At 39.6% G+C, this 62,656-nt stretch overlaps 2 protein-coding genes across 3 annotated transcripts in view; both read left to right on the forward strand.

Moving 5' to 3' along the window:
* The window catches only part of CATSPERE (catsper channel auxiliary subunit epsilon), a 146,338-nt gene extending 144,277 nt beyond the window's left edge, over window positions 1-2,061 (forward strand). Inside the window, exon 22 of the mRNA XM_040263604.1 lies at window positions 1,771-2,061. Coding sequence (XP_040119538.1) covers window positions 1,771-1,924 — 154 coding nt within the window. The 3' untranslated portion in view covers window positions 1,925-2,061. The remainder of the gene's footprint in view (window positions 1-1,770) is intronic.
* A 3,970-nt stretch (window positions 2,062-6,031) lies between these two features.
* On the forward strand, window positions 6,032-50,870 carry DESI2 (desumoylating isopeptidase 2). Of its 2 annotated transcripts, XM_040263605.1 has the most exons (5): window positions 6,032-6,323; window positions 34,528-34,600; window positions 37,204-37,297; window positions 38,816-38,957; window positions 47,356-50,870. In XM_040263605.1, exons 1-5 carry the CDS (start codon window positions 6,282-6,284, stop codon window positions 47,587-47,589), a joined length of 585 nt encoding a protein of 194 aa, XP_040119539.1. In that variant the 5' UTR covers window positions 6,032-6,281; the 3' UTR covers window positions 47,590-50,870. The 2 variants fall into 2 exon arrangements, with proteins under 2 accessions (XP_040119539.1, XP_040119540.1); XM_040263606.1 differs by lacking the exon at window positions 37,204-37,297 and having other exon boundaries at window positions 6,067-6,323; window positions 38,821-38,957.
* The last annotated feature ends 11,786 nt before the right edge of the window (window positions 50,871-62,656 follow it).

A 62,656-nucleotide genomic window follows, 5' to 3' on the forward strand; every position in this document is an offset into this window, starting at 1 on the left:
TTTATTTTCTCAGCTCCAGACTTACCAACCTTCTTTCAATCCCCGGCCTTCTCCATACTCTGTTCTACAGCAGGAGCTCTGCACACGCTATTTTCTCTATCTCGGATCTCTTCCTTCCCCTCCTTACCTACTTAACTTTACCAAATCCACTTCCATTTAACTCTTCAAAGTTTAGAATAATTATCTTTTCCTCGTGGGGGCATTTCTTGACCAATTCACCAGGTTTAAATCCTACTATAGTAAGCTTTCATTGCATTACCTCTCCTACTTTGTTTTTATTAGAAATTCAATTTTATATTTATTTTCTCATTATCTGATTAATTGTTATGTCCCCACTAAAAGGTAAGCTCCTTAAGGGTGAAGACTAGGTCTGTTTTTACCCATTATTGGTTCACCAGAACCCAGCACAGTACGTGGCATATATCAGATCATTTATTAAATTAGCTAATTAATTTCTAAGAAGGAAATGATTCACTGGAGCTAGATTAAGCTTGTATCCACAGAGGAGGAAGGTCAGGCTAACGAGGCTGGGGACCTGGGAAAAGTGTAAAATGGAAAACAAATAATTATGATTTAAAAGGGAACTAAAAACTAAAGTCAGGTACCAGGACACAAAGTAGAAAACAGCAGTGTTTGGCTTAAGAAATAAATCTACTCTGATGGGAGACTCATGAGGTGAAAAGGTAAGAGGTCTGGATCCCAGCTGAAAGTAGCATCTATTAAGTGTACAACACACACACACACACACACACACACACACACCTGGCTGACCCTCTTGTACTTCAAATTCAATATGCCCAAAAGTAAGCCAACCATATTCACAAATACCCTCTAAAGTGTTCTTACCTGTGAATTTCCTATGTCAATAAATAGTGCTACCATCCTCAGAGTTACCTCATCCCCAGATTTAGGTGATATCCTTTATTCTAACACATTTCTCAAACCTCACATCTTAATCACCAAGATCACCCAGTCTAACTTCTAAATATACCTTAAATCTATCCATTTCTCCCCATTTTTACAGCCTCTAATCAATTAAAACTCTCACCATAATTGGTTATTATAAAAACCTCATAAATGGTTTTCTCCCTCCATATTCATGCATCCCACTCATCTATTCTTCACACCACAGTCAGAATCATCCTTCGAAAATGAGAATGCTGTATCACATGTCTGAAACTCCCTCTTGCCTTTATACTAAAATCCACCCTCTGTAACTTGATAAAAACTGTCTTTTGCACCTTGAACAACCTATGATTCTTCATCCCTAATCACTGGCATTAGCACCTAAATTCCAGTCACACTGAACTAGTTTTAGTTGGAGAATGTCTGGGGTTGATCTTGAGGTCTTCTTATGCTTCCATGCCTTTGTAATGCATCTCCCCTAGCCTAAAATATTATGTCCACCCTTAGTCTCCTTCTCCACTCTCTAACATTTTTATCTAACTCATATTAATACTCCTAATGCTTGTCATATCTAGCTAACTCTCACCTATCTCAGTTCAAAAGGCACCTCCATTTGAAGGCCTTCCTGACCCCTGGCTCCCATAGCCTCCTCTCATCATGTCCATCAATCACACGGCCTATCTTCCTCTCTGGCCAGCCTCAAACACAAAGAGGAAAACACCGTGAGGGAGACAAGATGTCCTATAAATCTTATTCATCACTGACAGAACAATGGCATAGCAGCTAGCCATTCAAAGAATATTTGACTAAATTAACAACCAAAATGAGCAACAACTTCTAATGACTTTTCTTTTCTTATTTCAGGCCAAATGGTTACACGGTTGCAGCTTTCGTCTTTCTCCTGATGCTACTGTTCCTCAGTATTCTCATTTTGAGCTACTTTCATTATATGAGGATTTATAGAAAATATATTTATGAACCACTGCATGAATCTGAAAGAAAAAAAAAGAAAAATTGAGAGAAATGAAAATTTATTTACTATGAATGTAGAAGAAGTATGTATATATACTTACATTAAGAGTGTATTTTGACCAAGAAATATTAAGTATAAACTCATAGTATTATCAAATTCAAAATCTGAAAATTGTGCTCAAATTATCCCAAACAGGAATATTTTAATATATAATGTATGTTATTAAATTAATCCTTAGTGTGTTCACTTTTATCTTAAGATAGTCTATATAATTTTGAATAGCTTAAAAAAAAATTTTTTTATAGCTGTGTTCTCTTGCTCTCTCTTGCCTAGCTTCCTTGTTTCAGCATTGTGATTTTGAAATTAATCCATGTTTTTGCATGAATCTATAATTCTTTTTATTGCTAAGTGTTCTGTTGTACTGTTGGTTAACTTATTAGTTAACATTTGAGATTTTTTCTAGGTTTAGACTCTTAGAAATAAAACTGCTATGAATAGTTTTTTATAGGTCGTTGTGTGAACATAGATTTTAATTTTTCTTGGGGAAACACTTAGGAAATGGTTCATTCATATGGTAGATATGTCCTTTTTGGAAACTGACAAACTGTCTTCTAAATTTTGTTTTTTATCAGAGTAAATGAGAGTTTAGTTTTAAAAAATTTTTAAACTTTAAAAACTACCTAAATTTGGCTATTACACTCCTTCCTAAGAATGAAAGTAAATTTTTGAAAGTATGTAAATGTGTCAAATATTATTTTGCATAAAACTTTTCATATGAACCTTATAAAGCTGTAGTTCATTTATGTATAAAAGACTTAATAAGTATGTGAATTTAAATAGTCTGTCAAAGATATATATGAAATATAACTTATAATATTGAAAATAGGAAGCTAATGCTCTAAGTCTTAATTTTAAGTTTTCAAATTTTATTCTGATGCTCAAAATAAGCTTCTTAAATTGTCCAAACATGACCACAGCTTTCTAAACAATTAATATTTGAAGAATGAATATCCACCTAGAGGAGAATGAGCAAGAGATTGTGTGTGTGTGTGTGTGTGTGTGTGTGTGTGTGTGTGTGCTTAAAAGAACTGACTTATGGAGGAAAAGCAGAAGACACATGGTGTGCTGAACTTTAGCTGTGTAGGACCCACCCAGGGGGAGGTCCATGTTCTTCATTCCCTCCTTGGACTTTAATTTCATAAACTGGTTCCTTTCCCCTCACCAAATAGTGGGGAAAAGTATTGCTTTATGTGATTGTGGAGGCTAGCTAGACAAGTCTGAAAGCCATAGCACAGACATCAGGAATGGAAGATGAGGAGCAAGATGGGACTTGCTTTTTGATTTGATGGGACAAATCAAAGCTATTTCCACATACAGAATTCCTCATTTTACTAAGATCAGGAACAAGACAGGGTTACCTGCCGTTCATCACTGTTTTGAAGGTTCTTATATTACAAGAGGAAAATAACCATTACAAATAAGAGGAAAAAGGAGATAATTAATTTAAATAATTAATTATATGCCTAGGAAAGCCAAAATTAAGTACAAGAATTCCTAGAATAAGACCATTGGATGGCTCAATATGAGATAAATATTTAAAATTCAATACCTTTTCTCTATAATAATTATATAACAGTTTGTTAGCAATAGAAATAATAAAAATTATTCATTGTAGTGACAAGTTACACAGAATTAAATTTAACATGAAAGGTATATGCCATATATGAAAAACATCTTTAAAAGCTTTATTGAAAGTTTTTTTTTTCAGCATATTTTCCCTTTTTAAAAAAAATTTTTATTTTTACTTTATTTTGCTTTACAATACTGTATTGGTTTTGCCATACATTGACATGAATCCGCCACAGGTGTACATGAGTTCCCAATCATGAACCTCCCTCCCACCTCCCACCCCATATCAGCCCTCTGAAAGGGGTTTTGAAACGAGATCTGATAGAAATGTTTGATGGAAAAAAAGAAAGAAAATGAGCCAATTTAAAATGAGCAAAAGATATAGTCATTTCACAGAAGAGCATATTCAAATAGCCAATAAACATATTAAAAACTTTTTTTTTACTGTGTACTATGTGCCAGAAACTGTCCCAATGATTTATCTAATACTCTTCAACCATACTATGCAATGGGAACTATTATTATCCCATGATAGAGACAAGGAAACTCTTGTAAATAATTTTTCTAAGGTCACACAGCTGGTAAGTGAAGTCTCAGGCAGACTGGCTCCAAATCAGGTGCTTACCCACCAAGGACATTCAATCAACCAGCAGTCAGAAAGATATGAGCCAAAGCTGCAATGAGGTTGCTTTTCTTGCCTCATGGCAAAAACTCAGAAGGGTAACACTCTTGGGAAGGAATGAGAATCGGGGATGAGAAAGAAAAATTCTGAATTTCTGAAGGAAAAGTGAATTTTTAAAGCTTTTTTCAAAAACAATCTAGCAAGATCAATTAAAAATATTAATCCTCTTGGACCCACTCTTAGAAATTAGAAGTTTATCCATGAGCTAGGCGGACCAACATATACATAAAATCAAATAGTTTTATAAACATGTTGTGCTAGTGGTTCAGTCATGTCTGAGTCTTTGCGACCCCGTGGACTGTAGTCTGCCAGGCTCCTCTGTCCACGGGGATTCTCCAGGCAAGAATACTGGAGTAGGTAGCCATGCCCTCCTCAGGGTGGGGTGGGGGGCGGGCTCCAGAATTACTGCAGGTGGTGACTGCAGCCATGAAATTTAAAAATGCTTGCTCCTTGGAAGAAAAACTATGACCAACCTAGGCAGCACATTAAAAAGGAGAGACATTACTTTGCTAATAAAGGTCAGTCCAGTCAAAGCTATGGTTTTTCCAGTAGCCATGTATGGATGTGAGAGTTGGACTATAAAGAAAGCTGAGCGCCAGAGAAGTGGTGTTTTTGAACTGTGGTGTTGGAGAAGATGTTTGAGAGTTCCTTGGACTGCAAGGAGATCCAGTCAATCCTAAAGGAAATCAGTCCTGAATACTGACTAGAAGGACTGATACTGAAGCTGAAGCTCCAATACTTTGGCTACCTGATGTGAAGAACTGACTCATTGGAAAAGCCTCTGATGCTGGGAAAGATTGTAGGTGGGAGGAAAACCGGACAGATGATGAGCTAGTTGGATGGCATCACCGACTGGATGGACAGGAGTTTGAGTAAGCTCCAGGAGTTGGTGGTGGACAGGAGGGGAAGCCTGGCGTGCAGCAGTCCACAGGGTCGCAGAGTTGGACAGGACTGAGCAACTGAACTGAACTCAACTCTGAGCTTAAACCTCCGGAGCTTACAGAGACCTTCCCACTGCAGCCAATATGAGTTTACTCTCAATCACTTCATCCTATTTTAACTCTCTACAAAGCATATTTTGCTCGTCCTCCCTATTGTTTACGCCATAGTCCCCAGGGCCTTCATCACTGCCTGGTAAAGGGTAGGTACACAACAAATATTTTTTGAATGAATGTAAAAGCACCTACTGTTTCCCAGGGTTGAGCACTGTGCTGTCTTCCCATTTCAGCAGGATAGTTTTATTAAATGTAAAATTCCACATTGAGAATTAACTGGATGCATGTTATACCCCTTCTCCTGCCAGTAACCCACCTTCCTCTATTTTTCTCCCCTTGCAAAATAAAAAATAATAGTGAGGAGGGACTTGGAAAACAGGGTCATCAATGTGGTCTTTTGCCACATTCGTAAGGCTTCATCGAGCTCAACGCGACAGAAACCAATTGCAACAGTAACGGATATAAGAAGCAGAACAACCTCAGGGCCCACAAGGACGGACGGCAAGGCTAGGGCGCACAACGCAAACACTGCACGCTGGGAGCTGTAGTCGCGCTAGGCCTGGCCAGCAGGACCCGGCCCCCGCAGCATGCTGGGAACTGTAGTCGACAGCTGGAAACGCAAGGAAGGACCGCAGTTGAGACTCCGCCTCTGCGCTTCCTCATTGCATGCTGGGAATTGTAGTCTTTCTGGGAACACGCTCCTCCCGGGAGGAAAAGCACCAAGGTTGCGCCATCTTAGGTGCGAGTGCGGCAGTGGAGGCTAGAGCGCAGGCGGGCCCAGCCCCGGCCGGCCCCGCCCTCAGGAGCCCGGAGCCCGCCCCTTGCTCGGGCCCCGCCTTCCCCCACGTGTCTGCCGCCGGGGGAGGCGCTTGAGCCGGAGCGGGCCGCCAGCGGTCCGGCCCGGTAGGCGCAGAGGGTCCTGTCGGCGGCGCCCGGGAGCGACTAGCTTCCCGATGCTTCCGCCCTGGCTCCCGCCGGCCGGGCTGTGCGCTTAGGGCCCGGCTCCGGCCCCCTGAAGCGTCCGCGTGGGTGACAACGGCTTCGGCCCCGCGGAACGGAGCGGCTGGAGCGCGAGGCGGCGGCCGCCGGGAGGAGGATGGGGGCTAACCAGTTAGTGGTGCTCAACGTGTACGACATGGTGAGTACGGCGCCGGCACCCGAGCCCGGCCCCGGCCGGCATTCTCTCGCCGGTGGGTTCGGACCCGGCCCCTCGCGTTTCCAGCCTGGCGTCGCCGCCTCCCGCTTGGTTCACCGGGGTTGGGGGAGGGGACGATTATTTTTTTTAATCCCTGCAAATGTCTACGCGCTTGTTAGCTTTTCCCGGTCTGCCCCGGGGCTTTGGCCAAGACTCGGTTCGCCTCGAACCTCCCTCGTGCCCCGACCTGGCCCGGACCCTGGGCTGGGCCCGACCTTCTGGCCGAAGAGCAGTGTCCTTTCCGCGAAGCTTGGGTCGAGGGTCGGACTTCCCACTCCATCATCGGAACTCCGGGGCAACCCCGCTTCTCCCATCCCAGTTGCCCGCTCTGCCGAAGCAGCCCGTCTTCAAAAACTCCCAAGCCCCTCCAAGTCGAGAAAGTCACCGCTTGTCGACGCCAGTGCTAGAGTCTCTTTAAAGGTGAACAGGAGCCAACACAGCCTAGCCTCCAAGGCAACCGCATTAAAATGAATGAGGCTAACATTTATACAGAAAATAGCTCAGCTGAATTATTTAGGGGTTCATGGCGGTACTCCTTTCCTAGATTCTGGAGACCTCTTACCAGGTGATGCAACAGGTATCTGACGTGGCCGCAAGGAGAGGCAGAGAAGAACGGCTTTGTTGTGTCATCTAACTTTTGGAGTACTGCGAGCACCCAGAAATGAGTCCAAACGTTGGTTTGCGTTATAATCGCCATTGGAATAACCGGTACACAGTTGCCGTTGCAGCTAGATGGATGCTTGGGTTTGTTTCCTTTCGGTTGATTAGTTTTTGCTTTATAAGAGGTCACCTCCAGTTGAGATGTTTCAAATTTCGTAAGTGGATTGACAAGTGAAAAAGTCCCCAGCGTTGTTTTTGTTGGCTTAAAGATGAAGAAGAGCCAGAATACGGGCGGTTAGGAGTCTTGGTTCTCACTCACCCATCTAAACTTTGTGTTCCCCTGTATTGTTTTTAAGTTTTTACATTTACACTGTAACCTCTTGGGTAGGAAGGAATTCCTATGCCTCAATCTGGGAATTAATGTGAGAAGGCCATAGAGACTGGTACCTGAGGAGGGTACTCCGCTGAGTTTGCATATAAACTTGGAGGTGAAAGGAGATAGATTAGCATACTGAGAAAAATGGAGTATGATAGGAAAAAGTTCCAGAGAGGAATAATCAGAACCAGAGATTTTAAAAGAGCGTGGTACTTTGTAAAGTCTTTGGCCTGTGTCACTGGTTAAGAAATAATTCTCTAGATGTAAACTTTTTGTGGCTAGCTGTGGAAGCCTTGATTTTTCAAGAATTTTATTGCCCTTTTACGCTTTCTACCCAGTCCCCCTTGAGTGATCTGAATTTGGTTTCTTATTTATTCATGCAGATTGTTACACACCATCCCTCAAGATATATTCTGTTCTTGAGAGCACAGTATACATTTTCTTCTAGGTTGTTAAACCCCTTTATAAATTAGGATTATGCAGTGGCCAGAGGGCCAGTTTCATTGCCTAAAAGAAATCTGTGAAAGTAGAGGAAGAGAACATTTTGCTTTTTTAAATAAAACTGGAGATACATTGCTTGGCTTATAATGGGCTTCTTTACACTTTAGGTAGTCTATGAATAACAGAAATCATTGCTATGTGGTAAACGTAGGAAAAGCTAGAGATGATTCTCAAACCAGTATGTTTTGAAGGGAGGAGTGTTCTGAAAGATCTTTAAAATGTTAACTAGATAACAGAGATATTATTCTTCATATAGCTTTTGTGACGTAGGTAGTTGCAAAGTAAATAGAGAAAAGGGTACCTGCCCAGAAAAATAAGTAAAGTCGCTCAGTCGTGTCCGACTCTTTGCGACCCCATGGACACCAGGCTCCTCCGTCCATGGGATTTTCCAGGCAAGAGTACTGGAGTGGGTTGCCGTTTCCTTCTCCAGGGAACTTCCCGACCCAGGGATCGAACCCAGGTCTCCCACATTGTAGACAGACGTTTTCCATCTGAGCTATCACTTGATCTTAGCCAAAAGGCCAAATACCTGCCCAGAGAGCTACAAATAGGATCTAGAATTTCTAGACCACAGTCTGTTTCATTATTTTTTCTACTGAATAGTTCTGTGTTTATTTCTTATATATTGCTTTTTCCTGTCAACAGGAGGAGCATGTGAATGTTTATCAGAAATGGCAAATAGCTGAGTTACTAGACTTCTAATAAACAGAGTTTGTATGTTCTCCTGAGGGCTTTTGGTCTGTAAGTAAGTGTCTTATGTCACTAACTCAGCAACCTACAGTTATTTAGTTAGGACCCTGTAAAAGTCACAAAAATGAATGAATTATGCTTCCTTCTGTAAGGAACTTAGTGTCATAGGGAAGGTACACCAGTGGTAACAATTCAGAACAATGCCATGGTTTTGATAAGAGCAGAACAAGATGCCAAGAAGACAGTGCTCTTGTAGGATTATGGAATGCTGAAAAGTAAAGGGGGAAAACCCTGAAGAATGGAGGATTTCTGCAGGCAAGGAATAGTCAGCACAAACAGACTGGCAGGAGGAGGACAGCACAGGTTGGATTTGGAAAATCCAGTGTAGCTAGAGTGTAGGAGGCATGAAAGGAGACAAAACTTCCAGTTTGGCTAGAATTTTTATTAGTTTGGGGCTGAGAGGATGGTCTGTGAGCCAGGGGGAACCATTTAAAGTTTTCAAGGTGAGGAGCAGTGTGGTCGGAGTTATGTTTTAGAATCAAGACCAGTGGACTGAGGTATAAATTTGTAGCTATTATACTCATTTTTTCTCAAGTCAGTTTTGGTTTTTGAAGCATCCTTGCTTGATGTCAAGGGCAAATTCCTTTTATCTTTGGTAGTACTTCCTAGTCATCATAAATGCCTTTGATGAGGATTGCTGTGGTCTGTCGGTACAGGCCTGGTATATCAGCTGTCTATCTAGTCTAGACTTTGTAAGCGTGAAAATCAGCCTTTGATTTGTGCTTACAGCCACTGTTCACAGGGACCTCTTGCGGTGTATCCTTGTTCCTCTTTCTCTGTGAGACTGTTGCCTGCTCTAGTTGACTGTGTTTTTCCTGTTCAGTAGATTGGGAGCTGCTGATCATTTCTTTTCTTCCATAGCTCTGTCACGTGTATTTTGGGAATGAGGTTATTCACATCTTGCTAATTTACTGGTATACATGGTAGAGCAAGTGATTCAAGTTGGTTTCAATTGCTGGGCCGGTCTCCGGCGTAGTCACTTGTGCACAAGGTCTTCCTTTGTCATAGATTCAGATTTTGTGCTGCTAAATGAATTTTTAGAAACCAAAAATACGCAGTAATATAATGATGTTTGTAGATTTCATTCTGTAAACAATTTTCTTCCCGATTTTTAAGTAGTATCTGTACATCTTCAGAGTCATAGACACTTTCTAGGAGTCTTCAGATGAAGGTTCTGTGTGGACTCCATTCTTTTGATCCTCCTCACCCCATTGTACTTCTCCAAGAGTGTGAGGCCATTCAGGTATGACAGGATCTGACTTCCTGCACATCTGTAAATCTAATTCTGTCTTCTTGAAAGAGTTTCAGACTCACCTGAATATACTTTTAACCTAAGTGATTCCGTAGTATCTTTAAATCAACATATCCAGGAACAAACATTTTCCCCTTTCTCCTTTCCTGGCCTCAGGCCCCTCCCCTCTTCTCTACCCAGCCCTCCCTGCTATATGTTCTGGCGGGCGCATGCACACACATTTCCTGTGTTGTAATTTTATCTAGATAACTAGCACCACCTTCTGCTCAGTTTCCCAAGCGAACCCCCTGGGAGTAAAACTTAAATTCCTTTTTATTACAAACCCTTCAAACCCTTCCTGTCTCTTAATTTGGTTAATTTTATCTGGAAGTCAGAGAGAGCTTGATGATCAGTGGCTTAAACTGGAAGGATCCTTAATCCAGAGATTAAACAGTCCCTGTATTAGTTGAGCAGCTCAGCCAAGTCAGCAAGGACCAAGACTTGTTCATCTTTTCACTCAGCTGTCCTCGGCATGTTGGCTTCTGTTCCTGCGTTGTCCCCTCGTCATTGGAACATGACTGTCATGCACCATACTGTCCTCATTCACTGAGCTGTGAAGACAGGTAGGTAGGACCTTTCTCCACATGCACCTCTCCTTTTAATAATAGAAGGGAAAGACTTTGCCAGACCCACCTTCCTTTCCTGAGAGATTGTCCAGAGTTCACAGTGACTGTGATGAAGCTGAGAAGGAGGGTGTGTGGCTTTTCCAGCCTTTGTGGTGAGTTGTGAGTAGGCGGGTAGCTGGGATTCCCTATGATGTCTATCACATACTTCACTTTCTGAATATTCTTTAAATTAGTTATCTTATATCCCCATTCTCACTATTGCTTCTCAAGTTCAGGCCCTCATTATCTCTGCTTCTGTAATAGACTTCTTATGAGTTTCAATCTCAAATATTACTTCATTTTAATCCATCTTTCCTTCTGTGACCAAAGTAATCTTCCTGAAACATAAATGATTGGTGCCATTCCTCTGCTTAAAATTCACCTGTAAGATAGAATCTGTTAACTAAGGCCTTTATTGGTGCACCTGACTATTGAAAAAAACCTTCCCTACCAGTCCCCTGCTACCACCCCTCCACCTAATATTCAGTCTTTATGCTCACACAGTGAAATTTTAAAGTTATCCAAATAGGCTATACTGTAACTGATACCTTTTACATATGCTGATCCTTCTGTGTGGAGTGTCCAATTCCAACGTTGCTCAGCTATTAATACAACCCCTGTTCCTTCCAACTGTAGCTTAGCCTTTACTCATCAGACTTGCCTTAACTTCTGGGCCCTGGTTGTACTTTCTACGTGTCTCAATAACTGCATGTATTATCATTCTGCCCACCCCACTAGCCTGCAAGTTACTTGATTGTTGTTCGGTCACCCAGTCGTGTCCGACTCTTTGCGACCCCATGGACTGTAGCACGCCAGGCCTCTGTCCCTCACCATATCCTGAAGTTTGCCCAAGTTCAAGTCCATTGCATCAGTGATGCCATCCAGCCATCTCATCCTCTGACGCCCTCTTCTCCTTCTGCCCTCAAGCTTTCCCAGCACCATAGACTATTCCAGTGTGTCAGCTTTTTGCATCAGATGACCAAAATAATGGAGTTTCAGCTTTAGCATGAGTCCTTCCAGTGAGTATTCAGGGTTGGTTTCCCTTAAGATTGACTGGTTTGATCTCCTTGCGTCCAAGGGACTCTCAGGCGTGTTCTCCAGCACCACAGTTCAAAGGCATCAATTCTTCAGCACTCAGCCTTCTTTACGGTCCAGTCTCACAACCTTACGTGACCGCTAGGAAGGCCATTGCCTTGACGTACTGACCTTTGTCGACAGAGTAACGTCCCTGCTTTTTAACACACTGTCTAGCTTTGTCAAAGCTTTCCTGCCAGGAAGAAAATGTCTTCTGATTTCAGGGTTGCAGTCACCATCCACAGTGATTTTAAAGCCCAACAAGAGGAAATCTGTGACTACTTCCACCTTTTCCCCTTCTATTTGCCGTGCAGTAATGGGGCCGGATGCCATGATCTTAGTTTTCTTAATATTTAGTTTTAAGCCGGCTCTTTCACTCTCCTCCTTCATCCTCATCAAGAGGCTCTTTAGTTCTCTTCGCTCTCTGCCTTTCAGATGGTATCCTCTTCATATCGAGGTTGTTGATGTTTCTCCCGCCTGTTTTGATTCCAGCTTGTAACTCATCTAGCCTGGCATTTCTCAGCGTATAGATTAAATAAACACGCTCTCTACCGTTTATGTCCTTTATTGTGCCCATCTTTGGGCACAGTGTTCCCTTGATATCTCCAGTTTTCCTGAAGAGCTCTCTGGTCTTTCCCCTTCTGTTGTGTTCTTCTAGTTCTATGCACTGTTCATGGAAGAAGGCCTTCTTGTCTCTGTGCTGCCCTTAGGAACTCTGCGTTTAGTTGGGCATACTTTCCCTTTCTCCCTTGCTTTTCACTTCTGTTATTTGTTTGGCTGTCTGTAAAGCCTTCTCAGATGACCACTGTGCCTTCTTGCTTTTCTTTCTCTTTGGGATGGTTTTGTTTGCTGCCTCCTGTACGGTATTACGTACCTCCATCCAGAGTTCTTCAGGCACTCTGTCTACAAGATCTAATCCCTTGAATCTATTCATTAACCGTCACTGCATATTCATAGAGGATGTGATCTAAGTCATACCTGGCTGACCTAGTGGTTTTCCCTGCTTTCTTTAGGCCTGAATTTTGCTATAAGAAGCTGATGACTGATGATCTGAGCCACAGTCAGCTCCAGGTCTTGTTTTTGCTGACTGTATACAGCTTCTCCATCTTTGTCTACAAAGAATATAATCAAATTGATTTCAGTATTGGCCATTTGGTGATGTCCATATGTAAAGTCGTCTCTTCCGTAGTTGAAAAAGGGTATTTTCTATGACCAATACATTTTCTTGGCAAAATTCAGTTAGCCTTTGCTAAGTCGCTTCAGTCGTGTCCGACTCTGTGCGACCCCATAGACGGCAGCCCACCAGGCTCTCCCATCCCTAGGATTCTCCAGGCAAGAACACTGGAGTGGGTTGCCATTTCCTTCTCCACTGCATGAAAGTGAAAAGTGAAGTCGCTCAGTCATGTCCAACTCTCAGCAACCCCATGGACTGCAGCCCACCAGGCTCCTCCATCCACGAGACCTTCCAGGCAAGAGTACTGGAGTGGGGTGCCATCGCCTTCTCCGCTGCTTCATTTTGTTCCCCAAGGTCAAACTTGCCTGTTATTTCAGATATCTTTTGACTTCCCACTTTTGCATTCCAATCCCCATTGAATAGAACATCTTTTTTGGTGTTAGTTTTAGGAGGTCTTCTGGGTCTTCACAGAACTGATCGGCTTCTTCGGCATCAGAGGCAGGGGCATAGACTTGGATTGCTGTAATGTTGAATGGCTTGTCTTGAAAACGAACCAAGATCATTCTGTCGTTTTTGAAGTGGCACCCAAGTACTGCATTTTGGACTCTCTTGTTGATTATAAGGGCTATTCCATTTCTTCTATGGAGTTCTTGCCCCAGTAGTAGATACAATGATCATCTGAATTAAAGTCACCCATTCCCATCCATTTTAGTTCACTGATGTGAACTAAAGATGTCGATATTTTTTCTTACCATCTCTGCTTGACCACGTCCAATTTATGTTGATTCAGGGACCTAACATTCCAGGTTCCTATGCAATACCATTCTTTGCACCATAGGATTTTATTTTCATCACCAGACACATCCATAACTGAGCGTCGTTTCCACTTTGGCCCAGCCACTTCATTCTCTCTGGGCTGTTAGTAGCCCAGTAGCATATTGGACACCTTCAGACCTGGGGGACTCATCCTTCGATGTCATATCTTTTTGTCCTTTTACACAGTTCATGAGGTTCTAATGGAGTGGTTTGCCATTCCCTCCTCCAGTGGATTACATTTTGTCTGAATTCTTCATCAGGACCCGTCCACCTTGGGTGGCCCTACTCGGCATGGCTCATAGCTTCATCGAGTAATGCAAGTCCCTTTGCCACAGCAAGGCAGTGATCCGTGAAGGGGAAATTACTTGGTAGCATTGTACTGTCACCAGTGTTTAGAACAGGGCCTGTCACTAGAAGCTGTTCTGTAAGTAAGATTTACTAAATGAATGGGATTTTAACTAGGCAGTTTTATTAGGAATGGTGCCAGTACTTAAATGGTATGCAAAAGTCATCTGATCCCTCTTCTCCTGTGTCAGATGCCTGTTTCTGGTTTTTTTTTTTTTTCCTGTACTTTTACTTAGTTTATTGTAGGATTTTAGCTTTATTGTTGGAATTGGGTGGCCAAGAAGGGGAATAGGATAGGAAAAAATATCAAGTATTGTTCTATGGCATAGCTTTTTTCGGGGGGAGGGGGGTTGTTTTAAATACTGTGGAACTACACTGAAGAAATGTTCTTAACTGGTTTATTCTTTGAACTTGGGTGTTAGTCACTCCTTGGAAGATAATCCCTCCAAAAATATTGTCAGTATCTGATTAATAGGAACTAATTCCTGATTAATAGGAACTGGTTAATAGAAACTAGTCTTAATTTTCTTGTACCAAGTATGCTTCTTGGACCAGTAACTTTCCTACCACTTGTTCTAAAAACAGTGACCCACAGATCTAGCTTTTAAAAAAAAAAAAAAAGGACAGTCATAAGTCTGCCCTCTTATGTTATCCCTAACAGTATCTGCTTTTTTTTTTTTTTCTTCCTTTTTTTGGCGGGGGGTGGGGAGGGTGGTGGTTTAGAATGTAAAAGAATCCAGTGCCTCTATATGTTTGTTTTATATTCCCACAATAACAAATTGCCCCAAATTTAGTGGTTTATGACAGTGCAGATTTATTCTTTCACACTTGCTTAGGTCAGATGTTCGGGTAGACTAGGCTGGTTCCTCTCTTCTGGGTCTCACAAGGTTTGAAAGCAGGTTGTCAGCTGGCCTAGGCTGCAGGGACAAATCTGCTGCCAAGCCTGTTAGAGTGTTAGGAAAATTCAGTTGCCTGCAGTTGTAGGGCTGAGGTCCCATTCCTTGCTGTTGTGTCAGCCAGGCCCCTCTCAGATGCTTAAAGCCTCTTGCATTCCTCACCTGCATCCTTCATCTTCAAACCAGCAATAATGCATTGAGTTCTTGTCACACTTTAGATAGCTCTGGCCTCCCCTTCTGCCACATCGATTCCACATCCATCCAGAGGAAGTTCTCTGCTTTTGTGGGGTTTTATAAATAGTTGAGACCCACAAGGATATTCCAGGGGAATATCTATCTTAAGGGCTTCCCTATTGGGTCAGATGATAAAGAATCTGCCTGCAATGCAGGAGACCCATGAAGGTATTCCAGGGGAACATCTCTCTTGAAGTCTATAACTTTACTTCTGAAAGTCCCTTTGCCATGTAGTATAGCATATTCGCAGGTTCTGTAGACCAGGATCTAGACATCTTAAGAAGTCATTCTGCCTACCACACCATCTGTGAAAGATATTTTGTAAACCCCAAAATGTTCAGTGTTCCCTTTCAGCAGTCCTTTGACTTGCCATGGAATGAATGCTAACCTAGTAACTTAAAATGGAAAATCTGATGTTCATCATCCCCCAGTATCCTTGGGGGAATTGGTTCCAGGCCCCACCCCAGATACCAAAATCTGCAGATGCTCAAATCCCATAGTTGTGCCTCCCTGTGCACAGATGCAGAAACTGGATTCAAAGGCTGACTGTATTTATTGGGAAAAATAAAGTCTACATTTCAGGTGTTCCCATGTTGTTAAAGAGTCAAACATATTCAAAAAGTAAAGTATGGAAGCTTTTTATGATTGACAAGTACTCAGATATTAAGGGTCCAAGCGTGTTAATGACTGCAGACCCTTCAAACTACAGTGGTGCGGTATATATCAATCCCAAGGTCACGTGATGAGGGATAAAGTTAACAAAATAGAATTTAGTGAAACTTATAAATTACTTTTAAATACCAGGGAGAGCCTACTATTTTAGGTGAATTCTTTTGTTAAACAGATTTTTCTTAAGACAAGTTATACTTTGCATTTGTTGACTGTCAAGATTTTCTATAAGATATTTAAATTCCAAAGCACTATTATTCATATATCACCCAGTTGGTTATTAGAATATAAAGAGAAGACTGCCAAAATAATATTATTATTGGTGTTCAGTCACAAAGTGGTTTGACTCTGCCACCCCATGGACTGCAGCACACCAGGCTTCCCTGTTCTTCACTGTCTCCCAGAGTTTGCTTAAATTCATGTTCATTGGATTGAGGATGCTATCTAACCATCTCATCCTCTGCCTCCCTCTTCTCCTTTTGCCTTCAGTCTTTCCCAGCATCACCATCTTTTCCACTGAGTCTGCTCTTCGCATCAGGTGGCCAAAGTATTGGAGCTTCAACTTCAGTGTCAGCCCAATGAATATTCAGAGTATTAAACTATGAGAAAGGCAGAGCAGTAATAAAGGGAAACCAGATATGTGTAAAAGTTTCATTTCTATTTATCTGGAATAAATAGTATTTTAGTATTTGACTGTGATAGTCCCTTACCCATGAAATGAAAACTAAAAAATTAACTAACTGACCCCATATTATTTGAAATAAAAGTCTCTCCTCACCAAATTGTGATGTCATCCTTATCATAATATTGAATTCTTGCCCATACAGAATTGATTAGTCTCATTACTACACTATTTTAATTATTATACTTTTACAATATATTTAGTATATGGCTGGGCCAGTTTCCGTTTATTATCATTCCAAAGTTTTTGTGGCTACTACTCATTTTCTTTTTTAGGACTACTTTATAAGGCTCTGAAAAAATTCCATACTTTTTCTCTCTTTTTCATTTTATTGAAGTATACATGAAATTTATTGTCCTGATCATTTTTAGCTGTGTAGTTCAATGTACATTCACACTGTTGTGCAGCCAGTCTCCAGAGCTTTTTGTCATCTTTCAAAAGTGAAATTATACCCATTAAACAGCCATTTCCCACTTCCCCTTCCCCTCAGTCCCTGGTTATCACCGTTCTACTTTCTTTGTCTGAATAGATGCCTCATACAAGTAGAATCATGCAGTATTTGTCTTTTTGTAGCTGACCTGTTTCTGTCTGCGTAGTGTTCTTGGGGTTCATCCCTGCTGTAGCACGTGTCAGTTTTTTTTCTTCTCGAGGCTGAATAATAGTCCACATTTTGTTTATGCATTTATCTGTTGATTGACGTTTGCTTTCACTTTTTAGCTATTGTAAATAATGCTGCTGTGACTGTGGGTATACAAATATCAGTTCCAGGTCTCTGCTTTCAGTTCCTTTAGCTATATACCCCGTAGCCCATAAAATTTTCTAAAGTTTCATAACATTTCAGCCTCATGTCATCCCTAGAAAGGCTTCCACTAGCCTAAAATTACAGAAAGAGTTTATACTTTTATTCCCAAGTGAAAAGCCAGTGCTAATTAATGAATGATGTGTGAGTCCCCACATTCATCGGAGGTACATGGTACATTTATCCTGTCTTAAATTACCATTCTATATAAGTCTATTTCTTGACCTTCTATTCATTTATTTAGTTACCTCTTCCTGCACCATTACAGGTGTTTAACTGTAGTATTCTACTGTGTTTTGATGACTGGTGATGAGTTTCTCATATTCTCCTTCAGACATCTCTTTTTCCTTCCACATACCTATTTTTTTCAAACAGAATTTAAAATCAGTTTATCAAAAAATTCATTGAAAATTGAAGTATAATGACACTAAATTTGTGAATAATTTTTGGGGAGAATAGATTACAGTAGAGTCTTTTCCCATAATAGTAAGAGCTAACAGTTTTGTGTATTTTCTGTGTGCCAACCATTGTAATAAGCCATTCTCTTGTATCCCTTTTGGTGAAACAGACTTAGTTGAAGAGCCTGCTCAGACTCATGCCTTAAGTGGTAGAGCAGGTTTTTTTTAATTAATTCATTTTAATTGGAGGCTAATTACAATAGTGTGTTGGGTTTTGCCATACATTGACATGAATCAACCATGGGTGCACATGTGTCCCCTCATCCTGAACCCCCGTCCCATCCCTCAGGGTTGTCCCAGTGCACTGGCTTTGAGTGCCCTGTTTCATGCATTGAACTTGGACTGGTCATCTGTTTCATGTATGGTAATATACATGTTTCAATGCTGTTCTCTCAAATTGTCCCACCCTCACCTTCTCCCACAGAGTCCAAAAGTCTGTTCTTTATATACGTGTCTCTTTTGCTGTCTTGCATATAGGGTCGTTGTTATATAGGCTGTCTTGCATATATAGGCCGTCTTTCTAAATTCCATATATATGCGTTAATATACTGTATTGGTGTTTTTCTTTCTGACTTACTTCACTCTGTATGATAGGCTCCAGTTTCATCCACCTCATTAGAACTGACTCAAATGTGTACTTTTTAATAGCTGAGTAATATTCCACTGTGTATATATACCACAACTTTCTTACCCATTCATCCACCAGTGGACATCTAGGTTGCCTCCATGTCCTAGCTATTGTAAACAGTGCTGTGATGAACACTGGGGTACATATGGGTAAAGCAGTTTTGAACCAAGAGCTCTAACTCTAAAATCTGTGCCATTAACCACCATATAGCACCCCTCATCCATGAAAAGTGCTATATTTCTCTTTTTATTTGTCCCAGTCTTACACACATCAATAAACTTAGTTTCATTGTGCTCTTCAGAACCCGTGAATGGGTAATGATTTTTAAACATCTCCTACAGCCTCATCCTTTTCTGTAAATGATTTTGTAAATGGTTGGTTTTATGTGTCAACTGGATATAGAAAGCCCAGTTTTCAGTCAAGCAACAGTCTAGGTGTTGCTGTGAAAATATTTTCTAGATTTAGTAAATATTTAAATCAGTAGACTTTGAGTAAAACAGATTATCTTCCATAATGTGGGTGGGCCTCATCCAATCAGTTGAAGACCTTAAGAAAAAAGACCAAGATCTTGTAAAGAAGAAGGAATTCTGCATCAAACAGCGGTAACATCACTTCTTCCCAGCCTCTCTAGCCTGCTGTCCTGTCCTGCAAGTTTCACACTTGCCGTCCCCCACAATTACATGAGTCAGTTTCTTAATAATCACTTCCTTACTCCCACCGCCGCATCCAAGTTAGATTTTGTAGTCTACCATTTTAATCATTCCCTCTGTTATACTTGTCTAGCAGCTGTAGTTAAATTGAACTCTACATCTACTCAACACCTCAGCAGCCAGAGATGCAGCTAGAGAAAAATATACAACCATACAGACTAATCTCACTTTAAAATGCAGCTAGAGAAAAATATACAACCGTACAGACTAATCTCACTTTAAAATCATGACCACAAACCCCAGGAGGACCCTAAATGCCATTTGGCAACATTTCCTTATTTCTCTGGTCAACTGACTTACCCACTCTCCAAGACAATTGCAGTATTTCATGCTCTCTTTCCACCTTCTTTACTCTCAGCTGATGACTTCACTGCTTATTTCATTTAAATTAAAAAAAAAAAATGGAGAGAATGTTCTCATCCTTCCACTACCACTGTTCATCTCCCTCCTATTATGTGGAATGGGACTGAATTGCCCATGTGCCTGTCTGAGGGCAAACCTTCCACTCTGTGCTGAAACCCATACTCTTCTATGCAAGGACTTTGCTGTCAGAATTGTCTTCATCTGTTCTCTCCAGTGTTTTTTTTTTTTTTTGCTTTACAATTCTGTATTGGTTTTGGCATACATTGTTTTGTTTTTTTTTTACCTACTTTCATTCCAGTAGCATACAAATATGCTGTAATATTTTCTAGCTCTTAGCCATTTGAATCAAGGAGAACTGGTGGGATACTTCAATATTATCTCTGTTAACTGTCCACCATATTGTACCATGATGTTCCCATTGTGCTCTCAGCCTGGGGGTTTATGTCATTTTAAATCAGCTTCCAAAGTAATTTATTACTTTTAAGAGGCTAGCAAATAGCAAAGCAAGCAAGAGCTGTGATGTTTCAGTTCACATCCATTCTGACCTGCTCTTTTATCTGTGGGTATCAAAACAATAATGCAGTAGGACTTCCCTGGCAGTCCAGTGGTTGGTAGCTCTCGCTTCCATTGCAGGGGGCATGGGTTCAGTCCCTGGTCTGGGACCTAAGATCCTACATGCTGCGTGACATGGTCAACCAAAATAAAGCAGTTTTTTGCATTTCCTAAGTTATTCAATCTGCAGTGAACTTGAGGGTAGAGACAGTGTGTTATTCTTTTTATTCCCAGAGCTTGGTACATAGTAATTACAGTACTTTAGAAAGGTTTCTTGGACTTAACCTGAGGTTCCCCTAGGACTTGTCATTCTGAAACAGTTTCTTCCTCCACTGTGTCATCTTGTTCGTGGCTGCTGCTTGCAGGATGGAGAAGCGTGCATGCAGGGTTCTGCGTTGCTCAGGTGTCTGACAGGTCTCCATGGCCAGTCAGGTGGTGAGTGAGAGTCACAGAACATCCACACTGGTTCAGAACAAGAGTATCAATATGAGAAAGAAGGCTGAGGCGGCCTGCCTTCTCCTTGGTCATGCTGCAATCTGTTACTGAAAGTAGTGAAATGTGTTAATAGTTCTTTGTCTTTGTGGTTTAGCCTTGGCATTAGGTTGCATGGATTTGTATTTTACCTCCTGCTTTTCAGCTATGTGACTTTGGGGAAATTACTTAACTTCTCTGTGCTAGTGTTTCTTTCTAAAATGGGAATAGGATTTTCCTGGCCATTCAGTGGTTAAGACTCCATGATTCCAATGCAGGGGATGTGGGTTCCATCCCTTGTAAAGGCACTAAGATTCCACATGCCAAATGGTCAAAAAATAAATGAAATGGGAGTAGTACTGTACTTGGCTCATAGGGTTTATATAAGGTTCATATGAGTCAATTTGTATAAGATCCGTAGAATGATACCTGGTACATGAGCAGCACTAGAAAGTGTTAGCTATTGTTATTGCTTGTGTTGTTATTGCTTGTGTTGTTATTTGCAGGATTGTAAAAGCTAAGTGAGCTTCGTTTGTATACTTTCAGTAGTTGCGACACCTAACAGCTTGATTTTGGGAATGTCTTCACTTTATCTGAAGGAGAGTTAATACACAGAGCAAAGCACTACCCCAATTGAGGCATTAAAAGTAGGTTGTGGTAGATGCAGAGAGCAAACTAGTGGTTACCAGTTAGGAAGGGGTCGAGCAATAGAGAGGTAGGGGAGTGGGTACGAACTATTGGGTGTAAGATAGGCTCAAGGATATAATCATATAACATGGAGAATATAGTCAATATTTTACAACTGTAAATGGAAAACCAACTTGTAAAATTGTATAAAAAATTAATAATTTAGATTTTATTCAAGTGGGCTATTGTACATTTGACACTATCTCCAAGATCTCTGTCATCCTAAATATATAAAATTGGGGTTAGTTGTGTACCCTTTTTTATCCCCTTGGGTGTTAGAGTTGACAGCTAGTCTTCAGCCTTTCTGCCGCATGAACTCAATGGAAGTAATTTATAAGTCTTGAAGTATTTATGGAAACTAAAACAGTTTAGCTTGAGATTGGTTTGTATACCATAGCGTAATTGTAATTTCTAACTCACTGTCCAACAGTGAGTTAAATGAACCACCAGATAAGGTTAACATGTTCATTGTCATAATCTGTTGTGTGTATTGTAATCTGCTGAACAGTAGTATTAAAAGAGTTGTCTGGTTGCAGTACTGTGGAAGTTTCTAGTTTCTAGTTTCTAAAAGGAACACATCTTGTAGATTTTCCCTCTCCTTCACATTTGAAGGTTAGCTATAGTTCCCATGGTAGGAGGTCTCTACATCACTAAACTAGATAAGGTGGGCATATTATACGGCATTTAGGCAAAGAGTAATGATGGCTGTTTTTATTTGTGATGGTACGTGATAGTCACCAAAATTTCACCCTTAAGAAAAACGATTAACTAATATTAATGATTTCCATCTTATTCTGAAGTTGTTCAGGACACTTCAAGACTATGTAAAGAAAATCAAAGCCACAGGAGACTATCTGTTAGGAAGTAGTCATGTGATTTAAAAAAAGCAGTAGATGAAAGCAAAGAAACCTGGGCTCTATGTACGACTTAGCCGCTTATTATGTGGCCTTGGGCGCAAGTTACTTGCTTGAATATCACAAAAGCAATTTACGTATTTTGTGTGGACTATTATTATGAAAGACAGAGTAAGTGAAAGCATGTGTTAAAGTGACATCCAAAAAATGAGTTACTTATGATATATACATATATTTAACACTTACCAAATTGTGATTGATTGTTTACATTCTTAATGAGTTCCTTATGGACAGAGACTGTGAGTTGATCATCCTTAGATCTCTGGTGTCTAGCAGAGTCCCCGACCATACATTTTATTAATCAATGTTGTCTAACTTTATTTATAGCTTTGCAGGTAAGTAAAAATTTTAAATAAGATTTAAACTGAGATGCAATTTAGGGGAACCATCTAGAACCATTTCTCAATTTTATCCTGGGCTTCCCTTCTGCCTTAGCTGGTAAACAATCCACCTGCAATGCAGGAGACCTGGGTTCAATCTCTGGGTTGGGAAGATCCCTTGGAGAAGGGAATGGCTACCCACTCCAGTAATCTAACCTGGAGAATTCCATGGACTGACGGTGTCACAAAGAGTCAGACACAACTGAGCAACCTTCACTTTCAACTAAGATAAACATTTTATATAATACTTATTAAACACACATGTAACTGAAACCAGATATTTAGGAAACACTTCGGTGTGTATGTGATGTCCTCTGATAAGTTCTAATCCACTATGTTTCATGCGTTAAGTCACTTCAGTCATGTCTGACTCTCTGCAACCCTATGGACTGTAGCTCACCAGGCTCCTCTGTCCATGGGATTCTCCAGGCAAGAATAATGAAGTGGGTTGCCATGCCCTCCTCCAGGGGATCTTCCCAACCCAGGGATCGAACCCAAGTCCCTTGTGTCTCCTGCGTTGGTAGGTGGGTTCTTTACAACTGGCACCACCTGAGAAGCCCACATTATGTTTCATTCAGTAAAAATAATACTGGCACAGCCCACTGAAGTGATTTCAGGATTTTTTAATGAGTTTTACACCTGCAGTTTAAAAGATAACTTTTCAAGAATGCAGTCTCCAAGAGAACAGAAACTTGGTTATGTTTGAGTCTGTATTGCTAGTTCTAGGGTGTTGTAGGTGCTCAGTACATATCTCTTGAATGAAGAAAAGAGTGGAGATCCTCTTTCCCCATGTTGTTGTTCAGTTGGTGAGTAGTGTCCACCTCTTTGCAATCCCATAAACTGCAGCACACCAAGCTTCCCTGTCTTTCACTATCTCCTCAGTTTGCTCAAACCCATGTCCATTGAGTCAGTGAGGCCATCCAACCATCTCATTCTCTGTTGTCCCCTTCTCCTCTTCCCCTCAATCTTTCCCAGCATCAGGGTCTTTTCTAATGAGTTGGCTCTTTGCATCAGGTGGCCAAAGTATTGGAGCTTCGGCTTCAACATCAGTCCTTCCAATGAATATTCAGGACTGATTTCCTTTAAGATTGACTGGTTTGATCTCCTTGCTAAGGAACTCTCAAGAGTCTTCTCCAACACCACAATTCAAAAGCATCAATTCTTTGGCACTAAGCATTCTTTATGGTCCAACTATCACATCCATACATGACTGCTGGAAAAATCATAGCTTTGACTATATGGACCTTTCTCAGCAAAGTGATGCCTCTGCTTTTTAATATGCTGTCTAGGCTTGTCCTAGCTTTTCTTCCAAGGAACATGCATCTTTTAATTTCATGACTGCAATCACCGTCTGCAGTGATTTTGGAGCCCAAGAAAATAAAGTCTGTCACTATTTCCATTTTTTCCACATCTATTTGCCATGAAGTGATAGAACTGGATGACATGATCTTCTTTTTATGAATGTTGAGTTTTGAATTTTAAGCCACTTTTTCACTCTCCTCTTTCACTTTTATCACAAGGCTCTTTAGTCCTTTGCTTTCTGCCATAAGGGTGGTGTCATCTGTGTATCTGAGATTATTGATGTTTCTCCCAGCAATCTTGATTCCAGTTTGTGCTTCATCCAACCTGGCGTTTCACATGATGTACTCTGCATATAAAGTAAATAAGAAGGGTGACAATAAACAGTCTTGACATCCTCCTTCCCAATTTGGAACTGGTCTCTTTCATGTCCGGTTCTAACTTGACCTGTCCGGTTGCTTCTTGACCTGCATACAGGTTTCTTAGGAGGCAGGTAAGGTGGTCTGGTATTCCTGTTTCTTTAAGAATTTTCCATAGTTTGTTGTGATCCGCACAGTCAAAGGCTTTAACGTAGTCAGTGAAGCAGAAATAGATGGGATTTTTTGGAATTCCGTTGTTTTTTCCCATGCTCTTTCCCATGAGTCACATTTAAGGATAGGACAAAGGAAAAAGGATTACATATTCCTTGCTACATTTCAGTTGATCAAGAATTTGAATGATCTAAGTGTAATACAATGCACTAAGCAACATGGAGGGTACAGAATTAAGTAAGACTTTGTTTCAGATCTCATGCAGTTTTAGAACCCAATCCAGGAGGATAGTCAAATACAAATAGGCTCCTTAGAAGGAGCTTCAATGTTTTACCAAAATATTTCACACAACTAAATTAAGTGCTTGCTAGGAGAGATTTGGCAAAAACTTGGTTTTCCGGTATAGTTGTGGTTCAGGACCAAGAACTGGTAGTACCCTCTCCCATCCACTAGTAGAGTCAAACTGTGGATCGTATAAAATAGGTTCAGTCTTGAAAATATTCATGGCGCATTTGGTTCACTGTTGATTTGACTTTTAAAAATCTATTCTCCTTTAAATAACTTACTTCAGAGTCATCTTGTATCTAGCTGGTTGTGGGTTTTAGAAATTGGATCTTTTGGTAAACATAGTAATTTGTTTTTGAGAATTAGTTTGCCTAATCAATAAAGAGGAAACTTCAGCCGTGTACAAAATACATGTCACCACATTTTCTTTGCTTTTTAGATTATCATGTCAGTATATATATATATATTATCATGCCAGTATATCATGTCAGGCATATTCACACTCATGAGATCAGGATAGTACTTAAGAGCTTTTAAGACTCAGTACAGTCCCTAAGAAGGCCAGTCTTAGGCTAACTTTGAAAATGCAGTCTAAATAGTTATATTGAAGCAAATGTAAACTGAGATTGTCCCAGCAAACAAGGAAGTTTGGCCATAGCTTTTGTGCATATGTTTATTTTGGCTACACTGTCAGTCTTAGGCTAACTTTAAATTTTATTATCAGAACTGAGACTTGAGAGTAAAACCCTAGTAACTAAAAGACTACTGACAAATCTTTCATAATCAGGAGATATTACATACTCCAAAAGATTAGGGCTTAATACTTTAATTACTGTTATCAACAATTTATAAATAATTTTGAAATGAAAATGTTTTTGATATGTAGATAATTTTCTTTTCCCTGAGACAGAGAAAGTCAGCCATGTGCTTATCAGATAATATTTTCTGGTAGTGAAGAGATTGGACATTTTCTTAGAAATAGTAATCAAATAGCATCTATACTATATAATTCTTATAAAGCAAATTAACAGACATAGATGGGTATTCATTATTTCATCTAAAAAATACTGGAAAATCTCAGTTCATTCGGTGCAATTTTATTGTCTCTGGTTTATGACCAGCCTGTTGTTAAAGCACCATAGAAAGCCTTTAATATGATTTACTGTTAAGTAGCATTTGTGGTAAGATTATCTTGGAATATATCCATTGGTACCAAAAAGACTTCATAAGGTAGCTTAACAGTGTGAACATTAAGGACAGTTTTATATGAGAAGGCCATATAATAATTACCCCACAGTCTCTACTTGTCACAGTTTATTTTGGATTTTTAACTCAGTAATTGAAATATCTTGTCCTAAACACCTTTTGGGGGGAATAAAGTAAATTACTTTTAATGCCATGAACACTGATTCTAGTTTTTAGGGGAAACAGTCTTATTATACTTATATCACTTAATATGCCTTTTAAGGAAATCAGACCCAGACTCTAAGTGATTATATTAAATGTTTTAAGTTCCAGACTAGGGAGATAGCATTTATCATAGTTGTTGCTTTCAAGCAGGAAGCATAACATTTTATTAAGTTGATAAAATAAATCACTGACTAAAATGAAGTTTAATGAAAGTTCTCTATCAGAGAACTTAACATTTAAACATATGACTGTAATATAGTACAGTCAGTTCAGTTGTGTAAACAATGCTTTGGAAATAATAAATGGAAATATTTAGGCCAGTTTTTTGCATTGAAGCAAGATTGAGTTCAAAAGTAGCTGCAGTTATTTATGTATTTATTGCTTTCCCATATATTTCAAGATGATGATTTTTCTGTGAATTGTTTCCTCTTTTTATGTTAATACTCTGGAATATTCTGATAAGCCTTCTAACCCTCAGTGACACTGCAGGTATCAGAGGGGGTTAGACATGTTCTAGCGGTCCTTCCTTGGCCCTCTTCTCTTCATTGACTTGCCATCTCTGTGGACTTAAGACGTTCAAGGCTGTAAGGTCCTAACACCAAAGTGAGATTAGTTCTCCAGTCCTCTGCTCATGTCCTTCTTGAACATATAAGAACCCCATAAAACCACTGCCTTACAGAGACCTTTTACTTAGATCTGTACTTCTCAAGAAGATAAATAATTGCTTATAGGTATCATAAAGCAGAGTCGAATTAACTCTGCCATTGTTTTCCATTCAGTTTGGTGAGTCACTGCTCTTGGTAATGTGACATAACTCCCAAATCTTGAAAGTTCTGAGAATTAACAGATAGCCAGAACCAATCAGCTCTTTACATGTGCATCCAGCCCTTTATCAGGGTGTAGAGCAGAGTATGAGGGAAGAATCCTACCAACATGTGTTTGCTGCCACTAACACTTGATGTCTGTTGTAGGTCAAGCACTCTTCTAAGTACTTTATACATACAAATGTATTTAATTCTCATAGTAGTCCTCTGTGGAAGACTCTGTTTATTATCCCCATTTTGTAAATAAGGACAAAGAGGATAGGTATCTTTCCCCAGATCACACAAGTAGTAAGATAGTGAAGTGAGAATTTGAACCAAGGGTGTGAATTGGAATCAGTGTCTCTTTTTGAGACATTGGGAACCTTTAAAAGTTACCAGATGTCAGAGTCAGGGAGGGATAGATTGGGAGTTTGGGATTGACATATACACTCTATTTAAAATAGATAGCCAACACAGACGTACTGTATACCATAGGGAACTCAATATTGTGTAAAATAACCTAAATGGGAAAATAATTTGAAAAAGAATAGATACTTACATGGGTATAACTGAATCACTTTGCAGTATACCTGTAACTAACCCATCATTGTTAATCAACTATACTCCAATATAAAATAAAACTTAAATTGAAAAAAAGTTACCAAATATCTGTGAAGAAACCAAGGCAAAGAACCCCCATCTCCTGACACTCAGCCCAGTGTCTTTCCACTGTAGTTCAAATGCTCCAGCATTGTTCGTTGTGATGCTTGGATCAGCCTTTTTCTATCCAAGCAGTAAACTCAAGTAAATTCTAAGATGATAGAAACAATGTTCTTGTGATCCAGACTGGAACACAGAGATGTTGTGAGCTTTCCTGTTGGATCCTAAGGGAACGATGGTGTTAGATGAAGCTGACCAAATAGCTTAGTAGATGGTTGACATGGATGTGTTTATGGTATCTCTGCTATTGTTTCATGGTTTGAGAGAGACTGTTTTGTGGTAGCAGCTGGCTCATTTACTGTTTTCCTTTGGTATATTGGGAAGAGTTTGAGAAGAATCACATTGTAAACCAACTTTCAAATGAAAGCGTCTGATCTTCATATAATCCCTGAGGGATTATATGGTTGTCAGCGTTGGGTAAACCTGAACATACAGCTTCCTTTAGTGGATCACCCCCAGTATCCCATGTCACTCTGCCCTCACACAGCCCTGTGTGGTAAACTTTCCCTGCAGGCTGGCCCCAGTGTCACTGTGTATATACCTCTCCATCCCAGCTTCTGCAGTTGTCTCAGAGCAGTATGTTCAACTAGTCTCTGAATACTGGCTATACTCTTAGACGTGGACCCAACTCTAGAAATAAAAGTGGTCTTTTCCCAATTCAAATAAAAAGCTAAGCCTTTAAATAAAATTGTCCTTTTTCCCCAAGTATGTAAGTTTAAAACTTCTGGCATCTGCTATTTAGACAACAAAATCAATGAAGACATATCCAACAGAAATTAACAAAAATCTTGCTAACATCCAGTCATGTCTACTTCAGCAGCTTGGTTTGTTTGTTTGTTTTTCATGGATACATGTTCCTGGCTGTGATTTCGTGTTGCATATTTATAATACATCTTCTGTTGGAAAATATCAGTGTTTTATGGTTCTACAAAAGTATGAATTTCCACATAGTGAGTTTGAGAAGCTCTGTTGAGCTTTGTGAGAAGACGTTTATTCTACAGATACCGTGTGAAATGTTTCAGCAGTGGTAGGTAAATAATTTTTTAAAGACAAAGGATGGAAATCAAGTTAGAGGAGCATTGAGAAACACTGCTATAAATCTTAAACTGTGAGACGATAATATTACTCAACATGAATAAATCCCCACAGCAAGTCATTTTAGGGGGAGTTTCACAGCTAAAATCATTCAGTAAGACTAAGTCCTCATATACAGTCAGCTCTCTCCATATCCACAGATGCAGGGGGCTGCCTTTTCCATGCCATTTCAAATGAGAGTCTAGAGCATCTCGGCCTGGGGAGTCGGGGGGGTTTCTGGAACCAGTCCCTTGCAGATACCGAGAGACTGCTGTGTTTGTTTACAGTTATATCATGCATCTCCACTTAAAATAGGCATCCTCCATATTGTCTGCATAGCCTTGGCAGGACTTTGAGGCAGAAGGACTTGATAAGGCTTGCTGACCTTGAATTAAACGCTCGTCTCCCGCAGGCAGCCTGCCCAGTTTTTAAAGAGTAATAAGCCTTCCAGGCGTGTTCTCTAATAATAGAGCAAGGAAGCCCTAACAGAAACAGGAACATTTGAACATTTCTCACTCTGACGGACTTTCTGTGGAAGTTTTACTCTCTTTTTCTTTGGAGTCCATTCAGGAAAAAAAATTTTTTAGTCACACCAAGGAGAAACATTGAATTTACTTAATTAATTTCTTCAGTAATGTGCTTCTGTTTATAGATGAGAGGTGACTGACCAGAATACATATATATATATATTTAGAGTTTGGGGTTTTATTTTTTGTTTTGTTTTCTGTTTTGGGGGGGCATGCCATGCAGCTTGTGGAATATCAGTTCCCTGACCAAGGATTGAACCTGTGCCCTCAGCAGTGAAAGCAAAAAGTCCTAACCACTAGACTGCCAGGGACTTGCCAGTTTTTTCCTGTTCTTGGTATGTTATTTGTTTACAGTCTGTTTTTCACATGTTTTTGAAGGCAGCTGTCTGAAATTAGGAAGGCAATCTGTAATTTGAGGAATAACCTAGTTAAAGGTTTTTGACTAGGAGAGGGGCCTGGCAGGCTATAGTCCATGGGATTGCAAAGTGTCAGACATGACTTAATGGCCAAACAACAAGAGTTCAAGAACTGATTGGACCATCTTTTGAGTTTTTCATTAGAAATGCTTTAAGGTAGCTAATAGTCTTTTCACTTTGGTGGGGGGGGTGGGGTGGGCGTCAAGTCCCATACTCATAATATGTATATTTTATTTCTCTTTTACTAAAGTTTATATTTTGGATTATTTCGTAGAAGAAGGGCAAGAAAATGGAAACTTTTTTGTTCAAGAATTTCTTGGTTCTCACTTTGCTAACAGGAAACTTTGTTATAATGCCAAATTACACTTTTTTAAAGGAACAAAGTATGTATTCTGTCTGAACGAAATTTTGTCCTTGGAGGATTCATGATATTTATAGAAGAGTTTTTGTTTAGGTTTGCCAACCGTGAAAATTATATACTCTTTACCATTTGGTACAAGTTAGTAGATCTTTTACTTCTATTCCTAGCAACCCACTCCAGTGTTCTTGCCTGGAGAATCCCAGGGACAGGGGAGCCTGGTGGGCTGCCGTCTATGGGGTCACACAGAGTCAGACACGACTGAAGTGACTTAGCAGCAGCAGCAGCATTTTTTAGACAGTTTTATTGAGACATAGTTCACTTATCATACAGTTCGCCCTTTGTGTACAATTCAGTGGATTTTAGGGCATTCACAGAATTGTATAGCTATCATCCCATTCAATATTAATCATTTTTCATCACCTCAGAAAGAAATCCCATACCCATTAGCGATCACTCCCGATTTCTCTGCAAACCTCCCAGTCATAAGTAGCCACTAATCTATTTTCTGTCTGTATAAATTTACCTATTTTAGGCATTTCCCAGTCATAAGTAGCCACTAATCTATTTTCTGTCTGTATAAATCTACCTATTTTAGGCATTTCATATAAATGGAATCATACACTGTGAAAGCACTGTGACTTATTTCACCTGGCATAATTTTTCAAGAGTTTCAAGAGTCATTCAATTGCGCATGCAGCAGGAACTTCTTTCCTTTTTGTTGACAGATAATGTAATAAAGGTATGCCACACTGTTTATCGTTCACTAGCTGAGGAACGTTTGGGTTGTTTCCGCTTTGGGCCTGTAGTAAATAATACTGCCGTGAACATTGATGGCAGCTTTTTATATGTGTTTTCATGTGTTTGAGCATAAACCCAGGAGTGAAACCCTTTCCATTTTTCTTGCCTGGAGAATCCCCATGGACAGCGAAGCCTGGTGGGCTAGAGTCCATGGGGTCACAGACTTGGACACAACTGAGCAACTAAGAGGCAGCAGCATAGTACTCTAGGCTTAGTATATTTGAGGAAGCACCAGACTTTTCCAAAACTGCTGTAACATTTTATGTATGTACAGTGGAATATTACTCAGTGATAAAAAAAGAATGAAATGCCATTTGTAGCAACATGATGGACCTGGAGATTATCACACTGAGTGAAGTCAGACAAAGACAAATATCACTTGTATTATATTACAGAGTATTATATATGTGTGTGTATATGTACATGTATTATATACAGAATCTAAAAATATATATATGAAATAAACATATTTACAAAACAGAAACAGAGAATGAACTTACAGTTACCATGCGGCAAGGGTGGAGGAATAGATTGGGTGTTTAGGATTAACATATCACACTGCTGTGTTTAAAACAGATAACCAACAAGCAGGTGGCTCAGTAGTAAAGAATCTGCCTGCCAGTGCAGGAGACAAAGGTTTGATCCCTGATCCTGGATCCTTATATTCCTAGTTTGTTGAGTGTTTTGATCATGAAAGCATTGGATTCTTTGTCCTTTCTTCTAGAGATATGGTATATTACATTAATTGATTTGGGGAGATACTAAATTCACTTTCTGTTCCTAGAATAAATGTCACTTGGTCATGATGTATGTTCCTTTTTACATGTTGCCAAATTCCGTTTGCTAGTATTTTGTTGAGGACTTTTGAGTCTGTATTCATAAGAGATTGACCTATAGTTTTCTTATGATGTCTTTGTCTGGTTTTGGTTCCCAATTCATGCCGGCCTCATAGAGTGACTTGGGGAATGGTCCCTTTTCTTCTGTCCTTTGAGAGTTTGTGAAGAATTAGTGTTCTTGTTTAAATACTTGGTGTGTGGATGCTCAGTAGCTTCAGTTGTGTTGGATTCTTTGCGACCCTGTGGGCTGTAGCCCACCAGGTTCTTCTGGGATTCTCCAGACAAGAATACTGGAGTGGGTTGCCATGCCCTCCTCCAGGGGTTCTTCCCAACCCAGGGATCAAACCCGCATCTCTTGCATCTCCTGCATTGGCAGGCGGGCTCTTTACCACTAGCACCAAATCCCCTGGTTGTAGGGTAGCTTTAAAATGACCAGTTCATTCTCTTTTCTTCATTCTCATTAATTATAGATCTATTCAAATTTTCTATCTCGATTCAGCCTCAATACCCTGTCTTCCCAGCAATTTATTCTCTTCATTTCAGTTATCCAATTTGTTAGTGTACAATTACTCATAGTATTCTTTATAATTGGTTTTTTAAGGTCAGTAGAAATATCTAGTCATAGATCTATAACTAGTAAATAGTTACTTTAATCCAGAAAATAATTCTTACCTTTGGGGCCCTTTCTAGGGATAGAAGATACTTAAAATGCAAAGAACTGTTGAGTCCCTCATTGTTAAACATCAGCATTAATTTCTGCCTGGCACAGAATATTGAGACAGAGCGTTTGGGAAACCATGTTAAGAGTGGTTAACGTCTCCTTTTTAATACTGTTCAAAGAAATATCTCTGGATTAAGAAATCCTTTTCCTAGCAACTTGCAGGCTTCCTTAACCTTGAGCCGAAACCCTTGGCCTGACGGCCCCGCTTTGTGTGTGTGGAGGTGGCGCTGCCGCTCGCAGAGCTGTCGGGCTCGTTTCTCGTGACAGTGTCTCAGCAGTTCTTCAGAGCCTGACATAGGTCACATCTCTCATGGTAAACTTTAAAGGACTGACCAGATTTTTAGGTGATGGATTTCTCTCTCATTTTATTGATTTTCCAATTTATAGAATGTATCGAAACATACTCTTTTATATTTAGAACGTAAAGTCTTGAATGCAGGGAAATTTCAGACCAAAGTAGTATATATAGTATATATACCCAGGCAACATACAGAAGTGCTATAGAGGAGATTATTTTCAACTGTGAAAGAGCAGAGAGTAAAAGACTCCTGAGTCTAGGATTCCCCACTCTGACAAGTACCTTCCCATCCTAAACCTGTATTAACTCTTCTGGCCAAAAGTCATTGTGCAGGGTTTTTGTTTTTGTTCTTTCATGAAAACCTTTCTCTCTCTTAATAAAACATTTAGATTTCCATTATAGAAATCTATTATAAAAGCACTTTGAGGAGGCTATTTACTGGTCAACAAAAGATAAATTGTTAAAATTAATAGCGATGTTAAATGTTAAATGCAAATAAATGTTCAATTTACTAAAAGTTTTAAAATCTTTTGATTATTGCAGACAACTATTATGTATCTCTCTCTTTTTCAAAAATATTCTATTTTGAAAGAGAGGTGCTCACACCATAAAAAGAGAAAACGTAACTTTACATAGGAGCTGTCCACATCTAGAACAAAAACCTGTAGGTGCCATTGTTAAGGAAGTTAGATAGTAGATCAGATTATTTGTTATAAACAGTGTAAGCAATGAGATTTCTCAATTGGAAAAGACAATTTAAGTCCTAGAAGTTGGCTGTCAGGAAACCACTGAACAAATAGATTTGGATAAACATTTTTCTAATTATAAAACTTAGTAATATACATAGTTCATAAAATTGAGAAAAACAATCTTGAAGTGTGTGGAGTCAAAAGTGAATATATCTCTTTACACCCTTGTGTTCACACTCCCATGCTATATTTCTCTGTTCCCCCCACACTGTTAACAGTTTGATCTGTAATGCTTCAGACTTTCTTTTGTTGTAATTGGTGGTAGTTTTGTTTGTTTTGTTTTATATTTAGCCTGTAAACATACACACAGGACCTATTTATTTAACTTACAAAAATGTGATCTTGCTACACGTAATGTATTATGGCCTGGTGTCTTTACTTTATGTGTCTTAGGTATATTTTTAGTGCCCTTTTATAGTAACTCATGCTTTTTAGTAGCTGTATGATAGTTCATCATGTGGATTTACCATCACTTCTGTAACCATTCTCCCACTGGTATTTAGATTGTTTCCAGTTTTTAGTGCTATAGATAACTGAAGTTGATATCCTAGGACATGTCTCTGCATATGTTCAAGCATTTCTGTAGACTGCCTTCCAGGCGGTGGAATGGAAAATTAATTGTCATTGATTCACATTTGTGCAGTATCTTCTGACATCCTTACCAACACTAAGTATTAGCAATGTTTTGTATCTTTGCCAGTCTGATAGATTTAAAAAAAAAAAAAAACAAAACCTGGTAGGGAGTTCCCTAGCCATCCACTGGTTAGACTCCATGCTCTCACTGATGAGAGCCTGGGTTCAATCCCTGGTTGGAGAACTAAGGCCCCACAGCCAAGCAGACAAAAAAAAAAAGAATGGTAGCTTATTGTTTTAACTAGCATTTTTCTGATTACCAGTGAGATCGTTGAGCTTCCCTGGTAAAGGGAAGTAAAGAATCTTCCTACAATGCAGCAGACCCAGGTTTGATCCTGGGTCAAGAAGATCCCTTGGAGAAGAAGTATCAACCCACTCCAGTATTCTTGCCTGGGAAATCCCATGGACAGAGGAGCCTGGTAGGCAGTCCATGGGATTGCAAAGAGTCAGACATGACTGAGCATCTGTCACTTTGAGCTCACTTTGATTTTGACGCAGGAAGGCATTCCACATGTTATATGGAACAATCAAAGGCACAGTGATAGGACTGAATGTGCCGTTATCATGGGAATTTCAGAGCTGTAAGGAAAATACCAAGAAATAGGGTTAGAAAGGCCTAAATATTCAGTAAAAGATTCAGGAAATAGTAGCCTCCTATAAGTGGATTTGAATTATAAATGAAAAATATACTGAATCTTTTCTTCCCCTCTAGTACTGGATGAACGAATACACTTCTTCCATCGGAATTGGAGTTTTTCATTCAGGAATTGAAGTATATGGCAGAGGTATGTGTGCACACAGTCTAAATTTACTTTCTGAAGATTTTTCTCATTTAAAGGGGTTGCAAAATCATGACTGTAACTCTTCCCTTTTTTTTTTTAAAGTACCATACTTTATTGTAGAAAGTAGGGGAAAATCTCCCCATATTTGTTTATACTGTATATTGGAAAAATGCCCAAAATTGAATGTATTTGAGGAGAAATTTTCGTACTCAAAGTACACACGTGTACATTGATTTGGTTATCTTTTATTCTAAATCCTGTGTCTTAAAAAATATTTTCCTTTTGAGATTGTTACACCATCACAGTTTTGCCTTAATCTATATTGACCTTCCTAAGAAACCTTGCACTTTAAAAAGATAGTATGATATAAATAATCATTTTGGTTGGAAAAAGATTGGTGCTGGAACGTCAATTTTGAAATACCAATTTCCTGAGGGAATTTCTGTAACTTGTTTTTGTAGACCTACAAATGTATAGTTATAAAGTTTAAAAATATTATTAAGCAAATCCTGCCTTTGAATACGTGTTGTTTTTTGCTTAAGAGTGATGGCCTTTGTCATTAATTGAGCCCTTTTTATTCTTTATTACCATTCATTACGATAAACGTAGCTGGAACCACTCAAACCAAGCAGCTCTGTTTCAACAGCTTTTTCCTTTGTTCTAATTCTCTCTCGGTACAAGATAATCTCCTGACCATGTTTTAAGTAGAATGTTGTTCATAAGACAGATCACGTTGCTGATTTCACCAAGGCTGTAATAATATACTAGTTTGAATCATAAGCTCACCCTGTAGCGAAATGCTCTTATTGGCTTCAGCTAGGCAGTCTTTGTGACCTCTTAGATTATGCCACTGCAGTTTCCTCCCAGTTACCCCTGAAGACTACATTTGTCGTTGTTTGGTCGCTAAGTCATGTCTGGCTCTTTGCGACCCCATGGTACCAGCTTAGCTAATACAAGGAAAAGGCTCATTGATTACAGGTGTCAGTGTGTTGTTTTACTGTCCCCTTTTTATATGCTAAATTAGCTTCTTCTAGGTTCAGCGTACCATATTAAATATTGGCTATAAAAATCTGCCATATAAGCTCCATTTTACTTGAAAGATTGCCATCTACCAGAAAGCAGAGGGGTTTGTGTTGAAGGTTCCAGTGGTTGGTGTATTGATACAGGTGCAATTGTAGCCTGTGGGCTTGCTCCCTGTTTGATGTGGCTTTTGCCAAAGTTGCATGAATGTTTGTTTTTAACTGAATTTGAGTGTTATGTTACAGTTTTTAAAGTGCCACAGATTTTGGAACCACATGACCACGCTACTCTGAGGTAGATTGTAGCATGGGGCATCCATTTTTCAGATGAAGAAACTAGAGCTCAAACCTGCAGAAAGTCATACTGCTAATTAACAAAACTAAGACTTGAACCCAAGTATTCTCATATACTAGTCCATTATCCTTTTATCTGCCTAATCATTGTTCCCATTCATAAAATGACTTACGAATAATTAGAAACATGATTCAAAAGAGCAAAACCTGAACCAGCTGCATTCCTAAAAGTGAATTATTGCTTCTTGAATAGACGAATAAGTGGGTCTACAATTTTACTATAATTGAGAATGTTAAAAATCAAAGTATGATTTTTCCATATCTAACCTTATCTACAATGTTTTATAAAGTTCTGTTATTAAAAAGTCGTATGTTTCAGAATTAAATGCTTTCTTATTCTACATTATTGTTGTTTCTTATGAAAGATCTGAATCAAAAGTAAACTTAGAATTGCCTTGTTCTTTCCCATGCCTTGTTCTAAAACCTTTAAGATTATATTTAATAAATTTAAGTGACAATATTAATTTAAGCATTTGTTTAGAATTCTTTAAGTCTACTATGAATTTCTACTTAAATACCAAAGTATCTCATACCATAATTGTCACCAGAAATTTTATTTCCTTCCTGATTTGAAACCATTGTTCATTTTTATTCTGATGAGAGTTTGTATCTGATCAGTCTGGATGTACATTCACTATAATACAAGTTGCTGTCTCCTCACTTACAGATGTGCTGTGGAGTGTGTGTCTGTGTGTCAGTGGCTGTGTATGTTAATTTTTCAGCTGATTTTTTTTCTTGAATGAGGGGGATTGAATTCCATTTTTCTGGTTTCCTAATGTTTCATTCTTAATCAAAGATAAACCAAGAGTCTTAATCCCAAGAACCTTGAAAACTCCTTGTTATTAGACAGTTTCTCCAGTAAAATACAAGTTTGAAATTTGACCACTTTAATTTTTAAATGGCACAACACTGAACTGACCACCTACATACTTTGGCATGGTAGGGAAACACAGGAACTTTTTTCTCTTTTGAGTGTTAGGCACTCTCCTCTAGCCATTATAAAGTAAACATAGAAGTCAGAATTACCTTTGAGCATCTTTTATTAGAGTTTCAAGTCTTGCGTCAACTGTTCTATACAAGTAATAGCTAAATGAGATGTTTGTGAAAGCATTACTAAATTGAAAAATATTTAGATGGTATCATTATTATCTTCATTATTTATTAAATCTAATTCAGCATACTGGTTAAATTTTATGTGATAAATACTAAGAATCATGAGTTTTCTCTTTTCAGAATTTGCTTATGGTGGCCATCCTTATCCCTTTTCTGGAATATTTGAAATTTCCCCAGGAAATGCTTCTGAACTAGGAGAAACATTTAAATTTAAGTAAGTAGGGAGGATAATTTTTATTACACTGTCTTAGGTGCCAAAACTTGTATTCAGTCATACAGAATTCATTCTGTAGATTAAAAAATATAGGAGTTAAAACGTTTCTTCAATGTTGTTTTAGTTGCTAATGCTTTAAAATCAAATCTAAGTTATTGTGTAAAGATAGTAATCAGCCAGATAAAGTGCCTGAAAGAAGCTAGTCTGTTGCTCTTATTGAGGACCCACGAAAGTTATTTTGTCTGCTTTACAAATGTTTTTACCTTAATGTAAGATTTTGCTTTAACAGACTTTCCTATCTAATGATTGCTTCCCTCAGTCTCCTATTTGGAGGGAGATGGAGGAAGATTGTGACCTACCTAACACTCTTTAAAATCTCTTCATTTTCCCAGTGAAAGAGACACTATTTATAAACTTGAACTAACTAAAATAATCTGAATAAATTAGCTGAGAAAGTATTGTTATTATATGCACTGATAGACCTAAAATGTCTAAAATGTATAGATATGAGTGTACTCTGGAGCCTTGGGAGTAATAAAAAGCACCGAAAACCTACTGCTAATGCTGATAATCAAATTGTCATTCCTTAATTAAGTTTTATATTTAAAGTGATATTTAGAATCTTAGTTTCAAGGAGCTTTAAAGAAACTTCTAGGCCTATAATAGTTTCCAAGTGAAAAATAATGAAATGAGGTCATAACACTGAAATTCAGTATAGGGCTATACCCTTTTATCACTACTAAGTTAATGGTTCTCTTTGCCTATAACCAATTTGAAATATTTACACATGTAAGTGCTATAATGCCAGCCTGAATCCATCTGTTAGGTCTCCCTTTTGTCAAAATTCCTAGATAAAAAGATTTTCTGAGTGTTGTCAGTTTTCTTGGATTCTAACTCGAATCTGACTATAATTGTACTCTCTGTTGAATAATGTCTATTGCATTCCCAGGGTAGTAGTTAAGAAGGGGGCGGTGGGGGGGGTTGGTTTGTTTTTTGGTTTGGTATTTGTTTAGAATGGGTTTGTTTTTATGCCTTTTTAAAAAATTAGTCATTTGACAGTTGATCTCACTGCAGCCCAGTGGCAGATAACTTAAAAGATTATTTTTAAGTGAGACTATGACCAGCCATTTGATGGCAGCTGTAATTAAGCAAGAATATTTGCGGCATGGATCTAGTCCTCTAGTAATATAAATTCTAATGCAATAGTAATAAAAATAAGTGTGATATTATATTTTCAATATAATACTGTTTAATAAGGGAAATGACTTATTTTGCATTTGTATTATTTACAAGTGGTGTACTTAAGAGTTCATTGCTTTTAAAAAGTAGAAACTAAAATAATCAGCTTATTAAAATACCTCATTTACTTTTTAGTCTTATTACATTAACCCTGCTTTGTTAAACATCCATCATAATATTCCTGGAAATAAACATTTCTGGAAATAAGTCTTTAAGCATGCCTATAATATAACTCACACAGCTATATTCTTTTTTTCTTTTTTCTTTTTTTCCTTTAAGAGAAGCTGTTGTTTTAGGGAGCACTGACTTCCTAGAAGATGATATAGAAAAAATTGTGGAAGAATTGGGAAAAGAATACAAAGGCAATGCCTATCATTTGATGCATAAAAATTGTAATCACTTTTCTTCGGCTTTATCAGAGGTAAATTTTATTCTAAAAGTTCTTCAAATAAATAACATTTACTCATCTACTTACTGCCCCACTATATTTAGCAAGTTATTTTTTTCTATTTACATTATGTAATATATGGTATTTTATTTCTTTTCTGTAACTATTTCTTATATATAAGTGACCTTTCCAAAGTTGGTAACTTTAGAGTCAGCATAGTTTGGGGTTTTTTTTACTTTATGCATTCAATTCTTTTTAATTATATTTTTATTTTGTATTGGAGAATAGCCGATTAACAGTGTTGTGATAGTTTCAGGTGAACAGTGAAGGGATTCAGCCATCCATGTACAGGTATCCGTTCTCCTTCAAACTCTCCCTCCCATCCAGGTTGCCACATAACACTGAGCAGAGTTCCCTGTGCTGTATAGGAGGACCTTGTTGATTATCCATTTTAAATACAGCAGTGTGTACATGTCTATCCCAAACTCCTTTACTATCCTCCCCACCTCCGACTCTCAACCATAAGTTCATTTAGAGTCAGCACAGTTTTAAATTGTAATTCTAGTCATGACCTAGCAAGTGTGTAGAGTGAGTACAATAATGATTCGCTTCTTATTCTAATTTATTTTATTATAGCCTTATATTTTCACTTAAATTAATGCCAAGGGGGTTGGGGGAAAAAATCATAAAAAATTAATGCCTAAGTGACTTCCACTTCTTAGCCAATAAGATTTCTCTTTTCCTAACTTTTAGTTGCTAACTTCAACTTTTTTCTGGCTCTTACTTATTAATAAGTGATTCATTTCTCTTATCTAGAAATTTTACTCTGCCAGTAATCACACAGGCACTTATTTGCCTTCCCAGTTCTTGGGTGCCAAGCAGAAAACCAAAAGTAGATCCAAATTAAAGGACTTTAAAAAAGAAAATAGAGGGAAGAAAGTTAAAAGATTATAAAATAAGGTCTGGAGAATTAAATCGCACTTGAAACCACTTCCTAGCTTTCTGACACTTAGCAGATGGTCACAGTGGCCACATCGAGTACCACAGGAATTGTGAAATATGTAAAGGAGAAAATGAGCTGCAGTTTCAGTGACCTTCTCTGCAGAGCTGCTTAGCTAGCTGGGCCTTTTCACTGCCCTCCTGGCTTCCCCAGCATAGCTTCCAAACAGGACTACAGCACATTGTTGATGTGCCTCGCCAGTTGTTTTCTGAGGACCAGTGGCATTTTTGTAAGATACACGCCATAGATGTTGACTGAACCGTGTTGCAGGGGTCCACAGAAAGGGGCTTTTCCTCCATGGGGACCATCTGAAATTGAGCTGCTGAGCAGCTCTGTATTTCTCAGACAGAGACGGATTGCATTCCTGACTTGGTGATTGTTGCCAAAAGCTGCCAGTTAGGGGAGAGCACATCACCAGGCCTGTGACCCCTCCGCCCTGTGACCACTCCTAACAGAACTTACTCTCAACCCCATCTCGGGAATGTTTCAGTGCAGGCCCCTTCATGAGTATCAGAATTGAGTATCAGAAGGCATTGCAGCTTGCAGCAGCGGAGTGCTCACCTAGCTCTGCTGTTCTCCCACCCGTCTCCTGGAGCACCCACCTGAATAAGGTAGCTTGATTACCACATGCAGCCATCCCCAGAATCAGAGGGATCTTTTCTAGACCATTCACTAGATAAATGACCAGGAAGAAAGGAGGTGTTGGCTATATAAACCCATTTTGAAATTTTCTGGAAATTCAGGATTTAATCCTGACTGATTTCTAACATAATGCATCTAGCTGGTTAAATTATATAAAAATGTTTCCTCTGAAAACTTTTCAGTTCCTTGTATATACTTCCCTTCCAGATCCAGACAAAAGGTCTGGGGGAGAGTAGGGGATTCTTTTTTTAATACGAAGTCATGATTGCTGAATGTGACCTACTGATTTTGTAACAATAACGACAACAAAAGAAAACCCTGGCCCCTGAGGAGACCAGGATGGGTGAAGGCATTAGTAATCTTTTCCCTCTCCCTGCGGAAGAACTTTTCATTCTGCCTGCCTCAGCTGCTGCAGGCACTTTGAATTCACACAGGCCACTGAGCTTGTAATCACAGTGACGGCCCTGGCTCAGGAACAGCGGAAGGGGGCCCTCTCTTCTGCACTCCCCACGCCGAGCATGAGCAGATGTCTCCACACTCAAGGCTGATCACCTCGCGTCATGTACAGGCAGAACTGTTTGGAACTGAGTGCCTTCAGGCAGTCCCTCTGAACCAAGATGCAGCTCATTTTTCAGACTAATTAGAAACCCTGGAGCAGAGGGCCCTGTCCATTTGGGCTGCTGCAACAAAATATTGTTGACTGCTGCTGCTGCTGAGTCGCTTCAGTCGTGTCCGACTCTGTGCGACCCCATAGACGGCAGCCCACCAGGCTCCCCCGTCCCTGGGATTCTCCAGGCAAGAACACTGGGGTGGGTTGCCATTTCCTTCTCCAATGCATGAAAGTGAAAAGTGAAAGTGAAGACGCTCAGTCCTCTCTGACTTTTAGCGACCCCATGGACTGCAGCCTACCAGGCTCCTCCATCCATAGGATTTTCCAGGCAAGAGTACTGGAGTGGGGTGCCATCGCCTTCTCCGACTGGTGCCTTGTAAATAATATTTATTTCTCCCAGTTCTGGAGGCTTGGAAGTCCCAGGTCAAGGAGCTGCCTGACCTCAGGGCCTGGCAAGAGGCCTGCTTCCTGGTCCACAGGCTGTCTTCTCGCTGTGTCCTCACCTGGTGGAAGCAGTGCAGAAGCTCCCACATCTCTTCTATAAGGCTGCTTACACAGCTCCTGACCTAATTACCTCCCAGAGGCCCCACCCCCAAATACCAGCACAGTGAGGGTTACAGTTTCCGCAGGACTTTTGAGGGGATACAGATATTCTGTCTGTAGCAGGACCACAGTGCTCAGCACAGTGAGAAGGCACCCTGGGGCCTTGTTAACCCTGTGCTGCCTGACTCATGTTTGCCCTGCTGAGAGTGCCCTGACACCGTAAGCTTAGCTTCTGGTGGCACCCTCTGGTATTTTCCTTCTTCTGTGCGCACCCTGACTATCATGACATTCCTTCAGCCCTGAAAAATCTCTCAGGTAAACTTCAGCTTTCTGGCCAGCATTGTGCTGTGCCTAAATTGATACCTTAGCCCAGATGAAGAAAGCTCATACTGAAACTTAAACTTTGATGGTTTAATGGAGTTTGTTTCAGCTGGCTAAGTCTGGCACCTCTCAAGAGTGCAACTGAGCTCAGTACTTCAGGTTGGTCTCGGTGCCACAGGGGGTCCTCTGATCATTTCTACTGTGACAGCTTGGCTGAGGGGTGAACTGCGCGAAAAAAGTTAACAAAGCAGCCCGGAGACTGCGGTCCTTAAAAACACCTGCAGACAGAGTCATCCTTGGCCGCCTCTAAGAACTTGGTTTTCAGGAGGGTCCCACCTGCCCCAGACTCCCGCGGTTAAGGGCTCATGTACCTGAACTGTCTGTGTGACAGTGCGACTTATGCTAAAGCCCTGCTTTGGTTCTGGGAGTCTAAGTCCATGCTAGGAAAGGGTGCCTATATGACCAAGCCTACATAAAAACCTTAAATACTAGGTCTCTCGTGTTCCCCTAGTGTAAACATTCCGCACGTGTTGTCACAGCTTCTTACCCTATGTGACTCCACTATGAAGAAGACCTTTGAAAGCTTGTGCCTGACTTCCTCTGGACTTCGCCCTGTGCCTTTTTTCTTGCTAATTTTGTATTCCTTTTACTGTAATAAATCACAGCTGTGAATACAACTATATGCCAAGTCCTGTGAGTCCCCTCAGCAAATCATCTAACCTGGAGATGGTCTTGGGGACTCCTGATACAGTTCCCTAGCATTCTCCAAAGGTAACAGATTGTTTTCAGAATGTAGTATAACTATAGATTCCTCTCCCCCATCCCCAGATTCAAAAATAATTGATATATTTCAGTTCAGTGCAGTTAGTGTCCTTGTGCTATTTTTTATCAGTGGGATTCTCTTTAAGTCAGCTTCTGAGTCTTTTGATATGATGCTAATTTAAAAAACAATTTTTATTGGAGTTTAGTTGCTTTACAACGTATGTTAGTGTCTGCCGTACAATAAAGTGAACCAGCTATACGTATACATACATCCCCCCTTTCGGTTTTGTTCCTGTTGGGTCACCACAGAGCGTTGAGTAGTGTGCCCTGTGCTATACAGTAGGTCCTCGTTAGCTATCTGTTGGGTACATAGTAGTGTATATATGTCAGTCCCAGTTCATCCCACCCTGATCTCGGTCATCTTTAACAGCCTTCTTGGTTTTTGGTATAATGAAATATTCCAGGCTCATCTATATATTTCCTACCTCAGAACTGTTTCCTTCTAGTAAATATTTAGAAATCTTAATCTGGGCATTAGGGTTGCTCCTTGCTAGTGCGTTGGTGATAGTTTCTAGATTTTTTTTTTTTTTTTCCTCCAAAGGACAGAGCTAGGACTTTTTTACAGATTCATAGTGATGTTTCTCGGAGAAGGCAGTGGCACCCCACTCCAGTACTCCTGCCTGGAAAATCCCATGGACGGAGGAGCCTGGTAGGCTGCAGTCCGTGGGGTCGCTGAGGGTTGGACACGACTGAGCGACTTCACTTTCACTTTCATGCATTGGAGAAGGAAATGGCAACCCACTCCAGTGTTCTTGCCTGGAGAATCCCAGGGATGGGGGAGCCTGGTGGGCTGCCGTCTTTGGGGTCACACAGAGTCGGACACGACTGAAGTGACTTAGCAGCAGCAGTAGCAGTGATGTTTCTACTTTAAATTCAGGCTATAGGATTTGTACTTAACCCTATCAATAGTATATCTGTACTTTGCTATGCCAGGTATAAAATCCCATTTCTCAACGACATAATTACCCATTCATTTTAATCCCTCTATACCTAAAACAGCCTTGAAAGTGAAAGTGAAGTCACTCAGTTGTGTTCGACTCTTTGCGACCCCATGGACTGTAGCCTACCAGGCTCCTCTGTCCATGGGATTTTCCAGGCAAGAGTACTGGAGTGGCTTACCATTTCCTTCTCCAGGGGATCTTCCCAACCCAGGGATCGAACCTGGGTCTCCTGCATTGTAGACAGATGCTTTACCGTCTGAGCCACAACTTTAGAGTAATAGTATAACCACTGCCACCAACAATATGACTGCTGAAAAGTAGAACTTTTTTGCAGTTGTATTTTTAGAGTATGGCTCAATAAAAGTAACAGTGTTTTATAGTTGAAATAATTTTTTTCTTATGTGGTTATGCTACCAGTTTACTACACAGGGTCCTTGTTTCATTGATCCTCTTTTTGGTTGGGAGGTGCTTTTTTGTTTAATTTTGTATTTATAAAGTCTTTTCATGGTTCCACAGTCAAATGTGGGAGAAAGAAAAAACAAAGTGTGTTCATAGCTTTCTAACTTCTCAATATACACTCCCCTCCACCCTTCTTCCTTCGCCTCTAGAACTGTAAGAGAAAATATTGAATTGTTTTAGCCACTGAGTTTCTGATAGTTTGTTAAAGTTGCCACAGGGAACCAGTACAGATGTTGGTACCTAGAGATGGGCCACTACTATAACAATACCTTTACCAATGTCTAGGTGGTTTTAGAATTGGGTGATTGGTAAAGGCTGGAGCAATAATGAGGAGTTTGATAGAAAAAACCTAGACTACCTTGAACAGACTTAGCAGAAATACTGAATATATACATATTAAAGGTGCTGCTGGTGAGGGCTCAGAAGGAAATAAGGAACATGTTATTGGAAATTAGAGGAAAGGAAATCTTCGTTATATAGTGACAGGAAGCGTAGCTGAATTTTGTCAAGCAGTTTTGTGGAAAGCAGAACTGTAAACATTAAACTTGAATATTTAGCTGATGAGATTTCCAAGCAAAGTGTTCAAGGTATTCTTTCTGCTTATGCACAGAAGGAAAAAAAGAAATGAACAAAGAAAGATAAAATAAGGAAAGAAAAGTTAAGCGACAAAGGAGTCAGAACTTAATGATTTGGAATTGTTCGGCCTATCCGGGTGAAAAAGATGGTAAAAGTAGGGGCTTTTCTGTTATGAAAGCATATTGTAGAGAGAAGGCCCAAGGGTGTGACTGGGTAACTGCTGCTGAAGAGATTAAAGATTCCACTCCTGGATCCTTTCAACCATCTTGGGAAATCAGGAATAGAAATGGAATCTTCCAGGAGAGATCTATAGAGGAACCTCATATCTCGTAGAGTGAATCCCATGATGTACACAGGAGACTCAACATTTTTTAGGTTTTACATTAGTAAAAACACTGCCAGCTTGGAATAAAAGGGATGGAGAAAGGACAGAATGAAAGATGACTCTTGGATTCTCAAATTCTACAGGCAGGAAACAGGCTGGTGAGAAAGGATCATTTCATGGGCCCAGACAACAGAACTGAGGACCACAGAGGATTAGTCCCAAGCCTTGAAACCTAATGGAGGTTGCCCAGCCAGATTTTGAAATTGCTTAGGACTAATAATTCCTTCCTTCCTCCCATGTTCTCCCTTTTAGAATGGGAATGTGGATAATTTACTCTGTGCTTATCCACCATTATATTTGGGGAGCATCCTATACAGACTTTTTTCTACTTTTTTTTTTTTTTTTCCACTTAACATTGTAGCATGAAGTTTATTCTCTAACAGCTGAATGATACTCCTTGTTTGGATGTGCCAAAATGTCAGTTTCCTATTAATGACGTTTGGGTTATTTTTAGTCTTTGGCTATTACAAACAGTGCTGTAATTAGTAACCCTGTTCATACCTCTTTTCAGTAAATTCCTAGAAAGAGAGATTACCAAATTGATGCTTCAATGCAAAAGTAATTTTGTTATATGAATCAAATATTTTTTGATCACTTTCCACAGTAAGAAATATATTTTACATCATGATCTAGGTGTGTACACATAATTAAAACAAGTATCACAGATACCCTATTATCTACAGATTATTTCATTTTAAGAATTCAAGTTACAGTGCTCAATGACTTATGAATCTTGACTCAAAGGTTAATAAAAGACATTGGCTTGATCAAGGATCTGCACACATATTCTGAAAGAGCCATATAGTAAATTTTAGGCCTGTGGACTACTATTCCTGGATTCCATTCTATCTCTGCCATGGTAGCCCAGGACGCATAGGCCATAAAGAATGAAGGGGCATGGCTGTGTTACAGTAAAATTTTTATTTATAAAAACAGGTGGCTTTAGTTTACAGAACTCTGTTTTAGGTTAATCTAGCCAGCTCTGGGTTTTAAGATGAAGTACATTCATACATGGAGAAATAGGATTTAGGAAGGAGAATGAAGAAAACCACTTGAATAGTCAACAATTGCTTATTACATTAACCTGACTATTCCTAGTCACCACTTCTGTGGTAAGCTTCAAATATACAAATCCCCCTAATTATGTCTTGGGTGTAAAATATAATGGAATACTTGTTTGCCTGTGTTTGTTAGAATAAACAGATAGGAATGGAAGAATATCAGGTCATTGCTCAGCTTTCCCCCAGATCTACTTCATGCCCATTCTTCAAGTATGTTGAAGTACTGTCTGCCTCTCAGGGCTTCCAGGCAGTGTAATCAAAAATGATCAAAACTTTCTACTTCCCCCCCAGAGAGACCACCCTCTAGCGTTGTAGTTAAGACAGAGACATAGTGTTTAAATGAAGCCATTAAGGCATAGGGCTAAAATGTCACATTGCTTGATTACAGGTGCCAGCTTATTTACATTTTAGCTAACTTTTGGACATAAGATACTTTGAAACCAGCGAAGCTAAACTAGCTGATACTTCACTTCTGGATCATAATTATCATTATTACAATGATTATAATCTTTGACGTGGTTGGAGGCAACACCACCACAGGGACAATAAAGCATGGCCTAGTTAAGCCCAGTTTCGACTGTGGAAGGAAAGGAGGGTAATAAAGTTAGTATTATAAAAGACCTAGTTGATACTATTTGCATTTGGAAAAAGATGAGGCTTACAAGTTCTAAGGATAAGGATGAGAACTGCCTGGAGTTCCTGTTACTTGAATAATATCTTCTTTCACACGTCTTTTCTTCTGTGTTCAAAATACTTCTACAAGCATCTCCAAGCAGTTGCAAAGAGCAAAGAAAGAAAGGAACCAAATGGAATTAGCTTGATTTTATAGATGTAAAAAATAAGCAGCTTAGCAAAGTTCTTCAGAAAGGAAGGGATGGAGCTGACAATAGGGAGACCCCAGGCTTCTGAGTTAGGGAGCGGCTTGTCATCAAAGGTTGGAAATAATAGCACCAAAGGATATGGAACAGTGGCTTTTCTACATATCCGCCGCCTCTTCCCTGACCCTCCAATCCTTGGCAGTGGACCAGATAACCTCAATCTCTCACCTAACGCTATACTTCTCCTCTGTAGATTCTCTGTGGGAAAGAGATTCCTCGCTGGATCAATCGGCTTGCCTACTTCAGCTCCTGTATACCTTTTCTACAGAGTTGCCTCCCAAAGGAGTGGCTCACGCCCGCAGCCCTGCAGTCCAGTGTCAGCCAGGAGCTCCAGGACGAACTGGAGGAAGCAGAGGACGCTGCAGCCTCGGCCTCCATGGCCAGCACCCCCGCAGGCTCCAGACCTGGGCGCCACACCAAACTATAAACGTCTCCAAAGTCACACATTGAGAACTGTCTGTGGCAATTGACTATCACTAGAGAAAAGTAAAAGAATAAACGTCCTTTGGATATTTTGTATGCAAAGATGGCTCTCCCCCAAATCCCAGTTTTTCAGCTCAGGATTATATTTATAATCAAAAACAATACAAAAAAAATAAATCACTTGGCGCAGGAGGGAGAACTTTGTATGAAGCTGCCCTCTGTTTTTTTTACCCACTTGTAAATTTGGATTTACTTCTGTTTTATACAAGCTCTGTTAAGTTATGTTTACAGTATTTTGTATCACTGTTTACAAATCTTGCATGGACTTCTGCCACCATGAAAGAAGAACATGTCTTCAGAACTTAGGCAGGTAATCTTTGTACACTTCTGACCCTTGCCCGAGCTACGGCATACGTCATAGGCACAGAGGAAGGTACTTACACAGTGAGAGTCACCATGACCTGCTTAAGAATTGTCTTTTAGGTTTGTCTTTGTTCTTGTTACCCTTTGGGCACCACGATGCACAGAGGTAAGGAGCACACACAGCCCTAAGGGCTCAGGACCTTGGTCTGCATGAGAGGTGCCCGAGCCCAGGTGCTCTTAGCGCGCCTTCCACTCTGAGTAGCACATCTCCCAAGGTTCCTGCTGAACGGTTGCTTTCATCCCAAATATCCGTCCACCTCCACGGGGTGGTGCACTCTCATGTCAGTCTGGCCTCGATGCCTCTGATTCTGTAAGTAAGATGTTTCTCGTCAAAGATATTCTTGCTGGTAACAAGTGTTTTTGCACATGCGTTGGGGAGGGGGGAGGGCTTCATTTTTATTTTAGTATATATCAGTATCCTCCCTGCACAGGATTTTGTACGTGGGGCAGGAGTATCCTAATTGGTAGCCTTCTGAGTAGCAGTGTGAGTTGACATTCAACTGCTTTTAACTATTCAGGCTACCTTTTATACTACATCTTGAAAACTATAGAGTCTAAAGGAACACTTTCCCAAAAAGTGAATACTTGGGTATTTTAAGCATTTTATGTTCCCTGCCAGAAAGACTATGTTGAAATTTGTTAGTTTGTTACGGGAGTAGTTTCCCCTCATAATAGAAAGCCTAGTCTCATTGACCTCATGTGGGAAACACATATTTATGTGTCTTAGACTTCATCTTTTTCTGTTCTCCCAAATGTATGTGTCTTACATAACCTACTCTAAGAATGAAGTTGTCACCACAGGTATGTCCTTATTAGCAAGGAATCTGTCTGCTCACGTCTACTCCCAGTTTGACCCTTGGATGTAAGAGCCAAGTCATTACATGTCAGATTCAATTTTTCTGCCTTAAGAATGAATGTCCTATATAAAATATTGGATGCAGTGTATAAATTATCCAAGGCAGTGACTTCAGCTTTATATATATTGTTAGTTTTAAAATCATCTACATTTATTTAAACTTCTAGATGGGATTGTTTGCTATTACTCTTTGTAAAGATACATATCTTTCAGTAAACTACATTTTTAACTTTTCCATAAGCTGATTTTGAGTCGTTTTATCAAATAAAGCACACCCTGTTCATAGGGAAAATAAACCTTGGGTTTGACCTGAGGAAAATGAAGCCACTTCACCTAATCACGCTTTTGACTGTTCTGCTTCTGGAGAGGAAAGCCTTTATGAGTTATTCACAGTTCTTTGGGAGGGGCAGAGCACTTGTTTTAAGAGATGGGCCAGAAAGGAATATATGATCTTTATGAGACATTGTCTCAGTTCAGGTCTAAAAGTGAAATTGAGAATAAAATGCAAAGACTCTGATAGTGAACCAGTGCACTCGAAGAGTCCTATCCTAACCTAAAACTCAGGTTAGCGATAAATGTTTAGTGCAGTTTGCTTGGGATATTTTTAAAAAATAATTTGGTGGATTCCAGTTTTCTTCCTATCCATTCAGATATACACGATTTTAAGTCTGTGCTGCTGACACCCATGTAGGAGTGGCCATTGTTTAGGCACTTCTTCGTGAGTAGCCAGGAACCTTCTACCTTTGCTCATCCAGATTCCAGCACCTCAGCACACAAATGATTTTATTGTGATTTTGTTGTATTTGTTTTCATATGCAGCACCTGGGGTTTAAAAATAGTGTAAAGGGTCTTAGTAAAAATAAATAATGGCCTAAAAGGCCAATTATTGTAGAATCAGCAGATAAAATTCTGAACATGAGATTGTTGGCAGTCTAATTGTACTTGAGGTTGAGAAAATAAGTGTCTTTAGAAAATCTCATTTAAGTCCGTTTGTTCACTACAGTTCAAAATTGAGGATGAATTTAGCATTTAGCCACCTTCCCTTGCCCTTGAAGGAAAAGCCTCTTGTTCTCAACCTGATCTCTGTTAAGAAAAATCCTATATAAAAAACCAGGTCATTAAGATACACGTGATACGATGGCATCAGATGTTCTCTTTGTAGCTGTAACCAAGTGAAACACATTTCTCATGGTGGGTTGGACAGTAATAGTGTTAAAAAGGGTCAGGAGCTGCTGGTTTCTACTGTTTGTTCTCAGTGCCGTTTGGTTTCGTGTTTTCCTTTTTTTCAACCCTAAGAAGGGGGCATCAGTTTTGGAAAGCGTGGCCTGTGAAGTGGTAGAAGGCAGTGATGGCAGCAGTAAAGAGAGCCTCCACTTGATGCCTGAAATCCAGCCCACTGTTGCTCTGACCCACAGCAATAGTGCAAGTTACCTTCACCAGCATTTGTACAGAGCAGGGAATTCTGGTTTTCGCCGATTGATAGCATTGTGTGTATGAAGAGATTCAACCCTACAGACAGCTGCGGGACTCTATCCATGGCTTCTTTCCATCACAAAACGGGTAGAAACATTTTCAGTGCTTCAGGGTTCTCGTCTGTGTCGTCTTATGGCTCCATTTCTTTAAGATACTCTGTAATTTTGATACATGCTGTATTTTCTTCCAATGACTACGTTTAAAAGGCTTGGGTTCTGTTCAGCAGATTGGCCATACTGCCATTGTGCCCCTTCCTTTCAGTGTGGTTTAGCGTGCAGCTCAGTCATTAGACTTTCATTGTCTACCCAGTCAATACACATCTTCACTGTTTGAAAGGTGTTACAGCAGTGGGAGAATCTTCATGAACCTGAAGATTATTTCTTGTGAATTTGAATGCAAATGTACTGTCATTCATAGTGTTTATATGAAAAAATACCAGGAATCTTCACTTTTGCTACCTTGATATAGCATTGGGCTATTGTGTTAACAACATTGAAATACATCAATTTATTAAAAAATACTTTTATAAGAAATGTTTTATAGTGCTTTCTGACCTCCAGAAGACTGCAAATATTACATATTTGGGGGGGGCGGGGTAGTGTACTATTTTTATTTAAATTTTTTGTTTGTTTGTTTATACAGTTTTAAAAGCTATACTCCATTTACAGATTACAGGTGCTTCTAGACCGGTGGGGATAAGGATAGGTGCCCCCCTGAACACACACTCCCCGTCTAGAAACACCTGGCTCTGCTCCCCGCATTGGAACAGTGCATTCTGTAGTCTCTCTTACACCCAATAGGGACGTTATTTGTTAAACCCAAGAATCCCGTCTGCTCTGCAGACATTGTGCACCCTTCTCCATTGTATATTCCTCTTGAATTTGCATGTACTTTTACTCTCACGTATTCCTGATGAACTTCAGGTCCATGGACCAGCTCTTCAACAGTCAGAGCATAACCACACATGCTCCCAGGCAGCAGTGCCAGCCCCAACATCTAGGGGATGGAGGCAAAGCTGGGGAGGGAGAATATGCCCTCTTGTCTCTGCCAGGAGTGCAGGGGAGACGCCTGTAGGGAAATGGCTCCCACGCTCCCTGAACACACACTGCCCGTCTAGAAGCACCAAGCGAGCAGGAGCCTGGGTGACTGTGCTCCTAGTTTCTTGTAAACCTATTCTGCTCTGCACCTCTAACCTACCCCTACCCCCATCATTTTGTACCTAGTCCCTCCACAAACTCAAAAACTTCACAAGTGGTGGCTAGCGCTCCCTGGTGGTCCAGTGGTTAAGACTACGCTTCCACTGCAGAGGGTGCAGGATCAGTCCCTGGTTGCGGAACTGAGATCCTCATGCTGCGTGATGCAGCCAAAAAAAATAATAATGGTGGCCGTTTATGATCTGTCAATGCCCGTTCACTCTCTGCTAACTAGGAATGATCTACAACTCATTTGTTCTCAAGGCCAGAAACCAAAGGGGAACTTTCCCCCAAGTCTAAATAGGTTTTTAATAGATTACCAACTCCAATCTGGTAAAGCAACAAGTCTTACCTGTAGAAAGGATGCCAAATACATTAGGGACAATGGTCTTTACTCTCCCATTATCTGCTCCCGAAGTTCTCATCACCCAGATCTCAATGTGCAGAAGTCTGTGCTAATAAAGATGAATGCTCCATGCTACGCGTTGCAAGAAGTAGATCAGAGCCAGGCAGCTACTTCCTTAGGGATTCTGAACCCAGAGAACTGCTGAGCCCTCTCAAGCTTGTCTCTTTGATAGTTTCCCTGAAAGGAAGATCCTGCCAAAGAGGATTATACTTTGTTCCTACAGTGGGAAGTGTGAATAGTTTCTGTCTTGTCAAGGCCAAGGGAAAAGCTAAGGTCAAGCAAGTGTGTGTGTAATCGCCCAGGCATGTCCAACTCTGCGACCCCATGGACTACAGCCAGCCAGGCTCCTCTGTCAGTGGGGATTCTCCAGGAAAGCATACTGGAGTGGGTTGCCATGCCCTCTTCCAGGGGATCTTCCCAACCCAGGGATCGAACCCAGGTCTCCTGCATTGCAAGTGGATTCTTTACCAACTGAGCCACCAGGGAAGCCCAAGGTTAAGCAAGGTCTGCTCTCAGTTCCAGCTCAGGAATGCATTCATTTCCACTTTGCTGTACAGTAGAAACTAACACAACACTGGAAAGCAACTCTACTCCAGGAAAAAAAAAATTTTTTTAATAAAAATAGGCCCCAAAATATGTGGCTTCAGCTAAAATATGGATTTGAATTTGCTTTTTAAAAAAATAGAAATATTTGTAATTCCACCACACTGTTTATGTCAATAAATAATAACTGTGATAAAATATTTCCTTCAGGGAGTAAAACTAATAGGTCAACAGCAGAGAAAAATTGTTAAATACTGGAGAATAATGACCTAAAATACATTAAAGCTTGAGCTGAACATGCTTCTTAAGTAGTTAATGTCCAATATTAAATGTTTTATTTAATTGCCCATTGTTTGATAAATATTAAGTTAATATAAAATATTAAAACCAAAACAATAAAATAAAATATTAAAACCAGTGACCAGTAAGATAAAACAACATGTATTATTTTAAAATGTATTATAAATATTATAACCCGGGTTGTACATATATGCTTTAAAAGGTTTGAGAAAAAACAAAAAAACATGACCTTTAAAATTATGTAAATACATTATGAATATTTATTATTTTAAATTTTGAACACAGCAATAAAATTTATGATCCTACAGATCATTAAAAAAAAAAATCAGAAAAAAAAATCGGGCAGCTGACCTCAGTATTGGGGGAGGTTCTTCTTCCCCTGTGTTTCTGCTTTTCTGTCACACAGAACACCCTACTGGTGATACTTCTGTCACCAAATGTGTGGGGGTTTTCTCCAAACCAAGCAGTTCTCCACGACACAGGCTGATGGGTCTACAACTCAGTTCTGACTCTGTCTGCCTGGAGATGGCATCAATCCCACAGGTTAAGGGCTCAGTGCCACTAAACCGCCCCCCTCTTCAGATGCCAGTCACTAGTAGTAGGACCCCAGGTTACCCACAATCTCTGTCTGACTTGGCTACAAATCAGAGGTTCCCACAACACCCTCCTTGAGTTTGATTTGCTACAGTGACACACAGAACTCAGAGCAACACTCATTTACCAGTTTATTAAAGGATATGATTTAGAAAGTACAAATGAACAACCAGATAAAGGGAAATACAAGGTGAGGTCTGAGAGTATCCAGGGCACGGGGGAGCTTCTGTCCCTCTGGAGCCAGGGCGCATCACCCTCTTGGTATGTGGATGTGTTCGGCCACCTGGAAGATCTCCAAACCCCATACTATTGGGATTTTATGGAGGCTTCTTCACTTAGGGATGAGTAAGTATTAACTCCATTCTCAGCCCCTTTTACCTCTCGGGTAGGGATGACGGGAAAAGATTCCAACCTTCTAATCGTGGTTTGGGGCTCCAGGTGGCTCAGCGGTAAAGAATCTACCTGCCGACGCAGGACACACAGGAGACGGGTTTGATCCCTGGGTCAGGAAGATCCCCTGGAGAAGGAAATGGCCACCCACTCCAGCATCCTTGCCTGGGAAATCCTATGGACAGAGGAGCCTGACGGGCTACAATCCATAAGGGTCACCAAGAGTCAGGCCCAACTGAGCCACTAAGCGTGCAAGCAGTCATGGCTTGGTCTTTCTGGAGACCAGGAGCCATAAGGTGCCCACCCAGAGTGGCCTCAACAGAACAAAAGCTGCTCCTGGTGCTCTTATCACTCAGGAGTTTACAAGGGTTCTAGGAGCTCTGTTCTTAGAGTCGGGGCCAGGGACCAACACATATTATTTCCTATTATCTCACAACTTCCAATTTTTTGACCTACATACTCATCAGGGCTTGAAGCCAGAGTCACTCTCCATGTTACAATGGGAAGACGTCCTTACTGTTTCCAAAAGCCAATCCTCCTGTATAACTAGGTCCCACCCTCTCATCTCTCAAGGCCTTGCCCCAACTTTATTCCTTGTCTTCCTTGAAACATCAGTTTCCTCTTCTCCCCTGGATCATTCCCATCAGCATAAAACATGTTCTACGCTTTCTCAACTAAAACCAACAATCCAAGATAAAGTCTCCCTTCACTCCCTCATCCCTAGCAGGGCAACTTTTCCTGATTTCTCTCTACAACAAAAGTTCATGCGCCTTCAAGTCCCATTCACTCGTAAATAATATTTTGGTTTACATACATAGATATTTCAGCCTGAAGAATAATGAAATGAACACCTCCCTGTACCCACCACCCAGCTTAAAAGAACAGAACATGAGCAGGAAGCTGCGTCTCCCTCCACAGTCACTTCCTTGTCCCTCCACTGAGGGGATGACCACTATCCTGAACAATCATTCCTGTTTTTAACAGTTTTTCATACCCATTTATGCATTCCCTAGACAGTATATTATTTGGTATTACCTATTTCAAGACTTTTTATAAATGGAATCACTTTGTATATGTTCTCCCGTGATTTTAAAAAATTTTATATATTTCTTGAATTCGTGCATATTTATATGTGCAGTTACAGTTCACTTTCACTGCTGGGTACCTATAACACAGTTTTATATATATTCTACTTTTAATGGACATTTGGGCTGTTTACCGAAACAGCCCTAATGCTCTTGTGAATGTTGTTTAGGACACATCTTCTGCTCAGATAGAAAGGTCCCTCTAGGGGTGGAACTTTGAGGGTGGAGGGAACATGGGGGAGGGTTTCCACTTAGCTGGGAGAGGAACTGCAGAGTTAGAGAGAATGTGCACATTCAACTTTATTAATTTTTAGGGGAAAAAATATACTCTTCTTACTGCACTTTCATTAAATAAAATCTTATTTTGGCCCTCTCTTCATCTACTAGTCAAACAGAGCTCCACAGGCTAGTTATTGTCTTATAATATCATATAATGAAATTTCAGAGCCTGGGCTTGGAAAGTATTTTTTTCATTATTCAAAGGTAAGAGCTGTGCTCAGCTCCCACACAATCCCTAGGAAGACAGCACTCAACATCACAAAAGTCATTCAAAGGATCTGCTTGATTGGTTAAGAACCTTCAACAGAATGTGTCTTGCAACTCAAAGCAGTAGAGTCCAGATAGACTTCTACGACTAGAAAGTGTTGCCACATCCTGTGACAATAACCACTATGTGAAAATAACCTCCAAAGAAACCTATATTTGGTTGCTTGTCTTACTTAATTCACTGACAATTATAATGTTGTAAGTGAGATCCCAGTATTCCTAAAAGTTACAGATACTTGAAAAAAAAACTTCTCTTACAGATAGGAAGAGGATCATGGCACCTTTTTCCTATGAGCATGAGGGAAAAATGGAAACCCCTGCTAGATATATTATTTAACAAATCATCTGAAAGTCCTTGTATCATCTTGTCAACACTGGGCACCAAAATTGTTTTTCAAGGTGGCCATAACGCTCTGTACTCCCACAAGCAGAAGACTTTCATTCATTCCACTTACTCCACACCCTTGCCAAGATTTCATGTTGACTAACTCTTCAATGTTTGCCAATTTGGTAGGCATAAAGTGGCATCTAGCTATGCTTTTAATTTGCATTTTCCTGACTATTAATAAGATAAGAATCTATGTCTCTGGGACTTTTTTTTTTCTTTTCCTGTGACAGTTCTGTCCTATCTTTAGCCTATTTTTAAAAAATATTTATTTTGGCTGTGCTGGGTCTTCGTTGCTGCTCGAGCTTTGCCCTAGCTGCAGCAAGCAAAGGCCACTCTCTAGTTGTAGCACACAGCCTGCTCATTGCGGTGACTCTCTTGTTGCGGAGCACAGGCTCCACGATGGCTGGGCTCAGCAGCTGCGGCTCCTGGGCTCTCGAGAACAGGCTCAGTAGTTGTGGTGCGTGGGTTCAGCTGCTCCACAGCACAGGGGATCTTCCCAGCCCAGGGATTGAACCTGTGTCTCCTGCACTGGCAGGCGGATTCTTTACCACTGAGCTACCGTGGAAGCCCCAGCCTATTTTTCTATTAGGTTATTTATCTTTTTCTTACTGATTTGTAGAAAATATTTACATATTCTAATTACTAGTCTTTGACAATTCTATGTGCTACAAATATTTTCTACCAGTTTGAGATCTGTCTTTTCACTATCTTCAGGGTAAAACAAGTTTGTTTTAAAGTATATTATTGACTGCACAATAATATTCTCTGTGGTAAATATTTTTTTAATCCTAACAAATCCATCTCTCTACCTAAATTGGAAAGATATTCTCGTACATTTTCTTCTAAATATTTTAATGTTTCCTTTTTTAAGACTTTAATCCCACCAGAACTGATTTGGGTGTGTGTGAGTTATCTTTTTTTTTTTTTTTTTTCTGTAAAGATAACTATTTGCCCTAACACAATATGCTGAATAGGCTATCTTTTACCCACAGATCTACAAGTTCCATTTCCATTAATCAGGTTTCCATTAATCAGGTGTCTGTTTCTGGGCTCTCTAGTTCCATTGGTTTATTTACTAGCTCCACTAATGATACACTGTCTTAATTACTAACGCTCTATAATAAGCCTCAATATGTGGTAAAGCAAGTTTTCCCATATTCTTCTGGAAGTTATTGGTTATTCTTGGCCCTTTACTCTTCCTTGTATAATTTGGAATCAACTTCTCAAGTTACATACCCATGTACAAATCCTATTGGAATGCATTGAATTTATTTATCAATTTGTAAAGACTCAATATCTTTACCTAAGAACATGATCTATCACTCCATGGATACTGATCTTTAGTGTCTCTCGATAAAGTTTTATAATTTTCTCCATAAAGGGGTTTCTTGTATTAAATATTTTGTTAGCTATATCCCTAGGTTCCTTGTATTTTTCCCTGCCAGTGTGATATCTTTTATTTCCTAATTATACTTTCTGACTCATTTTTCACCATATGTAAAAAATACAGTTCACTTTTTTCCATTTTTTTAAAAAATATGGTAGATTTTATTTTTTAAACAGATTCGAATTTACTGAAAAACTGATCAGAACAAAGAGTTCCCATATACTCTTCCTCTCACATGCACACTTTCCCCTACTATTAATATCTTATATTAGTGCGGCACATTTGTGAACTGACAAACTGATCAATACATTATTATTAACTAAAGTCCATTTACATTAGGGGTCACTCTTGTACTATTATACAGTACTGTTGTTTAGTTGCCAGTCATGTCCAACCCTTTGCAACTCCACGGACTGCAGCACGCCAGGCCTCCCTGTCCCTCACCATCTCCCGGAGTTTCTCCAAGTTCATGTCGGTGATGCTGTCCAGCCATCTCATCTGACGCGCTCTTCTTCTACCCTCCATCTTTCCCAGCATAAGGGACTTTTCCAATGAGCTGTCTGTTCGCATCAGATGACCAGAATACTGGAGTTTCAGCTTTAGCATCAGTCCTTCCAGTGAATAGTCAGGGTTGATTTCCTTTAGGATTGACTGGTTTGATCTCCTTGCTGTACACATAGATGACAAAAATCTCTTTCTTTATCCCTGTTATAATCCTTGTTCTGAAGTCTACTTTGGTATTAATATAACCACACTTTCTTATGATGAGTGTTTTTTATCTTTTCCATCCTTTTATTTTCAATCTGTGTGTCATTACGTTTAAAGTGGGGTTTTTTTTCTTTTTTACATATAGCATATAATCAAATCTTACATTTTTATCTCAGTGTGACAATTTCTTAGACTGGAGTTTTTAGACATTCACAGGGAATGCAAATATTAATATAATTTCGTCTATATCTACCACTTAACTATTTTTTAACCACTTGTCCTGTGGTTGGTTTTTTTTTTTTTTTCTGTTTATTTGGTTTCCTTATTCCTTTTTCCTGACTTTTTTTGAGGATTTATATAGAATATTTTAGAGTTTATATAGAATATTTATATATTTATATAGACTCTTGCCTGCATAACCCCATGAACAGAGGAGCCTGGTAGGCTGCAGTCCACGGGGTCGCTAAGAGTTGGACACGACTGAGTGACTTTCATTTTTCACTTTCCTGCATTGGAGAAGGAAATGGCAACCCACTCCAGTGTTCTTGCCTGGAAAATCCCAGTGACGGGGGAGCCTGGTGGGCTTCCATCTATGGGGTTGCACAGAGTCGGACACGACTAAAGCGTGATAGAATATTACGCTTAGCATGATAGAATATTTATATAGAATATTTTATTATTAATCTACTTTGTCTGCTTTATTAGCAATCTGTCTTTGGATTTTTTTAAGATTATTTTTCTAGGGCAGTTTTAGGCTCATATGTCTTTGAATTTGTTTTGCTTCTAGTGATTGCTCATGGTTTACAACTCACATCATTAATTATAACTATCTACATTCAAATAATAACATACCACTTCGCATATATTGTTAGAACCTTAAAAGAGGATACTTCAATTACTTCTCTCCCATTCTCTCTGTTAGTTTTCATACCTTTTAGATTTGTATCTGTTTTAAACCACGCAGTACTTTGCTTTTGCTTTAAAATGGTTATCTTTTATAAACTGTTAAATGACATGGGGTCTTCGTAACCCCATGGACTATAGCCCATCAGGCTCCTCTGTTCATGGAATTTTCCAGGCAAGAATACTGGAGTGGGTAGCCATTCTCTTCTCCAGGGGATTTTCCTAACCCACGGATCAAACCCAGGTCTCCTGCATTGCAGGGGAATTCTTCACCATCTGAGCGGCTCAGGGAGACATTAAATGACAAAAAAATGTTTTAAAACGTATCCACATATTTACCATTTCCAGGGTTATCCGTGTAGACCCAACTTTTCATCTGGCATCATTTTCCTTTCACAAGAAGAATTCCTTTAATGTTTCTTGTGATACAGTGGTTTTCTTTAGTTTTCAAAATCTTGAAAAATTTTAGCCATTATGTCTTCAACTACTTTTTCCTGCAGTCATTCCCTTTGACTCCCCATCCTTTCTTCTCTCCTTCTGAAACTCCAGTTATACATATGTTAATGGTTTGGTATTGTCACTGGGTCAGGTGCTCTGATCATTTTCCTGGTCTTTTTCTCTGTGTGCTTTTACAGGAATAGTTCTATTACTATTTGTTGATGTTGATTGATATTTTCTTCTGCAATGCTTAATCTGGTATAAATCCCAATAAGTTCATTTAGTATATTATATTTTTTAATCTCTGGAGATATTCTACATCTCCTCATTCTGTTCATGTTTTCCTTAAAAATCCTTGAACATATTTATTTAATTATAGTAAAGTCCTTATTTGCTAATTCTATCATATCTTTCATTTAGGGTTGGTTTGTTTTTTAAATTCTGTCTGTTTTTATTGACTGGTTTTTCTTCTGGTTATGGGTCACATTTTCCTGCTTATGGCAAACAATATTTTTTGATTGAATGCTGTATATTTCAATGTTATACTCCTGAGGGTCTGTATTTTAAAGGATGTTGAGGGCTTTTTTTTTTTCTGGCTGCCAATTAAATAGTTTGCATATCAGTTTGATATTTTCAAGGCTTATTTGTAAGCGTTTATGGCAGGTGCACAATAGCCCATGCTCTTGGGGTGATTCAGCCATCCTATTAAGTGTGACCCTTCAGGTCTCACTGTGGAATACCCCGCATGATTAACAAAGCCTTTCTAGTCTGACTGGGCATTCTTGTGTTTTTCCTGATCTTAGACAAAATGCTTTCAGCTTTTCACCATTAAATATGATTTTTTTGTTCAGTCCCCTCAGTCATGTCCGGTTCTTTGTGACCCCATGAAATGTAGTATGCCAGCCTTCCCTGTCCTTCACCATCTCCCAGAGTTTGCTCAAACTTGTGTCCATTGAGTTGATGATGCTATCCTATTATCTCATCCTCTGTCACCCCTTTCTCCTTCTGCCCTCAACCTTTCCCAGCATCAGGGTCTTTTATACCCTTTATTGTACTTTGTTTGATATGTTCTCTCTCTACCCACTTCGTGGAAAGTTTTTATAATGAATGGATGTTAAATTTCATCACAAGGTTTTTCTGCTTATATTGTGGTAATCATATAATTTTTGTTCTTAAATTTTTAATGTGATTTGCAGATACCGAACCATCTTTGCAGCCCGGGGATAAATCCCACTTGATCATGGTATATGATCCTTTTCATGTACTGTTGAATTTGATTTTCTAACATTTTCTTGATAATTTTTGCCTCTATGTTCATCAGTGATATTGGCCTGTAATTTTCTTTTTCTGTGATATCTTTGTCTATTTTTGATATCAGGGTGATGCTGGCCTCATAGAATGAGTTCAGAAACATTTTTTTCTCTACAGGTTTTTTTTTTTTTTAATAGCTAGAAGGAATGGGTGTTAATGTTTCTCTAAATGGTAGTAAATATTTGGTTCTAGTCTTTTTTATTTAGGGGGATTTTTTTTTCAATCAATTTTATTACCAGTAATTGGTTTGTTCATATTATCTATTTATTCCTCTAGTAGTCTGCTGTTTCACTATAACTTGTCTGGGTATAGATGACTTTTTATTTACTCTGCTTGAGAGTCTTCTGGCTTCCTGCATCTGAAAAGCAATGCTTTCAACAGCTTTGGAAAATTCTCGGCCATAATCCTTTTGAATATTCTTCTCATCTATTCTAATATTGCTTTCTAGAATTCCAACTGGACTTTTATTACACCATCCCCATGCTCCGTATCTCCTAACTTCTCTTTTATATATTCCCATTTCATAGTGTTTTTGTTCTGCATCCTGAGCAGCTATGTAGTATATGTGTATCTGCTGCTGCTGCTGCTAAGTCACTTCAGTCGTGGCCGACTCTGTGCAACCCCATAGATGGCAGGCCATCAGGCTGCACCATTCCTGGGATTCTCGAGGCAAGAACACTGGAGTGGGTTGCCATTTCCTTCTCCAATATGTGTATCTACTTTCCAGTCTTCTGTCGCTATCCTTAGCTTTGTCAGTCTGTTACTCTATCTAACCACTGAGTTTATTTCAGTTAGATGTTCGTAGCATGGATTTCTATTTAAATCTTTTCCAAATCCTCTTAGTCATTAAATAATCTTTTGCTCCCTGCTTATACTTTCAAGCTTAATTTTCTTTAAACGTACTTTTTAAATTCCCTGTCTAATAAATCCAGTGTCTAAATCTTTATGTGCTTATTGTTGCTAACTTCTTTTTTTCATGCTCATGCAGAGAGTGCCTTGCTTCTTTGTGTTCTTCATAATTTTATTTTAAGGTGACTTCATGTTCCCTGGAACTTTAGCTATGGACATTCCCTCAGGCCCATGCTGAAGTTGTGTTGCTCCCAAAAGGATTTACATGAGCCTCTGCCAGCTGCATATGGGAACAATCCATTCAGGATCACTTTAACTGAATTCTTCCCTTGATTTTTTGTATCACACTGCTTGCTGCATTCAACACACATATATCTGGAAATATTAAGGCTCAGGAAGCAGAGGTAGGGGCTGGAAAGGAAGAAGTAGACAAAAATTAAGGGCTGCTGTTTTAAAATATTTTATTACAATTGGAAAAAATTTAGATCTTTATATATAGTTGATAAAGGGCCTAAGAGATGAGAGGGTTCACAGATCATGGTCCAGCCTCTATTTCCCCAGAGTATATAGTGATCCTGCAGTCACTAAGTTCTTCTGTAAAATTATCTATCTCTGCAGATCATTTTATTCTGCCACACTGGGATAGACAATACCACTCTCAGCAGCAAATGGAAGATCCAGTTCTCACCTTCAGGTACAATTCCTTTCTCAGGAGAAAGAAATAAGGTGAGCGTCTGCTTTTCCTTTGTTTCCAGCTGCTGTTTAACCCACATATGTTGCCATTTCTGTCCTCCTGTAACACAGGCCTGACAGCACATCTCACTCAACAGGCAATGGTGAGAATCCACTGAGGTTAATTGCAGAACTGTTGGAACAGAGCCTGGCATGTAGTAAATGTTCAGGGAATGCCAGCCAGTGCTGTAAGTGCTATTTAATCTGGAGTAAATCTTCTGAAGACTCTTCAGAGTCCCTTGGACTGCAGGAGATCCAACCAATCCATCCTAAAGGAAATCAGTCCTGAATATTCATTGGAAGGACTGATGCTGAAGCTGAAGCTCCAATACTTTGGCCACCTGTTGCAAAAAACTGACTCATTCGAAAAGACCCTGATGCTGGGAAAGATTAAAGGCAGGAGGAGAAAGGGACGACAGAGGATGAGATGGTTGGATGGCATCACCGACTCGATGGACATGAGTTTGAGCAAGCTCCAAGAGTTGGTGATGGACAGGTAAGCCTGGAATGCTGTAGTCCATGGGGTCACAAAGAGTCAGATGTATT

The sequence above is a fragment of the Oryx dammah genome, unplaced genomic scaffold (assembly GCF_014754425.2).
Source record: "Oryx dammah isolate SB20612 unplaced genomic scaffold, SCBI_Odam_1.1 HiC_scaffold_21, whole genome shotgun sequence".
Taxonomy (NCBI): Eukaryota; Metazoa; Chordata; class Mammalia; order Artiodactyla; family Bovidae; genus Oryx; species Oryx dammah.

Excerpts from the sequence above, each read along its gene's own strand:
- DESI2 (XM_040263605.1), top strand. The coding sequence starts at position 6,282 with ATGGGGGCTAACCAGTTAGTGGTGCTCAACGTGTACGACATG. Across the intron at positions 37,298-38,815 it reads GGAGAAACATTTAAATTTAA|AGAAGCTGTTGTTTTAGGGA; the intron begins GTAAGTAGGGAG and ends TTTTCCTTTAAG. Across the intron at positions 38,958-47,355 it reads TTTCTTCGGCTTTATCAGAG|ATTCTCTGTGGGAAAGAGAT; the intron begins GTAAATTTTATT and ends TCTCCTCTGTAG.